The following is a 72,089-nucleotide window of genomic DNA, read 5'->3' on the forward strand; positions in this document are numbered from 1 at the left end:
AAGGAGCATTGTTTCCGGGGATTTTCACTTGACGAGCGGGGGCAATACAGTCATCTGGAGAGTTCAAAATGATACTAAACGAGGGGAAATCTACTGTATGGAGATATTTCTGCTTAGTAGACAATGCAGATTCTAATTAGGCTGTTGGATATGTCCAATGTAAGGAGTGTGAAGTTTTAATGAAATATGATTGATGCAACTGTCGTTCTCCACAACAACATGGATAAACCTGGATGGTTGGATGTAGTTTCAGAACGAACGTCAGCGTGCAAAAAGATCTTCAATGGTAAGACTTGTCTGTTGTGCCTCTGTTGGTGTCTCATAAAATGTGAGTTTTATTAAAGCATAGCGTGTGTATTGTGTAGCTATTTCATTCCGAGATGTCAGGGGAGTAAAATGCTCCGCTGCCAAAATAGATAACATGTTTTTAACTTCGGGGTTAATTCCCTTTCCTTTACGTCTGCTGCTGGTTAGTAAATACAGACAGCCGGAAAGGTTAACAAACGGAATGAAATAGCTACATATTACACACGCTATGCTTTAATAAAACCCACGTTACTCACATACTGGTTAACACTGTTACAGCGGGTGTATAAACTGTACCTGTAACTGTTTTGCTATGGGGCTAGGCTAGTTGCTTCGCATATTGTAGCAATGGTGTTCGCGAATGAGTTTTTGATCAAGCTGTCTTGTAAACTTTCACTTGCTTTTTACATTTCCATGGCTGTGTGTGTTTTGTTAACCCTGTCTCTTACTGTCTGTGGAAGAGGAGGTTGAAACTCTCAGCCCAGCGAGTCATTTATTTATTTTGATGCCACCGCCGTGTTACAGAAATATAGGGCCTGATTTACTAATATGCGAGCGCTGCTTAATCTGCGTTCGCAAATTAACGCACAGTGTTTTTGCGCATTTTCCGTGGTATTTATCAAACCACATCTGCACTGGTCACTGTGTGCTTACTCCGCCCTTTGAAGGGCCGGATTTACTAACATTGATTTGCGAACGCAGCTTAATCTGCGCCTTTGCCAGGCGCACATTAACGCACAGTGTTTTTGCGCATTTTCCGTGATATTTATCAAGCCAGATCTGCGCTGGGCAATCATTATTTAGAGCACCGTTAAAAGACGGGAGAAATTGCCTGCAAGTTACTGCCCACCATGGAGATTCGAGGAAGAAAAAACTAAGGTTCAGCGGAGAAGAGATATATTGGTTCACGTTCGCTCAATCATTGAACCTGATTCAATGGGTTACATTTTTGTTTTGTCCGCCATCACCTACAGCGAGATGTTTAAAAGAACACGATTATAAATAATATGCTATTGGTGGCATTAATGCATAAACTGTCTATTATAACAATATAGGTGTATACATGGCGAGATTAATACGTTCTGGGACATGGGTTCACTACAATATATCCCCACTGAAACAAATACATTTACCAAGTAGCCAGGCCTCTCCAAAATCACCGTTGCTCAATCATGAATAGATGGCACTATTCCGGAAGATAAAACTGTCATGGACAGACCACTACCACGTAAGTAATGGTCATGTTGGCATCACATATGACCTGGACATTCATTGAATATGTGTGCTTTCTGTTTCGGTAAACGTGTTCGTGGATTGAAGGTGTGTAGCAACCGATAACGTAATAACGGCCAATAACGTAATAACGGCCAATAACGTATTAATTTAAATGTAATAAAACCAATAACGTAATAAACTGCCAATAATGTAATAAAGTAGCTGAGCCAATAACGTAATAACTTTTGGCCAATAACGTAATAACTTATTACGTTATTGGCCGGTTATTACGTTATTGGCCTTGCATTAAAAAAAAACTTTGAAAATGTAATAACTGAGCCAATAATGTAATAACTGAGGTATCACTTAATTTTATCTTCAATATCTGGACAGAAAGTGTCCCACTTAGCCTTAATATTGCATCTTGCAACAGATGCTTAAATATCCGACCTTACAGATACCCCTCCACCCTCAACCCCCCCTCAACAGGAGGCCTTACAGGAGCAATTAAGAGTCATTTTGGATTAATATGTCACTCTTAGGGTTCTGTTATAGTACTCTGTGTATCCAACTCTGTGACCATGCAGGCGCTTTGATGGAGTCTTTCTTAGTTCTGCGTTGCAGTTTTCAGTATGGTATTGCAATTCACTGCCGGAACGCAAGGGGTTGCGGGAATTATCTGACCATCTCCATTGGTCTCAGTCGCCTCGACTGGTAACATTTTTTGGAGGCACACGTCGGGCTACCATAAGCGGAGCCTAACTTTTACTCTAGGATTCTAGAATCGGCCAAAACTGTGCTGGGGCCAGTCTGATCTACAAAGCGAAACAAATTGCTTGCAGATTCGGGTGGGTTCACCCAGGCTAGCACAAACACACACACACACACCCTGTTATTGCCCGAAGGGAAGCACACTAATAATCCTTTTGTTACCGAAACACAAATACACTGCAACCAGTGAATTAACCAAAGGTTGTGTAGGACTTTATAGGGTTATATAAAGGGGTTTATATAGGGTTTTTAATAGTACTTTCAACCATTTTTGGGTAGTGCATAACGAATCTCGTTTGAGTATCAAAAGGATAGTATTAAGTTTCATCCATTGTTGTCATACATGCTATATGTGCTCTAGGTTTGAACTACTGAATGAGACACTTCCACTTGGATGAATGAGACACTTCCACATGGATGCAATCCCTTCTACAAAAGATAGAATTGCTCCATAGTCTACAGTTGGAAAGCAACAACTGGGAGGAATATGTTACAAATGACACACTGACACAATTGAATTCATGTAATAACAGTTATATAGACATGTAATTGCTTCTCTAGAAATGTATAATACACTATTGGGAATAAAGAAATATAAACCATAAACATCAATGTCTACTGGCACAAAACATTATAAACGAGTCTTCTGATGATCTGGTGATCTCCCATCAGTCAGACTCCTATTTTCTCTCCTTTGGTTGAAGGTACTGGCATGAGGTCATGTCATTGATTAGCATTCACTCAAAAATCTCAGAAACTTGTCTCTTCTTCAGCCCCCCCCAGCCAGGGAGTGAGTCTCAGGAAGCGTGTGGTGGGCTCACTGGGTCTGTCAATGCCAGGCTCCATGCTGTAAGACTCGAGAGAGCTAAGGGACCCAGTGTCTGATCCCTGACCTTCAAAGGCATACGTCCGCAGGCAGTCAAAGGGAGGTGCATATGGGTCCTGGTCAGCCTCGTCCAGGCGGTCCATGATGAACTGCTGGAAGACGTCATCATCAGGGCCAATAAGATGGGAGTGGCGCAGAGACATACGAATGCTGGCAGCCACTTCGTCCCTGCGGAGCCGACACTCCCGACGCCTGGGATGAGGCCGCAGTGGGACCCTAGCCGGTCGGCAGTCATTCTGGTTGCTGTTTGGCTCAGAATACCGCAAGACTTTCTCAGAGTACTCCAAGGTTTCCATTTCGTCCACGGACAACTTCTCCTGTTTCCTCTTCCTGTGTCTCCTTACAGCAACGATTAGTGCAGAGAGAACTGGGGGGGAGAGGAAAGAAGCTTAAACACCACATAGAGAGTCAGATGATGGAGTTTAAACACCACATAGAGAATCAGATGATGGAGTTTAAACACCACATAGAGAGTCAGATGATGGAGTTTAAACACCACATAGAGAATCAGATGATGGAGTTTTAGGGCAAAATGAAGCAGTGCTGTGATCTGTACCTCAGCCTATCAAGCCAATTCAGTTTCTTAATGAGATGAGCCCAGTCATCAATCTCTCCCTTTTCAAAGCAATTTATTTTAACATACAAAATATGGACGTTTTACCATTTTATGATTTGAATTACTGAACTTTTTCAAAGAAAAGGCTTGGGTGTAATTTGTGGAATTTGCACCCTCCCGGCATCAATTCTGAACAATTACATGTAGGAAGAAAAAAAAAAAAAATGAACTGACTTGAACATTTTCTTCAAAGCACTCAGCAATGACAGAGATTCACTGAGGCTTTAGGTCACAAAGTCATGAACACATTCACAGTCAGCACAAGATCCCTTCTCTATGAAGCTCAAGGCACCAGTTTGAAACTAATGGGTCTTTTCATTGAACAAAGTGCATGTGTACAAGTGTTAGCTTGCAGATTATTTATATTAATATTTTATATGATTGGGACAGGGAACACACAAAGCAGCTGCGCATTATTAGACCCAGACCCATGAAAAGCACCCAAGGGGTGGCCTAATTACCCAGGACCCAAGTCCCATGACCACATCATAAAATACTGTTACTTTTAACAAAGCATTCAAAATTACTTGCACTAGAGTTAGGACTTGAATGACGGTTTATATTCATTATTATGCGTGGTTCTCTGAATGCACAGGCATGAAGCTAGCCTCAAAGACAGAAGCACAGTTACACACACACACACACGCACAATACTTGCCAGCTTACGTGATGGGGCACTGCATTATCTTTGACTAACACAAGGGCTCTGCTGAAAAAAAGGACTTGGTAACTCTTTTGGAGTGTGCGATATTAAGGACTACATTCTCAATTATCAACAGCACTCTATCTCAATTGTCCTTAATCATCCTTCTCCTTTCCTTGCAACAGATGGTGGACCTGCGAGCTGAACGGTCAACATTACTCTAAATCAAATTGGAATCATTAATGAGATGATCGCTGGCATGGCACAAGCCATGCAAAACACTCTTTTAATTGACACTAAATGAATAATACTCCTGAACCTTCCCGAATGTAGCACTTCACCATCATGATAGAACAAGATCACAATACAGAAAAGGAGAACAGAACACAAATCAATACCATATCATACTCTATTAAGACTACAATACCCACAATACCTCCTTCCCTTCTTTCTCACCTGCAAGTGTCGCCAGACAGACCAGAAGACCCATGAGACTCTGCAGGTTCAAACCCATGGAGAGGGCAAACGCCTCCACTCCACCAGACGGGCAGTGCCCACCTGGCTGGCAGGTGCACACACTGATGGTCAGGGTACTGGTGCTGGACATGGCGGGGGACCCACTGTCTGTCACCACTACTGGCAGGATATACTGGGTGTGGTCTTTCCTTGAGAAGGTGCTCCGACGAGCCAAGATTCCTGCAGTGTTGTCTGATCACACACATGGCGAGAGAGCTTACCATTGTTAGGATTAGTTATGTTCTGTCCTAAACAGCATTGAACACCATTAACAGGGATACAACACATTGTATTTCTGTTTACTTCACAAACCTTGGTTATCCCTGATTGTGAAGTTCGGGTTGGTGCTCTTTTCTGCAACCATAGAGAAGTAGAAAAGATGGCCTCCCATGGGGCTATCCAGATCAGTGGCGCTCATCATCTGAATGACCTAAGGAATATCAAAAAGAAACTCATACTACCATGAAACAAACATATCTTTACAAATGATCCATTTATAATCCATAACAACCATTTAACTCATGCATTTGAGAAAAAAAATTAGTAATAGCAACAGTTCAGACACCAGCTTGCAAATAAATCATGAATCAAAAAATCATTATTCATTGGAAGTCACTGAAAGAAGATTCAACTAAGCTTCATTTAATATACATTTTATATGTAAGACTGTTGTATTCATTGGGAAGGACAGGCTTATTGTGTGGACATTTGCATGATGTTCTGAGTGTAACTGTTCACCTCTCCTGCCTGTATTCCCTCACAGATATATGGCTGGTACTCCCTGGAGAGTTGTGGTGCATTGTCATTGATATCCAGCACTCTGATAAACACCTCCACAGATGACGATAAATAACTCTCCACTGAAATCAGAGGCAAAGCATCAGCACAATCATTAAACATAGAGTGTTTCCCTGACAGGGAATGTTCTTCCCGCTGCAGAGAAAATCACATCATCTCTGAAGATTTCTTTTTTTTGACAGGGCCCTATTTTAACGATCAGAAACGCAAGTAGGACAGCGCCAAACGCAAGTAGCTGTGTGGGCGGCTCTATGGCGCATTTCTCGCTTGTATTTTTTCAGTTACTAGCATTTGGTGCCAACATATTTGAAATAAAAGTCACAAAAACATACTTTCCGATGTTTTGGGTTCACCCTCACTGAATCACTAGGTTATGTATGCATGGTAATAATATTGCAATTTGCTCAAGCAATACTCTGGAGATGGCAATGGTTTGCTTACCTCATTATAGAGGAAGTAGCGCTTCTGTCAGGTGAGCTCTCCTCTCTCGTGCATTTGGGTTTAATGGCATCGGCACATGCAGTTCAACCTCACGTCTTCTAAAGTCCTCTAATCTATCCTCATTTATGTCATTGACACATCCATGATTCATGGCAATGTTGTGTATAACACAACATGCCACAAAGAATGCTGTGACTTTTTGAGGACTGTACTGTAAAGTACCACGTGACCCATACTTCTCCCAGAACGCCTGCTTAGCCCTCTCCTGGCTGTCGGGTGTGCGCAATGGACAAAAATTACGATTAACCGCAATTTAACTGGTACGTCAGCGAGTAAGTTTACAAGGTTACAACCGCCATTACAATTAACCTGAATCATTTGGGTCAATGTGTACGCTAGATGTATGCCTATTTTTAAAATATCTTGGATTTGAATATCACAATGATTTCTTCATGTGGTAAATACTTGATTTTCCTTGTAATTATATATGGCTTGTCAAAAAATTGGTGCAAATCTCTCGTGTAGACGAGGGGAGTAAAGTGTAGCCTATAGGTCCTACTGTACGGCCAAGCACGCACCCTTAAAATAGCGTCTGAATACGCGCCACAGACACAATGCGCCTCTGACATTAGACTAGTTTTTTTCTGGTCTACGGCGCACTGTTGTTTTGAAACTGCAAAATACCACTTGCGCCTGAGAAACGCCTTCTCTGTTCCGCCCCGCCCATTTCGGCGCAAATTCATTTCGACGCGCGCCTCTGGAGGGAAAATCCCGCTGTGCGCCGGGTGCAAAATAGGAATGATACATGCGTCGGTGACAATGTCAATTGCGCTGGGTGCAAGATAGGGCCCATAGTCTCCACCTACAAGCCGTAGAAAGAAACTTTGTATAACAAGGTGTGAAACGGGTAATACAGAGGTCTAGATAGCTTGCGCAGGTTTTTGATGTCACTGGCTTATATATGGTGCTTGTCATTCACTAGTGTCAGGGTTCAGACTGCTGTTGAGCTGAAGAAGCTTGAGAGCATGTCTTCCATAATAAGAGATTTGCCTCACTTGTCTCCTCGGCAGCTACTGTCAGATTGTGCCAGTCAGATGTCTCCCGGTCCAGAGGTTTGACCACACTTACAGTGCCATTGCTGGGGTCTATTCTGAAAACCCTCCTCACGTCACTGCTTTTGACAATGGAGTATCTGAATGAAAAAGCAACAGAGAAAGATCATATCCAGTTTATTGCAGAAAGCTATTTCTTTATGTTAGAGTGGTGCTTTTTGGACCTCAACATTAGGAGATGGCATACACTGAACATCTACAAGGAAGGAATGAAGGAATGAATACATGTAATGCAGGTCTAGAGACTGGTCTACTTAAAGGGTAGTTAAAGGTTTTATTTAAAAATGTTATCATCTTAAAGATGTTTTTGTTGAGATGTTAGTTGAAGTTTGCTCCTATTCACAGGACTAGAATTAAAGGTTTTCAAACAACCCTTTTATGAGGGACAGATGAATACTGAAACAATGATGAATACACTTCTAATCTAAAAAGGTAAACTTCTCTGAAACCTTTTTAAGTGAAACCTGGTTCTGTCAACAAAAAAAACATATGAACCACCTGTTTTTTTAAACCTCCATATCTTTGAAACACTTCAAACCCAGTTTTGAGCATCCTTCTTGTATTCTTTCTTTTATTTTCTACTGGGTTGTTACATCTATTGATGTATTCTTTATCAGATTGTAAAGAGATTTTCAACTTCTACTCGACTGCCAACCTTTCATTGTTCCTTCCCCAGTATCGCTCAGGCCTTTGCCTTTCTGACCATGAAACAGAATAGATTAGTAAAACATAAATCCTGGTTATCATTTAGCATAGAAAAAAAACATATTTTGTTTCACTCACTTGATTGGATTATTGGCTGCATCAATGTCTCTTGCATTGACTGCTCCAACTTGTGTTCCCACAACTGCATTTTCTGGAACTTTCCATTCATAGATCAAAGCACTAAATACAGGTGGCTCATCCACATCTTCTACCATTATTTTCACTGTCGTTCTGTCGCTGAACTCATAGACACTGAGGTAGCGTGTGTCTAAATGGTCATTGATAGCCTCCACACGAATAGCAAATCGCCTCTTGCTCTCATAGTCCAGTGGCTATAACAAGCAGAATAACAACAGTTTTACACTTGATTGCAGTCCTGAAAATATTCTGAAATACATTATTGGACTTCACATTTATTTAATCTACCTGATATAATTTGATTTGCATAATATGCATGTTCATCGTGATATTTCAACATGCTGTAAGTGGTGTTGGGAAGGAGTTAACTGTGAATTGATACAGTTTTTAAGGTACATCAAGGCCATTTTTCAGAAACCCTTCATTCATAGATGATGACCACACCAGCTTTTACTTGACCACGTGTGGATTTCAATAAACAACATCGTGCCTGTTAAAGACAGTTTTTCAACAATTACCATGTCCCCCAAAGGACTTGAGAAAAGTCAATCACTTCCATTCCAGAACAAGTACAATCCATCAACATTAAATTCTCTCTCGCTCATGCCTTGAGTGAACAGCATATCAGAACTTATGAAACCAATTTTGTGAAGGGCACAGTCAGTTCCTTGGGAAACTCAACAGGAGAGAAACACTCTTCAAGAATAGGCTGAGCCAATTTTGTCTGGTGCAGCTTTAAAGACAATGGAAGAATAAACATGATGGGAAGACCCAATCACAATATCACATCTACACATTTAGTATTAGAAGGTAAACCATGCTATAAAAACAATACATAAATACATACATAGTATTTATGACTAAAGTATGCTTGATCTATCTGAATTAAATGCAAAAAGGCTCAAATATCCATGTGGTCATTTCTGAATCTCACCATGGCCAGGTGAATCACCCCCTCCTGGGTGACAGGATCAGTTCGAATCTTAAAGGTGGAGCTTTCCTCCAAGTCCTCCAGGCTGTAGTTTATTCTGGCATTCACACCAACGTCTCCATCATCTGCCATGATCCTCCCCACTATTGTGCCCAGCACAGCTGACTCTGCCACCACAAATGTGTAGAGGCCTGTAAAGAGAAGGACAGACTGTGAGTGAAGAATGTTATGGCAATTTTGCTCTATTGAAAATGCACACAAGGTCTTCCCTTTATATGTGAAAAGCTTTATCAAATGAAGCTGCTAGCAGCGATGAGGGGACTTAACAGCCCAGAGTCGCCATGGAAGCTTCATGTCATTTCGTCAAGGACATGGCCGTAAGCACTCACAACAAGTTTCATGTCAATTCACCAAAGATTGGCAAGATATGAGCTCACTTCTTGTTTGGTGTTATAGCTGCAAATTTCGATTGGCTGTAACAGACCAACTGTTTCAAAAAAGTAAAGTGAGGCTTGTGAGGCTTGGTCAGGAGAATTTGTAGCTGTCAATAAAATCCAATATGGCAACTGCAACAATTAGGTCAACATGACAATTTGCCATTTCTGGGCCTTGACCTCCCATGGAATTATTTTAGGCAACTCATTTTTTTAGGGGCTGCCATAGAAACCCCAGGAGAAGATGATTCAGGTGATTCAACACAGGATACAGCCCTCAATTCCACTAAACATAACTAGTAAGTTGTCTTGTATTTTGGCCATTTATTTTGTTAGTTGTACTGTCACATTTTTGTGAATAGAGACATATTCTAGCAATGTTTAGTGCAATCTAATTTTAAGTTTAATGTGTTTCTCAATAATATCATACATTCAATAGTTAGGAGTGTTCCTGCACTTTTACCTGTGCCTCAGTTTTGTCTGATTGCGTGATTATTTCATACAATATTTACTGTTTGTATTTTTTGTGCATAACTGTGCGTTAGACCTTGGGGCTCTCAGCTGTAACGTTCTGAAAACTATGGACAAAATATCAAACACATTCTGAGAACTATGGGCCAATTTTTGAACTCATTCTGAGAACTATGGGCAAAATACCAAACAGTCATTTGTATAAGGGGAAAGTATCTCCAGCACAATACGTTCCAAAGTAGTTTTTCTAGCAGTGACTGCTATAAATATCAGGCATAAAATAAGGGATATGTCTTTGATCATTCTGTTCATAATAATACAGTTTTTTCCTATCGTTTTAGTCAATTTACCTAAACCATGTTCACTTTCCCAAAACACTTAACACATTGGGCATACCAGTAGACCATGTCAACCAAACTGTGGATACTTGCCCCTATGCTTAGACACAAATGCTGGCAATGACACCTTCTTCCAAAATTCATGGCTACCTGTCCCAGCCAATGTTCACTCCTGGCAAAACGCTGTGCAACTACAGCATATTTTACCAATGTTTAGATACTCTGTTCAAAACAGTTAACTTTCAGTTCAAAACCTTACTTATCAGTTATTACTGTAAGATCACTGTAGATGGAAAGATGCTGCATTTGGACTGACAAATTAAGTAACTGTATATGTTTGAATAAGAAAAAATATATTTTTATTTTAGCAGATAGTTTATTTATTTTATTTTAATTATTACTATGTTTGTTTTCCTGTGCACCATAGTTCTTAGTGTTCTTCCTTTTTTGAAATACAGCTAGACAGGCAAAATTTAGCAACTTTAGTGATTGTATGGGATATTCTGGCCTTTCACAACTCCCGCCAAGACACAGGGTGGTTTGCAGCGCATCCTAGGATGGTGTCCCTATTCCTGCCGCCGTACTCTCCTTTCCTCAACCCCATTGAGATTTTTTCTCCGCATGGAGATGGAAGGTCTATGACCAACGCCCAAAGGACCAGATGTCCCTTTTAGAGGCAATTGCTGCTGGGTGTATGGACATAGCCCCCGAAGACATCCAGGCCTGGATAAGGCATGCACAAAGATTTTATCCACGATGAATGGCAAAAGAAACCATATGTTACGATGTTGACGAAAATCTGTTGTGTTGGTGATTTGTTTCTTGATCAAATACAGTACATGTAATACGCAATCCCCCCCCCCCAAAAAAAATCTTATTTTAGGGTTTCTGATAAAACACTCATTTACGTACTGTATTTGCAATTACAGTAAAGTAAATTTACAACACTTGTCAATTGTGACATCTATTGTGAGAGGGAAACCGACATATGAACACTGTCAGCAGATTTTTGGCTTGGATTGACATAATTCAGCATTTTAGAATTATTTGTTTACTGTCATATTACAAACTTTATTACTGTAGTCCAAAGAAGTTTTTTTCTGTGTTTTTAATCTTTTTTCAATGCAACACTACAGTAAATCTATGCCAAACTGGAGGACACAGCAACATTTTATATACAGTCCTGCTCATCATTATTGGCACCCCTAGTAACTATGAGCAAACAGGCTATGAAAAAATATGTCTTTGATGTTTATCCTCTTGGTCTTCCACTCAAAATATTCACAAAAATCGTACCTTTTCATTGAAGTAAAATTATTGAAAAAAAAAAAACTGTTGACATTAAATAAATATTTTTTCCCAAAACATGTGGCACCCATAGAAAAATCTTATACCGTAATTGAAATCTAAGGAGGATGATTCGACTGGCAAAATAATCTCCAAGGATCACAGCTGGAGAATTGCAGACATTATTTGAGTCTTGGGGTCACAAAGTCTCCAAAACTACCATCAGATGCCACCTACATCACCACAGGTTGTTTTGGAGGGTTGCCAGAAAAAAGCCTCTGCTGTCAATCTGCTGTCAATCAAAAACAAACTACAGTGCCTACAGTTTGCCAAATGTAAGTCAGACTTTACTGTAATGGGACCGAGTTATATGGTCATATGAGACCAAAATTAAGCTTTTTGGCAACAAACATCAAAGGTGGGTTTGGCGTTGACAGAAAGATAGCCATACAGAAGAGCACCCCATACCCACTTTGAAGTATGGTGGCGGATCTCTGATGTTGTGGGGCTGTTTTTCTTCCAAAGGCCCTGGACATCTTGTTAGGATACATGGTATCATGTACTCCATCAAATACCAGCAGATATTAAATAACAGCCCCCCTCTAGGAAGCTTAAAATGGGCCGTGGTTGGACCTTCCAGCAGGACAATGATCTAAAGCATACCTCAAAATCAACACAAAAATGGTTCACCGACCGCAGAATAAAGGTTTTGCCATGGCCATCACAGTCCCCTGACCTTAACCCCATAGAAAATCTGTGGGATGAGCTGAAGCCGAGTCTACAAGCGTTGACTTCAGAATCTGAAGGATCTGGAGAGATACTGTATGCAGGAATGGTCTCAGATCCCGTGCCATGTGTTCACCAACCTCATCACGCATTAAAGGAGAAGACTTAGAGCTGTTATCTTGGCAAAGGGAGGCTGCACAAAACATTTAATCATGGGGTGCCAATACCTGTGCGCACATGTTTTGGAGAATAATATTTATTTAATGTAAAAAAAAAAAAATCTTTCAATTATTGTACCTCAATGAAAAGGTAAGATTTGTATGAATATTTTGAGTGGAAGACCAAGAGGATAAACAGCAAAGATATTTTTTCATAGTCTGTTTGCTCATATTTACTAGGGGTGCCAATAATGGTGAGCAGGACTGTATGCAATTGGCAATGCTTCAAGATGTTAGTGTTTTTTAGGTCATTGTGTTCTGAGAGGAAACATGTGTTAAGTTATGGCAGCATTGGTTGTGGTGTGGTTGTTGTAGTGCATTTTGCACCAAAGGTTAACAGATATGCAGAGGTGTGTGTCTCTAAAGCCCACTGTGTTAAGTGATAGGGAAAAGTGACCATGGTATGGGTACATGACCTAAAACGATAGGAAAAAACTGTAATCAGCACAGGCAATATTGGACTTATTTCACCTCATGAAAAACTATTACTGAGCAAATTTGAATGACATCATAGCCCACTATATTCAAATGATATAGTCTCCTATTTGTATCCAACCCTGCTGTAGTATATCCCCTATCATCTATATTCAATTCAATTCAATTCAATTCAATTCAATTCAATTGTATTTATATAGCGCTTAAAACTATTGAAATGATCTCTACGCACTTACAGTAACAAAGCCTAGAGTCTTAAACCCCTAGAGCAAGCACTAAGAGTACTTGGGCAAGGACAAACTCCCTTTTTACAGAAATAATCCTCAAACAGAACCTCTAATTAAGGGGGGCATCTGCTTGGGGCCAGCCGAACAGAGAGATAGAGATAGTTTGGGATGCAAATGCAAATGCATGGAATGACACATTTCACGGGGAAAAGCATACTCAACCATAACAGTGAAATCTTGGGAGAACTTACTGTGTTGAAAGGTGGGCCCATTGTCATTGACATCTGATAAACTGATGGTCACTGTTGTTGTGGCTGAGTGGCCACCATTTAAACCCATCATGTCTTTGACCTGAACCACTACCAGGTACCTCTCTCTGGCTTCACGGTCCATGTTTGGCCAAGATGTAACAATTACTCCTTAAAAAGACAAGACAGAGGTATAATGAAGTCAATAAAAGACAGAAGTTTTGGTTAATCACAGAGTAAAATCACCAACCTGGAAAATTCCACCAACTTTGACTGATGCACTAATGTTGCAACACCAATTCTCCTGGCCTTCAAACCGTTAGAAAACTTGCTTAACAGTGTGCGAGTAGCTGGAGGTCAAGACCAAATTCTAAGAGCACATCCCCAAAGTTGTTTTTGTAAAGCTTTTTCTCCAATTAAGGTCTTTAGAGGCAAAAGCTTAGGTATTTAGTTTGAAAAGCTTAACTTTAATACATTTTCCTTTAACCTAAGTGTGCAAATGGCCTTCCTGTCGATGAAACAAAACCTCGACTGCCATTCTTAGTGAGTTGAAGGTTAACTCACCTGTCTTTGGTTCCACTGAGAAGTATGGCTCCCCCTGCAGGATGGAGTAAATGAGTTTGGCATTGTTTCCTGCCAGCGGATCATCAGCATCCGTTGCTGTTACCCCAACTACTGTTGTACCTAACACACATGGGCAAATACAACAGTATCAATCCATTGCTTTTGAACGTGTGTGCATGGTGTGTGTGTGTGTGTGTGTGTGTGTGTGTGTGTGTGTGTGTGTGTGTGTGTGTGTGTGTGTGTGTGTGTGTGTGTGTGTGTGTGTGTGTGTGTGTGTGTGTGTGTGTGTGCGTGTGGTGAGGATGCCTTGATTATGTTAAATCTTTGTCTTTCAACCAGACTCTACTGTTAACAGTCTGTCCTTTTTCTCCAAGCATTCTGCTGTCCCACTCCTCATGTCCCCTCTTTCTCTCTCTCTCTCTCTCTCTCTCCCCCTTTCTCTGTAATTCTTTTTCTCTCTTACTTTATATCTCTCTCCCTCTCAGGTGCAGTGCAAGCACAATTTGATTTATTGCAATAAAGACATTATGCCACAGAGGCAGATTACAAATAAATTGAAATGGTAATGTGTGTGCCAATGGTAATGATAGCTATATTTAAGTAGAAATAAATCATATCCAGGCAAGCAGTGTGGTAGTATGATATCTCAAGAAAATGCATTTAACCACCAGCCTACTGAAATAAAGTGGAAACGCCAAGAACTCGGACTCCAAGGCTGGGATGACTATCAGAAATATTAAAGAGGATCTGCTTTAAAAGATATATTGCTATATTGTATTCATGTGAACCATTTCAGTTATATTCAGTCATATAAACCGCTGACTTTGTTATAAGCATCGGATTTACTATAGTTCTTTGCAATGGTTGTATGATTATTAAATAAAAAATGAAAAACACAATATCCAGACCTACCCATTTGGCACATTTCAGGAATGCTGGAAACATAAGGTTCATTCTGGAAAACCGGAGCATTGTCGTTAATGTCTTTAACTTTGATTATGAACTCAGACTCGGGCTCTACGGGCTGCTCTGTCCTCCTGTCGATGGCCTGGGCCTGGAGGATGTAGAAGGCCTTCTCCTCCCGGTCCACGACCTTCAGTGAGCTGATTTCACCTGTGTACTCATCGATTTGAAAGATCTCCCCAGCCCCCTCTCCAGACAGAACATATTCGATTCCAAAGTCCCCCGTATCAGAATCAGATTTGAGCTGTTGACAGGGAGACAAACAGAGTAATATTAGTAATATCCATCTCATTAGTAATACCCACGCCATATGCATTCGGTTCAGGCTTGACAATGAAGGAATGGGATTGAAGGTGAGTACAGCACCTTGCCAATGACTCGTAGAATAGGGTCTTCTTCCTCCACAAACAGCTCATTCCAGACCCAGCCCCGTTTGAGACGTGGGTGAGGGGCTAGATGACTCGTGGTCGACTGTAAGATGTAAACACTGTTTGGAGCTCCTTCATCAGCCAGCACAAAGCTGCGCAGCAGGGAGGCGATGACCACCATAAGAAGGACAGCGCAGTCCATGGTTTCTTCTTTTGACTGATCCTACTCTTGGTCTTGACACTGGATAGTTTATAAAGTGTCCTTTAATTCCAGTGTTTAATTATTATGTTTTTGTGGATCCTCATGATAATTTTCGAGTGTGAAGTTGAGGCATATGTTCCTCTGTGTTGCCGCACTTCTGGTCTGCTTCTGTGGCTTCTCATTCTATATTCACAACACAGGAAAACAACATACAGCCAACCCATTAATTATTAGGCTGAACATCCGTGTGGTGAACACCCTATTTAGTTTAGTGTATTGAGCCAGTTTACATACTCATAGTCTCTCTCCTTGCAAATGCTGAGTAGTTGCATCATGTTGAAATCTAACCTATGAAGGTTTCTTGACCTTCTTTGAGAACAGAACTATGCTTTGTGTTGCAGAGGAAGAGGGTTTTCTGAAAGCATTCCTGCAGTATGACGCAGAGTTTTCTAGCTGAGAAATGCAAACTTGAATCATTTAAATTAAAATGTGTGTGTGTTTGTGTTCATATAGCCTTGCGAATGTGTGTGTGTGTGTGTTCATATACCATTGTGAATGTGTGTGTGTGTGTGTGTTCTTGAACATTGCGTATGCAAATGTATAACAGCCCAGGGCTCTTAGATTTCGCCCTCAACGAAGAGTTCCTCAGTTGTAGAAGAAGAGAAGAGTTCCTCCGTTGTGATTTGCTTTGGATAAAAGTCCCTGCCAAGGGTTAATCTCAGTATTTGCTGGTATATACTGTATATATATATATATAAATCAACACTATCATTTCAAATTGTCTAAAAATACTAAACATGTACAGTCCTGTGACACATTCCACTTTTTGTTACGCAACAAGAGAATTAGGTTTTGAGAGGAAAAATTAAACAAATTGAATTAATATAAATACTAGTCTGAGTGAAATCTTTAAATTTAATTAATAGTAATACTAGTCTGAGTGAAATCTTCAAATTGAATTAATAGTAATACTAGTCTGAGTGAAATCTTTAAATTGAATTAATAGTAATACTAGTCTGAGTGAAATCTTAAAATTGAATTAATAGTAATAATATTCTGAGTGAAATCTTAAAGATGAATTAATAGTAATAATAATCTGAGTGAAATATTAAAGATGAATTAAAAGTAATAATAGAGTGAAATCTTAAAAATGAAAATGTACTATCGGGTGCCACTCTAATATTTAGTCAGAAATGTCAACTTTAAATTCTGAACATAGATTACATAAATTCTTATTATATTAAAAGCCATTGCTGTTTAAAATTAATATTAAAATGGGCTTCTCTCTTATTACCAACTGATTGTACTTGTTTAATCTCATGACACAGATTGCCTTCTAGCCCTATTGTATTGTGTCACGATGGCAAAAAAACAATTACTGATGGCCAATTTCCTTTTGAAATTCAATTTAGTTACAGAATGTGAGGCTGTGTACGTGTTTATGTGTGTGAGTTTGCCTTAACATATTTATATCTTCACAGCTTAGGGAGTGACATTCCAATTAGTGACCACTGAATCGTGAGCTAATGATGAGCTTTCATAGGCTTGCCAAGCACACATCATGAGACCAAAATTTAGAACTTACTGGCGTATTGGGGGGAAAACTCAGCTGTCAACCGCAAGCACATCAGAAAAGACGAGGCACCATCTGGAGAAGAATGTTTCAGGGATTCAGCTGAGCCTTTACAAAGCACTGATTAGAGAGAATTGCATCTTACAATCTATTTTTAATACATTTCACTTTTAAGATCTTTCAGAAAGCATTATATTACATGTTTACATTCAGCAGACTGTATTTTATACCTGAATCCCTTTCCTTCCCTTACATTTTGTATCCTCCTTTTTTGCTTTTTTTATGTAGTTTGTATAGAAGTTGGGTGGCATGAAATATTAAATAATCCTTAGTGGCAAATATCATTATTTGTCTGGGATTTGTGTGGGACCTTACTGGATTCTCAAGACTGTACCATGGATAAATATCATTGTAATGAAAAGGTCTCAGCTTGTTTATTCATCAAGTGTTGAACAAGGGAGACATATACGACATCATACAAATGAGCAGTTTGTAATTGGTCATTTGGGGGCTTTATGTTTGGGTACAATCTTGTTATGCTTGAAAAGATAATGACAACAACTTCTATTTAAGTGGAACCACGTATGTCCCCCGCAACACAATCATACGTCCCATGGTAAAAAGAATAAACAAACAAACAACCTTCTTCCCAGAAAAGGAGGATGTCTGCTTTTACCTATAAGTATTTACCCTCTGTTTGGCTTGACAATCTATAGAATTCTGTTGAGTGGACATATGCCTTTTTTTCAATATCTTTGACTAATTTGAGTGATATTGACATTTAGTAAATTATGGTAACTATGTAAATTAAAATAAATTGAACAGAGTGAAAAAAGAAAACATCTCTATTGTGAAGTTAAGTTAAAAGATGTGGACCACATGAACTAGCTGTGGAACCTCATCACTGAATTACAAGATCAAACAAAAACACATACCTTTCTGATGAATTCCAACTCTTTTGGAGACATTTTCATGTATTATCACAATCACACATCATCATCCGTCTCTTATATTTCCAGAAGATGAGGGATATAGGCTAAGTTTAAGTGAAGAGGGATAATGTTGACTAGTATCCCTATCCCAACCAACTAATGACCTCTCCTTTCCTCTCTCTTCGGCTGCTATTTTCCCCCTTCTCTACAACTTCTCGGGAAGAACAAACACTGGTGCTATTGTCTTGACTCCTATCTCCACCACACTGCAAACACTAAAGGCCTTCATTCTGATGCGAATGACCCAGGCCTGAGATACAAATGGATTTCTATGTTTTCTCTTGTCCCCGGAAGACAATAGAGCTCTTATGAGAGTGCTGCTGGTAAGGCAGGATGGCAATCCATGGAAGGCAAGCATTTCTATGAATGATAATGGGCTACAGTCTGTTCCTGACATTTAGTCCAGAGAGGAACTCTCTGCATAACTTTTGGCTTGGTTTGATACTGAAATAAAAATAGAGGGGCTCTACCATCTACATTCCTTTAAGATGTCTGGAGGAAAGGAGTGTCCGAGCAAGTGATGAGTAAGTGACGAAACCTGTGGTGTAAAGGGAAACGCTTGTTATAAGGTACTCTGTTGGCCATTTACTTGTTATAAGGTCATTCTGTTGAAAGCAGTGCATATCAACTGCACTCTGTTGAACAGAACAGAGCAAATGAGGTGAACAAGCTGATATAGCAGAAGAATTCAAATGGTCTCTGTGGAAATGTACATGAAAGAACATCAGCAGAGGCCACTGTAGCAACAAGCTACTGACAATTAACCATGATAGGAGTCCGCTGAGCATGGGAAGCTTAACAATGTTGTGTTAGTGTCTAGACATACAGTGTCTGCGATGAAAGACCATGATATGAATTGCATTACATCTTGTGCTTCATTAAATCAAAAGCATTAGCATAAATTAGCCATTTTTAATCCCTTGCAAATACAACTCTTTGGGTAACACCTACATTACAACCATCCTAAAATCCACTTGATTTTGAGGTTCTTTCTAATAATGAGCCCATCATACTCATCTAACGCACACTCATACTCATCTAACGCACACTCAAGCCAATCATACTCATCTAACGCACACTCAAACCAATCATACTCATCTAACGCATACTCAAGCCAATCATACTCATCTACCGCACACTGAAGCCAATCATACTCATCTAACGCATACTCAAGCCAATCATACTCATCCAACGCATACTCAAGCCATACTCATCAGGCCAACAAATGGCAAATTATCAATGCCAGAAACATGGATGGCCTCTTAAGGTATACATAGGAAGGGTCCTCTTTAGGTATAAACAAAAAGGGTTCTCTTAAGGATACATAGAAAGGGTCCTATTAAGGTATAATTAAAAAGGGTCCTCTTAAGGATACATAGGAAGGGTCCTCCAATAGGAACTCCATATGTTTGGTTTAACATACTCTGATGGGTTGATTTGGAAGGCAGGATGCACATATGAGAGACTCCAGCTATATGTCTTCTTTTTGTGTGTTTAACCCAGTCGTAGCATACTGTACTGTTGTGTGTACCACTTAAGACTATGAGATGTCAATATTTCCTTAAAGGTACAGTCCTTGATCCTTTTGATGGGAGTCAGCAGAGCATCTAAAAACTGTTTACTCTTGTTTAACCTCATTCATGTGCTGGTCTAGTAAGTGTGTGAGAAGAAGAAACTTCCGCTGTATTGTGCTCAGTCTTAAGCTTGAAGAAAGAAGGATTTGTCATTTCTAACTGCTGATTAGTTCTTGGTGTGAACTCCATGGCTCCTATTTTGATACCATATCAAACAGAGAAATGTCAGGACCTGTGCTGTGACATTTAGAGCCTCCATTGTAGACTGTGTCTAATTGAGCTTCCCTCATTATAATGATGGAGAATACGCCTGCAGCCATGAAAAGAACATCACAGTATTATACAGGCAGGAGATTTCCATTACACTTCTTGCCCTTCATATGATAAGAAAACAGCAATCCATTCATCTATCTCTCTGTCGACCCATCCGTCTACTGTGTGCCTTTCTGATTCAGAAGATAAAAAAGGAATTACTTCAGTAAGATATGAAACAATGTTTTTGTTTGGATGAACAGTATAGAAGGGTTGTAAGGCATTTCAGAGTAGCAACATTCTCCCAGGACCCAAAACTGTGGGCTGTTTGCTGAGCTGGCTTCTTATAAGGCCTCCTCTGCTGCTGGAATCTGAAGACAGAGGGGGCTGAATGGAGGTAAGTGTGCAGTGGTGGGGGTCTGCATCACCCTGGTGAGTGATGAGGGATGTTCAGGAAGGCTTTAGGCTTGTAAGACAGAATCATGAGACAAAGTGCACAGCTGTGGAGCTCCAGGGTGTCAACAGCTTTGGGCTTTAATGATAAACGCCCTCAATAACAGGCGCAAACAGAACAGATCCTCAGTGTGGCTCCCTGCCCACACCTCCACATCATGTGTCAATTGAAGACATTTATATTGTATGCTCAGCCACATGCAGAAACTCTTTGCTTTGCAACCAAACCCAGCCAGAAGAGGCCCACGTCAGACTCGCTGTGTGGAAATGGGGCCTGTTGCAATATCATTGGAATTTCAATCATGCCGCAGCTTTAAATGCAGGGTGAATTTCCCATTCAAAATGCATGTTTCCTCATATCCTCTTTGGCCTTTGTCTCTTCCACCACTGGTAGCTTGTGAGCTGAATGCCAAGGGCTAATTTTAAAATTGCTTTCTTTTGCTCAATGTTAAGCATTCAGTGATAATTAAAAAAAAAATATGTAGAATAGAATGAAATGACACGATAACACTATAAATAAAATCATATCTTGGAGAGGCAAGAACAGGGGTAACACACAGTATTTCTAGAATTGGTTTAAATTGTCAACAACCATCAACCTGGAAAATCTCAGGTTGGCATAGCATGGCCTGGGATATCTTTACTCTATTGGAATTCTGCTTTTAGAATAACCCTTTCAGTCAACGCAAAATATGTTCTGTTTTATCTTTTTCAATAAAATACATGTGTATGTCATCTCCATATGGACTTAAGACACATTATATATCTAAAGATGTCTGTTGTTATTCCTCTGCTTACAGTGAAAAAATAATAGACTAAAAGGTGAGTAAAGTAAAATGTAGCTAGTAAATGTAACTAATGCGTCACCAATTTTACAAAGTGAGCAGAAGTTAACTATAGATACAGTACATTGCCATCAAAATGCATTACCCATGTATTGGACTGGAAAGAGTCAGGCAGAGCTGCTGTTACATCACTGTTCATTTTTATGGATCCCTTTAAGTCTTTTGGTTGAGCTGAAGGCTTTATTGCCTGGCCAGTAGTCACTAGTGGACCAGGAGCCAAAAACATTTCCACTGCTATGTACTAAAATCACGCAAACACTCTTAAAGTAATCATATCATAGACTTCAGTATTTTACACAGCACATTTATTCCCCTTAGACCGAGAGAGACTTGTTTTGCAGCTGTATCTTTTAAATATTAGATATGCAGCAGCCTCAGAACTCTGATTGGCAAATTGCTTGCACTGTATTTAGGTAATGCCGTAAAGCTTTCAGTAAATAGACAGGTATTTTTCCTTGAATCACTTAATCACTTAACCAGTGTTTATTGAAAACGTTTTAAAAAGACATTTATTTCACATGAAACACATAATGTAAACATGAAATTAGATTACCAGATATGGAATTGAAAAAACCTGTGTATTAGCTAGCAAGCAAGTCAATCTACCTAGCTAGCTTCTATTTGGGTATAGAGGTTGGTGAGTCTAAATATTGTCCATATGCGTAGATATGGAGTGGTGGGGGTGAGGAGCAATATTTCCACTTCCATCAGCAATTGGAACATGCTATAAGGGAGATAGAACATTTTTGTGAGTAGACATCAATTTCAGAAACAGATAGGGAGATACCTTTGGGTAGTAGATTTAACAGTAGGCAAATATGGCTATTTTATCAGTGTTATTATAGGCATTAGCAATATGATATGAAAGGAGAGAGAGAGAGAGGAAGAAGATATGTTAAGTTATGCTGGCATTTAGCATTTTGTTCGGTTTGGTACATATGGAGATTTTAGTCGTAAGCTTTGTTAGGGTTGCAGGGTACACAGCAGTGCCCAATTGGCTGGTGACAGTCGCAACACGCGTCAGTTGTAGTTCCACGTTGGTGGAATGACCTGCCTAGCACTACCAGAGCAGGAGCGTCCCTCCCTACCTTTAAGAAGCTCTTGAAGACCCAACTCTTCAAAGAGCACCTCTCTTCCTAAACTGGCACCTTGGCTCAACCTGCACTTAAGCAGCAACAGGCCCGCACTTTTTTTTAAAATTCTTTCTATGTCGTTTTATAAGCAGTATTTATTGTTACACCAGGTTTTTAATGCTCTTAGCTTGATTGTTCTCTCCCTTGTACGTCGCTTTGGACAAAAGCGTCTGCTAAATGACTAAATGTAAATGTAAATGTAAATGTAAATGTAAATGTAAAAATATGCTGTACCCGGGATCCGTAAAGGCCCTCCTTCACGTTACAACATACGCTGTTTGTAGCCCAGTTTTGGTGATTAAGGGGGTATTGCATGTGTTTAGATATGTTTAGTTATGCTGGCATTTAGCATTTTGTTTGGTTTGGTACATTATGGAGATTTTAGTCGTAAGCTTTGTTTGTTGCACGGTACACAGCCCTGCCCAATTGGCTGGTGACAGTCGCAACACGCACCGTATGCTGTACCCTGGATCCATAAAGGATAGCATCAAATGATGTACATCAGTAGAAAGTTTTTCCAAAGACAAATATACGATTCGTCAATCAAGAAGGGGTGAATTGCAGCAAAATTGCGCACAGAATTGTTATTTGTGGATTGACCATCACTTTAAAGTGGATAGATTGGTTAAGAGAGACTGCAATGCAAGAATCATACAAAGGTATCTGTCCATTCAAACATACAGGTTTTCCATCCAAGACTGAAGACTGCATGCCATCCATCAAAAGGGTTGTATGGGCACAAATATGCCACTTAAATTTGGTTTGTTGTGGGAGAGTGGAGGAAACTATCCCAGCCAAGGGCCAGGGGACCTGTAGAATATTACATTCATTCATTGATCATCTTTCTTCTTCTGAGTGTGCTTCAAATCACATTAGTGTTGCTTAAGTGTAAAGTTATTGGATTGCACATTTGTAGGTTTATGTAATATTTGTTTATATATATATAAATATATATATATATATATATATATATATATATATATATATATATATATTATGGCATGCCGTTCAGGAAATTAACATTTGAATATATATATACAAAAGTCTGAATATATATACAAAACTCTGAATATATATACAAAAGTCTGAATATATATACAAAACTCTGAATATATATACAAAAGTCTGAATATATATACAAAACTCTGAATATATATACAAAAGACTGGATATATATATATACAAAAGTCTGAATATATATACAAAAGTCTGAATATATATACAAAACTCTGAATATATATACAAAACTCTGAATATATATATACAAAAGTCTGAATATATATACAAAACTCTGAATATATATACAAAACTCTGAATATATATACAAAAGTCTGAATATATATACAAAACGAAGTCTGAATATATATACAAAACGAAGTCTGAATATATATACAAAACGAAGTCTGAATATATATACAAAACTCTGAACTCTGAAGCGCTCAATCGGTCTTTGTCCGCCATATTGGATTGAGCGTTTCCTATTAAATCAATGGTACCAAAATGTTTATAATTACGTATTTTCTGCTTCATGAAATACTGTATTTCTGTTATATTGTTCAATTTTGACATTGATTTCTCACTAGAAATGCAATAATAACACGTTTATTTTACACCGTTTGACTTCACCGAGGATATTTTTTTCAGGAGGCAATTTCTCCATTCACTTGACTGGGGTCTTGTCAAAACCTTCGTTCTTCCTTGTTTTCTGCTTCATGAAATACTGTTTTTCTGTTATATGGCTAAAATTGATTAAACATTGATTTCTCGCTAAAAATGCAATAATAATAACACGTTCATTTTGCATCGTTTGACTTAACGAAGGACATTTTTACGTTTAAATGGGATAGCCTACAGCGTATCCTCTCGTCACATGATCAAATAGGGACTTGACATTGGACAAAAAATGATTACCCAGAAATCCTCATTGCATATACCAATGAAAATAAGACATTATTCATTGAATTGAATAGGTTTTTTTTTAATAGTTTCCATAGTTTATGTAGTATAAGCATATAATTGTGTTATAGATTGCTACTGACCATTTCCCTTCTACAAAATAATACTCACCATGACCTAGATAGGTTGGCCATTCTAAGGGTATAAATAACATAAGGTACTTAAATATAATATAACGTGATACAACTAACCATTGGTCGCGGGTGTCTTTTCAAATGTCTTCTCTTACATACTCGCAGACATGACATTTTGTGAAGCACCCGACGAGGCAAAACCCCGGACGATTTGGGAATCCCTGCCGGACGCATTTTTTAGGTCTCAAAAAGAGGGCATGCCCGAAAAAGAGCACGTCTGGTCACCCTACCATATGAACAGAAAAACAGTATTTCATGAAGCAGAAAACAAGGAATTACGAAGGTTTTGACAAGACCCCAGTCAAATCAATGGGGAACCTGCCTCTAAAAATATTCTTCGTGAAGTCAAACGGTGTAAAATAAACGTGTTATTATTGCATTTCTAGTGAGAAATCAATGTCAAAATTGAACAAAATAACAGAAAAACAGAGTTTCGTGAAGCAGAAAATACGTAATCACAAACATTTTGGTACCATTGATTTAATAGGAAGCGCTCAATCCAATATGGCGGACAAAGACGGATTGAGCGCTTCAGAGTTCAGAGTTTTGTATATATATTCAGACTTCGTTTTGTATATATATTCAGACTTTGTTTTGTATATATATATTCAGACTTCGTTTTGTATATATATTCAGACTTTTGTATATATATTCAGAGTTTTGTATATATATTCAGAGTTTTGTATATATATTCAGACTTTTGTATATATATATTCAGAGTTTTGTATATATATTCAGACTTTTGTATATATATTCAGACTTCTGTATATATATTCAGAGTTTTGTATATATATTCAGACTTTTGTATATATATATCCAGACTTTTGTATATATATTCAGACTTTTGTATATATATTCAGACTTTTGTATATATATTCAGACTTTTGTATATATATATTCAAATGTTAATTTCCTGAACGGCATGCCATAATATATATATATATATATATATATATATATATATATATATATGTGGTGCTTTCCACCTAGGCATATGTATGTACACTGGTGTTAGACAGTTTGGAAGGAGGTGAAAAAGTTCATGTTGGATAATTTGGTAATACATGAGGAAATATATAATAAATACATACGTTTCTCGTGAATAAATATTCTGCCAGCTCCTCTTAATTTTGTTTTAAATTTTATTTATATCTTGTTCAAAGACAAGTGATGTATGAACATCACAGCCCTCAACAGCCCTGCCAATCTCATACACTAGACACCGTCAGTTGTGGGACTACCAACCACCCCCAAAAACACATATAAAACACGTATCTCTATCCTTGATCAGTGGTCTATACCTATAGTAGTCTTACATCTGTGACTACACCTGCTGAAAGCCTAATCAGATGTACAAAAAAACGAGAAACTCTTCCCAGCTCTGCCTACCCAACAGTGCTCCCTAAGGAAATAGACGGGAGACGGTTAACATGTGTATAGCATCGTTTATATTGATGAAACACGTTAATTAATCCTTGGAATAGTTCATGGGCCATGCATGGCCACTTCTAGGTGAAACCTTCCATCTGATGGCCAGACTGCTGCCCATTTGTATGTACTGCGACTGTGCCTTCTCAACAATGCCAACAATGATTAATGGACAAGGTTACAAAGTATTTACACAAATAAGTTGAAAATTATTGATCGGCCGAACACACTGTCATCCCCTTAAGGGACATTGTCCCCCTGAAAGAATGCACAATACCTGTGGCCAGGGCTAAATTGAGACGCAGATTGTGTCTGACTGATCAATGTGGAGCTGTGCTGAGGCATCAATCTAAGCATCCAGAAACAGGGGCAGCTGCATTAACATGTATAAGCCAGCCTCTCCCAACAGTGTCCTCTACCTAGAACCTGCAGAGGAAGCAGTCAGCCATTAGAGAGCGTGGATCAAAAGCCCCCCTCTCCCCCTCCACTCCTCTCTATCTATTTATTTAGCTGAAATGTTTTCATGACAAACTTGAACATCTGCATTCAGAGGGCATGGAGTAGCCTGTGTGACAATAATACAAAAATCATTGAACAAAGTGGATCAAAGATCACGTCCTGCTCAAACACAGACTGTACATCTGGTGTTCGATGGTATTGAGTGTGTGCACTGGAGCTCTTGGATGTAGTATGTACTTTTTCATCTCCCACAAAAACAAAAAGGCCCAAACTTCAAGCACTGGAAAGGTTTTAGGAACTTTTCAAATATTTGTTTGGCTTACAGTGTTCCCGCAACTCAGCTGCTAGAGCAAGGTGCTAACATAATCAAATTCCATTAATTCAGTATCTAGGGATAACACATATTGATGGAAAAAATGTATATCTATACTATGCTCTAAGGTGCTTTGGATACAATTGCCTGCTTAATATATAAATGGCTTTTTTTAATGGTCCAAGTTGCATCAAGACAGTGGTCTTTGCACTCACACCCTTAGACGTCGTCAGGGTTACTGACAATGACTACCATGTTTTTGATTGGGGGATGTCAAACACTGTGGAGAATACAGGGATATGAATATCATCACAGTTGGGTAAGGTAATTTATCCTTAGCACACGTTACCACGGAGTCCCATCAATTCACCAATCCCGTTGAAAGTTATTGAGTGCCTTGCTCTCCTCTGGCTTTGATCGATGTGTTAAATCTCAGTTGCTATCGAGTTCTCTGATAAAAGAGGTCATAGACCAAGAATATCTTGTTTTTATACACCATGCATTTATGCATTAATGACTTGTTGAAGCATTTAAAAACAAATTCAGTATGTTTTAGGTTTTAGAGTACTTTGCAAGGTAGTCTAGATCAGTGTTTCTCAAAGTGGGGGCGCGCCCAGTGGCGGACCTACCATTAAGGCGAACTAGGCAACTGCCTTAGGCCCCCACCCAGCAGAAAGCCCACGACGAGTTGCCCACCCAGGCACCGATGGGCCGATGGGATGGCCTAAGTCTATAACCAACCGGCGCTCCCGCAGATGTTATCGGTCGCGATAGTTTTCCTTGCTTCACAGAATACATTATATACCTCTAATGGTAACCAACAACAATCACTGTCTGCTATTTATACTACTCCTAGTGACCTGTATTCACACTCATGGTTACTATTTTCTTAACTAATCTAATCTCCTCCGTCAGTCTTACTATGTTTATTTGTTGTTAAATGTCAATCACTCTAGCCTAATACTTGCGTGTCTCGCTCGTAGACACCTTTAACAACCCTACACACACACACATAATCACACACCCAGCATGCAACACTACCATTACCACTGATGTTTACACCCCATCGTATGTTCTGTTCTGTTCATTTCTACAATAAAGTTCAAACCAGTGGCGGCGGACCTTAAGGGCGATTGTGGCGACGAACTGCCTTCAGGAAAAGGAGATTTTTTTTCTCTGTCGGAAATTACCAAATGTCGAATCAGGCAACAGTCACGCAACAGTTGTGCTTCAGAAGACGGCGTCCCTATTTGGGGCTAAATGGAAATCGCCCCAGATCTCTCTCACTCTAATGTTAAATCCATTCTCTTTCATAAAAGAGGGCTCTCAATGCATTTTCCATGGCTTCCGGGAGGGCTCGCCATGCTCCATTCTTTCGTCATAAGTATAAGGACGTATGTGTTTAAAAAAAACGGTCAAGGCATATTCTGTCAAGATGTCTAACATTCAGTGCAACAACTGGAGTCACTCCTTGAAAGAAACTAATTTTTAGTCGGCGTACTAATTAAGTTAGGACTTCCTACACCAAATGTATCGATTCAACAGGTTTCTACAAAGGGTGGAATCCTACATCCAAACGAAAGAAAATCATGGCTAGCACGCTGTGAAGTGGCTAACGCGGTCTGTATTCCTTTATTTGTAGGCTTCCACTGGCACTTTTCATAGGTTGTACAGTGTGAATGTTCGCTTTTTGCCTTAACACTGAGTTATTTTCTTTGTGAAGACTTATTTAGCTTTTGTTAGCCAATACTTTCGAGATCAGTCAATAAATATAGTTGGTTTTGACTTATATGTTGCCCCCTTCTTTACGTTGTTACTGGACATATTTTATGTGTCCTGTAAAGCTATGTTGCATCATACAACATTTGAGACATGTGGATAATGAAAAAGTGGGATAATTTAATGTGGAGCCAAATCATGTTTGCTTATGAAGGCTCCTGAATGCAACTTTCTTCCATATAACTAGCTACTGTAGCTATGTAGGTAGAGGGGAAATATTTTGATTGTGTGCTGCCATCTACTATACAAAAAGGTATTGCTGTATGAGTTAATCAGCCTACAAAAAAATTGATATTGCTTAATGTAGGATACTAGCCCAGAGTTAAGCATATTCATCTAGCAAACTATACCTATCTTGGAGTGTTACAATAGCCAGTATCATTTTATTCCATGTGTCCATCCAGGCAAATTTGTGGATACAAATGTTATTAAAAAACATATATAATGTTATTTCTTTGTAATCATCCAAAATTATGTTAAGTGTATGGGTATTTTGCATACATTGAGTGGGCAACGCGCCGTATATTAAGTGGGCTGCTCTGACAGACAACTCCAGGGCCACTTTTTTCCCCCAGTTGGCCCCTGCTTTGAGGTGGCCCTTTTTTTTTTGCATTAAAAGGACGGATGAAGAGGGCCCCTGGCTATGTTCGCCTTAGGCCCCCAAATGACTAGGTCCGCCACTGGGCGCGCCTGGACACATCTAAATTCTGCAACAGTACCTCCACCTCTGCACTGGTGAAGTTAGGTCCGTGTTTAATCAAGTGGTGCTCGCTTTCCGCTTTGACTTGATTTTGATCAGTCTGAAGTTGATTTTGCATTGCTGTGGAGTCTGTGGATAGTGCACACGTCTCTTCAGTTGTACTAGGCCCTTATAAGGAGCTGGCGGGAGTTTTTGTATGAAAATTCAGGAACACGAGAACGCACGTTTACTTAAGGAATCAGTGCACAGCTACGGACAGGCGGTTTAACAACACTTTTCCAGGCATTCATGAATCCGACGGAGAGCTTTTCTAAAGTTGGACTTTCGAAGTCCGTAAGAAGATATTTAAGAAAAAAAATTGAGAATGAGGCCCAGTCTTTTTAAAGACTCATTCCTTCCTTACTTATAGATTACCTTCCTGCACTTGCAGTACTTTGCTTAATATCGCAACCGTGCACACAGGGGCGGCCTTTCCTACAGGCGGTATAGGCGGTTGCCTAGGGGGCCACTCAGAGGGGTGGCGCCAAAAACTGCGCCCAGCAAAAAAAACAAGCAAGAATCGTTTATTTTGTTTTGCTTGGCAAAGGTTTTTTTGCGACCCTTTCTATATCCCCAACCAATATTTTTACATAAAAAAAATAAAACTAACATTAGGGTAAAATGAGCCAAAAATCAAAAACGGAATGGGAATGTTCTTCCTTGGTGTTGTCAGAACATGCTAGCACAGTGAGGCGTTTGGTTGTCACGTCAGAGCCCGGACCTGTACCAGCCACGCCCACCTCAGCGCTCTCTCGCTCACACTCACCGGTGTATTGATTACTTGCACCTGCACTCTCACTCACCTGCATCACATTAAGTGTTCACGAGGACTAATCACATACGTACACCTGTCACAGTCCCTTCTTATACCCCACTCACAATACACTCGGTGTCTGGTATCGCTCTTCAAAGGTTATCACACGTTTCAGCTTGTCTTGCATTCCCGTAATAATCTCTGTCTTTGCTTGCTCTTGAGAGAGCTTGGCTCTTTGTTTTGATTTCGCGTTCCTGTGAACCCGTTCCTTATTTCTCGCAGTGCTGCGAGCCTGCACCCCTCCGGGGCTGGACTATTATCGAGGAGCGAACGCGCCTTGTTACGGCGTTCGGTATCCCTGTTTATCTGTGCTGCATATCCATTCGCAAAATAAACAGTCATTCACGTAAACCTTCAGTGGTCCCGTCAGTTCCGTGACATTGGTTAGAGTGTGTATGTGTGTGTTCAAGAAACTATGAAGAGCGTGAATTGCCCCGGGTACTTTAGTGGAGTTAAGAAGAAAAGATGTACCTTATCATTGAAAGTTTTCCTACTCACTGTCATATACAGTAGTTCTTCGAGCATTCGGCAGAGGCGGGGAGGCTATATCAAAAATGATATGTCCTTTTATTCTACATTATACAAAAAAAAATAGGGGCGCGCATATAAAGCCAATAGCCAGTGCAACAACACTACAAATATAGTACGAGCGAGCAAGCCGGTTTAATTAGACATGATTTAACTAATCAAGAGCTATGCGTCTTGGAATGAAAAAAGTATGTCAGGCTGTTCAATACACCAAAATACTTGATAACTACATCTAGCTACATTTTACAAATAATGATTATAGCCTACATACTGTAACGTGCCGGCATAGTCGCCCCATAATGGCGTGCGGCGGGTGCATACTTTTCTTTGTGTGATGCACTAGGGCTCAACGATGTTCCCTAACAGTCTGTTCAAGATAACCTGTAGCAGGGCATAAAGCCTGTGCCATTTTGACATTGTGTTGTGTTTAGTATTTAGTAATAAAAAGCCCTAACAAATATTTCGCACTTCCGTGATTTGTTGCAACACTGTTATATCATTTTAGATTCACTTTTAGAAGACTAAGAAAACATTATTTGCAAGCGATTGGGAAGATGACGTGAAGATGTGTGTGTGTGTCCATAAACAATTGAACAGGGGGGCGTGGCCGGAGCGTAGCTCAGCACAGGCCTGTATTTTCTCAGTGATTTTGTTTTTCAATTAATGTTTGTTCATCGTTGCGATCGTTGTTGTGTTTAGGTGAAAGAAATGCAGTGCAAAATAGCGCCAGGAGTGAAGCTCGCCTAGAGCGCCAAATGTGCTAGGGCCGCCCCTGCGTGCACAGCTCGAGGATGACCTGAGGCTATGTTTATCAATCATTGCACCAAGAATTGAGGACCTTTGCAAGACAAAGCAGGCTCATGTCTCACATTGACAGACCTTCAACATTTTTGAAAAAGATCGCCTATAATATATATATAACTACATCTACATCTTGGACATGATTTGGAAAGGCACACACCAATCTATGTTAGATCTCACAGCTGACAATGCTTATCAGAGCAAAAACCAAGCCATGAGGTCGAATGAACTGCCTGCAGAGCTCAGAGACAGGATTGTGCACAGGCAACAAAACATTTTGCTGCATTGAAGGCTCTCAGGAGCACAGTGGCCTCCGTAATTCTTAAATGGAGGAAGTTTGGAACAACCAGGACTCTTCCTAGAGCCCGCCAACTGGCCAAACTGAGTAGTTGGAGGAAAAGGACCTTGGAAAGAGAGGTGACCAAAAACCCAATGGTCATTCTGGCTGAGCTCCTGAGTTTGTGAAGATGAAAGAAACTTCCAGAAGGACAATCACCACTGCAACTCTCTTTATCTTTATGGCAGAGTGGCCAGACAGAAGCCTCCACAGTGATAGACGCAGAAAAGCCTGCTTGCACACTTAAGCACTCTCAGACTGTGAGAAACAAGAATTTCTGGCACTGCTCATCACCTGCCCAATACAATCCCAACGGTGTAGCATGGTGTCTGCAGCATCATACTGGGGGAGTTTAATCCTCAGATCCATTTGTGCAAAGCTTGTCGCCTCATATGTCAATGTGATATTTCAGTTTTTCCTTTTAAATACATTTGCAAATTGAGATTGATGATTGATGATGATTGAAAAATTACTTAAACATAACGACAGATGAAAAAGAAGTAAGGCGTTTGAATACTTTCTGAATGAACTGTATTTAAATATGAATATTCATTTCAGTTAACAAGAGATTTAGGCTATTACTTACTTATCCTCTCCATTTCTATTAGTCGGAGCTTTACTGGAAGGTGAAATGTGCTGTGCTTGAAATCAATAGCTGATGTTTTTTTTGTTTTTTTGAGAAGAGCAACACACACACACACACACACACACACACACACACACACACACACACACACACACACACACACACACACACACACACACACACACACACACACACACACACACACACACACACACACACACAGACACACACACACACCATCGTCAGCTGCATCATGGACGACAACAAGGTGGAGTACAGAGCTCTGGTAGAGAGTTTTGTAGGGTGGTGTGACACCCATCACCTCCAGCTCAACATCAGGAAGACCAAAGAGCTGGTGGTAGACTAGAAGAGAGCCCCGACCCCTATCACCATCCGAGGGGAGGACGTGGAGGCGGTGGACAACTACACGTTCCTGGGTGTACATATTAACAACAAACTGGACTGGACTGACAACACTGAGGCCCTTTACAGGAAGGGGCAGAGCAACTTATTCTTCCTGAGGCAGCTATCCTTAGGAACCCTTGCCATCCCCTCTATGACGAGCTACAGCAGATGGGGAGCACTTTCAGCCACAGCATGATCCCTCCTCGGCACACCATAAAAAAGCGCCTTGGCCAGTCCTTTGTGCCAATAGCCATCAGACTCCACAACCAACACACGCAAACAAAAGTTTTATGTTATGTACGCCAGCGGAGTTGTGCTATGTTAGCTATTTATTTAACCCTCTATACCCCAATAGAATTCTAGAATACTGCAGCAAAATCCCACGAAAAACAGAGAATTCCTTCATTTTTTGTTATTCTGTAAACAAACAGTTACAGTTAGAAAACAAAAGAAAAATTACAATTACAAGTTTTTTTGTTTGAAAGGGCATACATTATTTGTTAATATGATATCAAATATGTATTAGTGACTTCTACAAATATTAAAATACAAATCATTACATACACCCTAAAGTTCAAATTCATAAGTTTTGAACCGTACAGCAGATGTAGTTATTATATTTAGTATATTCTTAATGTATTTAATTAGTATTTGTTATATATTGTGTAAATAAATGAATAAATATTCAAACAAATATTAACACTACTTAACCATACAGATTACCAACATTTTTGCTAATTTGGTGGAAAACACCTAACTCTATGCCTCTTCAAAAGCATCCTGGTGCAATACATTTGTGGAGGAGGTGAAGGTGTTTGTGAGGATAAACATCCTCATGGGTATCCATCGTATACCCTCTTTTCTTGACTACTGTTCATCTGATCCAGCCTTACAAGTGTCCTATGTGGCAGACACCAATGCCATGAAATAAGTATGAGGAGTTATGCAGATACCTACCCTGTTCAAACCCAGGGATATCAGACTCTGGTGACAAGCTTCAGAAAGTGAGACCATTACAGTTTTTTCCAATCATTTTCACACTTGGTTCAATACCATGTACTCTTTCTCAAAAAACTTAACACATCCAGCAGTAGACTAACTAAATGGGATACTTTTCCATTTCTTAGATACAAAATGCAGTCAATGACCACTTCCAAAATTCATGGATACCTGTCTCAGTCAATGTTCACCACCAGCAAAATGCTGTGCAACTACGTCCTTAAACTTCTTTGACCATGTAAAAATCTTTCAGTGGGTGAGGCCATGATTAAATTTGACGGCATGTTACTTTGGAAACAGTATATGCCTAAGAAACCTGTCAGATGGGGTATTAAGATTTGGTGTCTCTGTGACTTCCTGAAAGGATACTGTTTAGCATTCAATGTATAAACAGGCATAGAGGGGTGTGTGGCAGTTGATCTTGGTTCGGGATAGAGGGTAAAATAATCATCGCAATAAAACACTCAATAAGTTACTGTACCAGTGGCTTCTTTTGTTCTTTCTTTGGTTTGCTTCTTTCTTCTTTCTTCTTTTTCTTTTACCACGAGTAGATCCTTGTTTCTCTCTTTCTCTCTGTCGAAAATGCTCCATCATCAACAATCAACTACCAACAGCGAATAATCATCGCAATGAAACACTCAACAAGTTACTGTACCAGTGGCTTCTTTTGTTCTTTCTTTGGTTTGCTTCTTTCTTCTTTCTTCTTCTTTTTCTTTCACTACCTTGTTTCTCTCTCTCTTTCTCTCTGTCGAAATGTTTGCTGAGACTTCTCCTTCACCGGTGCTCCAACTTCATATAATCAGTTGTAAAATGGCCTCTTTTCGTTCCTGTTAGACCATTTACTTGGAACAACACCCAGGTTGCTACCAGGCGATTTCTTGGCACAGTTATTCAGCATTCTTTGGTCACTGGTTGGCCTACTGGTTAGGGTTTCAGGCTGGAAACCGGAAGGTAGCCGGTTAAATCCCCGACCAGTAGGAAAAATATGGGAAGTGGTAGAGCCCTGCTTTCCACTGGGTGCTGTGTGTGTGTGTCTACACCACCTCTGCCATAAAAGTGACTTTCACTGACATTTTTGATTAACTTGATTTTAAGCCATCAGTGCTTGGTATACTGTATTCCGTCTCCCTCCATTTGCTGTACATGTATGTTAGTTTATTTCAAATAAACTTCTCTTTTGCTGTGCTACAACCTTGCACCACATTTCCATTTGTCTTAATGAAGTTGGTCTATTCTCGGATTAATAAAGTATCTATCTATCTATTCATTAACAACAAAGTTGTTTTCAGAAATGCATTTTAATGGGTTTTAAAACCATGCGTCTTTTAGTATTCAGAAAAGCGCTATAAAAAAAATTATTATTGTTATTATTGAGCTTTGTCAAACCAAGCTCCGAGGTCGAAAAGTTACACTGGGCCTGAATGTGGCAGCCTGCACAGGCCCAACATGGGTTTTCTGGGCAGCTTAGTGAGGGCTCCTGTGGGCTATGTTATGCAGGGCCAGCACTGTGGGGCCAGCATTTTGCCAATGAGCAAAGGCTCAGGGGCCTGCGTGGGCAGCCCTCAAAGGGCCCTTGCGCCACTCTAAGGGGGGCCCGTACAGGGTCTGTGGAGGCTTTCTTGCTGTGGGCCATGTTAGGACTGCCCTCAAAGGCCATGTTAGGGCTGCCCTCAAAGGCCCTGTGTAGGCAGCCCTCAAAGGCCCTGTGTAGGCAGCCCTCAAAGGGCCCTGTGTGGGCAGCCCTCAAAGGGCCCTGTGTGGGCAGCCCTCAAAGGGCCCTGTGTGGGCAGCCCTCAAAGGGCCCTTGTGCCAGCCCTAAGGGGGGCCATAGGTGGCAGCCCGCACAGGCCCAGCATGGGTTTTCTGGGCAGCTTAGACTTTAGAATCTTTTGTTGGGCTATCCGGTGACAGCCCGCAGTGAACCCAAAGCTGCGGGCCCCGCTTGGGCAAGCCCACAACGGGCCTGTGTAGGACTGTGGCCCCTAAAAGCATAATATCATTCTATAGGCTATAGTCCTATGCAATTCTTTGTTAATTATGTTTAAATATGTAGATTACTTTTACTATTTATTATATGCTGCTAATACTTTCCTATTTATGTAAACTGCTTTATTTGTATTCCATTGCAACTTTAAACAAGTCTAAGGAGCTTGTTGTTTTCATGTAGCCCTGGCCACTAGCTGGCATGAATAATATGCACATGAAATGAAACTTCAACATGTCTATTACAGTAATTTAACGAGTGGTGGCTCCTGAAAAAATTCTCAGGGGGGGCAATTTTTTTGATAATGATTAAGGCGACCTATTCAGTAGGCACATTAAGTTATCCGATTTACTCATACAGCAAAACCTTTTTGTCCACTATTGGCAGCAACCAACAGAAATATCTCCCCTCTTTCTACATAGCTAGAGTAGCAAGATACAAGTGGAACGCTATGGAAGAAAGTTACATTCAGGAGCCTTCATAAGCAAACATGATGTGGCTCCACATTAAATGAAAAACTATTATTTAACCCACCATGGGCAATGCTGAAATCACAGATAGTTCAGCGTGCAAGACGGTCATTGTGATTTACTTTTATAAGACAGGGGTACACCTTTGTATAGTCTGTTGTAAATTGTCTTATATTTTCTTTTTAGGGGGCACTCTCCCTGTGCCATGGTGCCCCTGTTCCTAGATACACTGAACTGATTAATTCGGTTCGGGAGAGGAGATAAAAGCCCGCCATCACTGAAAACTGATTGGTTGACTTACCGAAACAGGCCAATCAGGATGCTCTTGAGGCCCACACGCACACTGCCTCGTCACACACACACGCACAGTCTCTTAGGTCCCTCTCCCTCTCTGTCGTGCGCGCGCTACACAGATGATAATGCGGTTTGGAGCACGTCTGTCTCGTGTGCGCCGTCTTGCTAGCTTGCTCTTGATTCCGAGAGATTTTAAGTAATTTGCGGGCATCAGGGAGTCGTTATCAATATGTGGGAGACTCCCGGAACTTCCGGGATACTTGGGATGTCTGCACTGCCATTTGCACTGTTCATACAGTGCTTATATTAAATGTTAGGACATCATGATGGCTCGGTCTTATTTAAATCCGAGGATGTCTGTAGAAACACACAATCAACAACGATGTACCTTCCTTGGCTGAAGTAGCTAGCATAGCATCGGCCATTGAAAATTAATAGTGTAGCTAGCATAGCATTGTTGAGAGTTGTAATCTGTCATTCTCTCCAGGTTCTCTCAGGCGTTAATAGTGAGAATACAGCCTGATTGGTTTATGCTATGCGGGCTTTGGCCAATGACAAGCTGACATTGTTCTGACTGAGATAAAAATGCAACAGGCTAGCGAGTGTTTTGTGTTTAAAAAAAAAACGGAGGGACAAACGTTTGTGAACCGATTCATAACTTTTAAATCGGGCAAAGACCGGTTGATGACATTTTAAAACCGATACTGGACTTCACACATCGATGTAGACGTATCTTAGACGCTAAAAACGAATATCGATACGTATCGGTTATTTTTTACACCCCTAATTGCCACGGATGCAGGCGAAGGAGACGCTTGCTACTTTACCAGGCTCAGTGGCCTGTGACAAGGGAGTGACACCTGCCACCGAGCAGCCACTTCCCCTGAGGTGTCTGGGCGCAGGTACCCTCTGAGAGAGAGGGCGCCTCCTAAACGACTGACCTTGTGATCAGTCAGTTCCTGAGAAACATTGTTTCTGAAAACAAAAGAGTTCCTGTTCATGAAGAAAATGTGAAAACAAAAGAGTTCCTGTTTATAAAAAAAGAAATGTGAAAAAGAGTTCCTGAGACTAAAATGTAGATGGGTTTAATGGATTGTGTTGGCAGTAATGATTTAGTTGAAATTTCTGAAAAGTAGTTTGCCAGAGCAAATGTTTTGTTTAAAATTAAATAAATAAGGGAGTTATTATTAATGGGAACTTCATAGTTTAAGGGGGAGGAGTGTAGTATATTGATACTATAACTGTGTGGCTAGACCCTGCTATCTTATTGGTAATTTAACAGTGCCATCTAGTGGTGATCTAGTTATGTGGTAATCCCCGTATGTTGCCTGTGTGTGTTAGTCTGAGAGTGGCAATAAAGAGAAGCAGACGTGTGTAAATTGGTCTCCGTCATATTAAGCTGTTAGGGATATATTAACAGTGTAAGAGCAGTCAGAATATATTACAAACGGGTTTTGTGCTTCTAATTCACATCTTTCATATCATTCCGCAAGAAGTCCGGTCATTTTAACGTAACAGACTCATGGTAATTTGAAGTCAGCAAGTAATGGGTTGCTATGCAACACCTGAAACTTCAAAGTTCTATTTGCTTGAAGAACTATTTATTTCTAAACGGGACTCATGAAACGGCAGCTAAATCATTAAAAAGAGATATGTTGGAGGGGTGTGCGCGTCGGGGGGTTGTTCACCCCGTCTGGATTTACTTTTGGATAATGACCTCCGGACAAAACATTATCCCTTACATATAATACAGCAGTTTATGATAACATATAATACAGCAGTTTATGATAACATATAATGCAGCAGGCTATGATAACATATAATACAGCAGGCTATGATAACATATAATACAGCAGGCTATGATAACCAAATCTCATTCCTGGAGGCCTTTTATTATGACATACTGACTCAATTTGAACCATTCATTTTTGTTGAAGTGTTGATTTGTATCTGGCAACACAAATGACTAGGAGGGTTAGAGACTGGAGTAAAATCACCAAATGACTAGGAGGTTCAGGGACTGAAGTAAAACCACCAAAACTGGAGTATATCCACCAATTGACTAGGAGGTTCATGGACTGGCGTATATCCACCAATTGACTAGGAGGTTCATGGACTGGCGTATATCCACCAATTTACTAGGAGGTTCAGGGACTGGAGTAAAACCACCTAAACTGGAGTATACCCACCAATTGACTAGGAGGTTAATGGACTGACGTATATCCACCAATTAAATAGGAGGTTCAGGGACTGGGGTAAAATCACCAAATGATTTTGATCTGCCAGAGCATGAGTGCAAGCAACCATAAACTTTCCCTGCTCAGCATGGAGAATATTTGCCAAATATAGGCTTGAGTCCAGGGTGATATTTTAGCTACTTGATTCTTCCAAAGTATGGCTGTAACAAATAAAGTACCAGGACAAAAACGAATTGATTAATGCATTTACAAATAATTAATTTATTCCATTATATATTTTTTGTGAATAAGGTGTCATACAATCCTTCTGTAGCTACCCTCAGTGCCGCTGCTAGCTATTTTGGGGCCCTAAGCATAACTCCTTTATTGGCCCCCAATTATTTGCCAGTTTAAAAGTTAAATTTGTAATTTGCTACTTTGTAAACACAGTACACAGAACAGCCAAAACATACATACTGATGGGATTTTAAATGGACCTCTTCGTACCATTTCAACGCGATGCGCATCTAAAACATGTGGCGGCCAAAGAGCAGGATCAGTTGGAGGGGGCACACAGGTCTCTACATTGTCACCTACTGATGGACTCTCAATGACACTTGTGCTTTCAGAGGTGGTGGTTCTCTGCGGATCTGTTCTTAAACTGCTGGTTGAGGGTTGTTCATCATCTTGGCTTGGTGTGGTGGTGTCTACAGACCTGCAAGACGATTGCTCCTCCTCTGCATCTTCTTGGTCACGTGCTCCCACTTGCACATATTTCAGCATAGACCCTGCAATAATTTAGAAATACAACGAAAAAGGATCAGTATAGAAAGAGACAAAAATATTCAAACAAAGAATCTTAAGAATTAAGAATTATAAACATTTAAAACTAAGGTGCTCTCCCTCTTTATTGATCAACTATTTGATAAATGTAATCTAATATAATAGCATAATAGAATGTAAAGTAAAGTAACATTTAGCTGGCGTCAGTTTAAGTCAATTCAAGTCTTTTATTGTCAGATGCACAGAACAACAGAGTCAGACTGGGCACTGAAATTCTTAGGACAGGACACCGTACCACACTACCATAACATTACAAGGCATAACATATAAGTACTCCACGTGATATAACATAACATAACTTAACAATAAGAACTTAACAAACGATATACCTATGAAAGACAAATAATAGTAGACCTACTAGATAAACATATTGCACAATTTGCAATATAGATCCTAAACATAAATACACGCACTAAACAGATACACATATGTACCTACATGTCTTTCACTATCTGCTAGAGCTATACTGAACATAGGCTAGTTAGGCCTACTGGTAAAATGCATAATGTTTAACAGTAAAATCTCAATTTAGCTTGCACCTAGGGTTGCCAACTTCCTAAACCCCAAATGAGGGACACTTTCTTCCAGGTGCGCACACGCGCCAACAGCTGACCAACAATAATGGAAATTGCAAGGTTTCATAAGCCATACCATAAACCTATTAAATTCAGTGTTATTTTGGCAAAACAACTACTGTACTTGCTTGGATGTATTGTTCATAATAATAGTCAAGACAATCGTTACAAGTTTCTCTCAAATTTCATGTTGTTTTCGTTGAAATAGCATTAGACCTGTTTAGCCTTTAGACTCCTGGTTGCAATGGTTATCTAGGTGCTATGCTAGCTAGCTAGCTAGCTAAGGGAACTTTTAATACCCTTAACGATCTAAATGTAAGATTTCCGTTTGCATGAAATTAAAGATAGTTATCTAGCTAATGTTATAGTCTCTCCTCGATTTAATTTCTACAATTATAATGGTTGCTTGAGAAAACTTCGTATGAACGAGATCATGTTCATGAGTTCATATTCACATATATTAACACCAGTTCATCATGTGTAAAGAATTCTGATACGAAATATGAAAACAACAATGTGCAAGCTTCCGATTTAATCGTGATTTAAGATACTTAGATCGCTAAAAGTTTCACCTTTTCGTGTTGGCGTTGCAAATGCTTGTTGTGGAGAGGAGTGCAGTCGAGAGCCGCTTGTCTCCAGTGCACAGACACTAAACTGTCATATTTTTCTCTTTTCACGGATACAAATAAAAAAGGCTGTGATTGGAATACGGGACTGCAGCTGTCCCTGACGCTGACGGGACAAATCAAAATCATAATTCGGGATGTCCCGGACAATTCGGGACAGTTGGCAACCCTTCTTGCACCTAAGTTATAACATATTTGAGTGTGCTAACATTAGCAATAACGTCAGCTAGTTCGAGGTGTGGATAGGCTAACCATTCAATTAGCAGCACATTTCCTGTATTTTACAATGATTAAACATGGACTTACCTGATTGTGATGCCAAGGATTCATCTCGCTGTTTCTTCTTCTTCCTTTTTTCTGCCCCTGACTCATGCTGTCTTTTCGAGGCCATTCCGAAAAGTTATTTAGAGTCCTGTCAAGTTCGCTGTCAGGTTCGCCTGGCCACTTTAGACAGGGCAACCACCGCGAGCTTGGGATGTTGCATGTGTATTTGTTGGGGGGGGGGGGGGCATCGTAACTTTTTTTTTAGCAATTAAATATATCTCTTGTTCTGCCTGTTTTGTGATATGCATGGCTAAAAGGTGCCTTATATTACTATACTGAAATAATATCGGCATTATTATTATTATTATAACTATGATGATTATTTTTTTTTTTTAAAGTTGCCTATTTTGGTGGCCCCCCTTAGGACTTGGGCCCTACGCGCAGCGCGTAGTGCGCGTTATGGGAGCGGCGGCACTGGCTACCCTTCAACTCAATTTAAGAAAAACAACCTTGTTTGGCCATTCATGTAGCATAGCTAGGAATTTACGGTATTATTATAAATGTATTGTTAGTTAAAAGTCAAACCCACAGCATAACCTAACCCTGACTGACTTAAAACTACCCTTGTGTCATGTGAGAGCAGTTCTCTTTCCCCCCTCCCACTCTTACATGGCCCTTAAGATGTTTCAATGCACCCAGTAAGTTCTAATTTCAAAACAGTTTCCTGAGACGAAAGAGCAGCTCTTTAGCGTTATTCAGCTGCTCTTTTAACATACTGTGTTAAATTGAACTGAATTGAACAAGCACCCACTTTTAATTCAAACACTGGAGCAGGAGAATAAATCAGCACTGATTTTGATATTCCATTTTTCCTGTGTAGACTCAAATAAAGAGCCAACATTATGACTGTATGGCTCATCCGTATCTACTTTGCTTTCCACGACATCAAAATATTTGGCTCATCTTGCTATATATTATGCATAAAAGCCTTGTGTTACCATTGCATCATCAGTCATTTAAAAATATGATACAGTAGGAGTAATTACAACCACTATTACAACAAATCCTGTTAAAAGATATAATAGCCATGATTGCGTAAATAACCACTCAAAGACACCTTGTGAGAGTTATGCAAAACCAGCCTAATTATGACAAAGGCTTGATAACTAAGTCAGTGAGCTGCTGTCGGTGTAGAGTCTCACAGATGGTTGTTCAGGAACAGAGTGACTCTCTGAATGGGATTTATTAAAAAAAAGCAAGAGAGAAAGAGACCACCCTCAAACCCTCCCAGTCTCACGAGAGACCAGCCAAGTGCACCAATCAGAGTTAATCAGGCTGAAAGGTGTCAGGGCAGACCATTCAAACTCTGGCAGACATGTGCATCTGTTTATGCACGTCAGAGTACATTAGAGTGACTGTGATGGTGGGCTGAGATGTCAACAGGTCTGACTGACAGTGAGTGTGTTAACGCACCAAGAAAGATATGGGTGTGCTTAAGGACCTGATCTACTTCTCAAGTGCTCCTGTAACACAGTATGGATTGGATTGATCCTAGCTCCAGTTTGCAGTATACACCCTTAAGTTTGTTAATGACAGCCTATTTAAAACTGTTGAGGAGTGGCTTCAAAAAGCCAAAGCATGTACATGTGTTTGAAAAGTGAAAGGGTTAACACAACAGATGTTGACAGTTGACACAATAATGTGACACACTTTGAGGCCTAAAGGTACATTTGAGATGAGGTGATTAATAGCATCTAAATAAAACTCCTTCCGATTAAAGTTGGAACTTAATTTGTGCTTAATTTGGCTTTATTTGTAGTATATTTTAATACAATGAGCTAATATTTGAAGATTGCATATTTTGTGCGATAATACTGACTCATTTTCAGCCTCTAGTTATTCGTGCTATGGTTGAGGATTTTTTGGCCCTATGCACTTGACAGTTCAAGCTATCAAAAGGTCAAGGGTGGCATTTCTCATGCTTTCCCTCTTTATTCTGGAGATTCGTAGTTGACTTTAATTACACACTTTTCTGAACATGTCATGTCAGGAGCTACATTGCCCTTTCAAAGCAACGGCGGCCTCAGAAGACCCATTTCTTTAGACTGAATGGACATGGAGTGCACACTCTTGTCACTTTCACACTTTGTTGATAATTTTGTCCTGTCATATCAGAACATCTCGAACTACAGGTGAACATTGACCTCTCACACTTATGGAGAAGTGCACCTTTACTTTCACAATTTTCAATTGACCGCAAATTCTTTACTATTCTACTTTATAACTAGACGTAACGCAAAGCCTTACAAAATATGACCGCCGAACTGTTCAGTAGGTTTTGGCACAGAATGAGTCATTGTTGTCAGTGTGTTTGTGTGTTTTTATGTGTTTTGTGTGTGTATGACTTGTTTATTTCACGATATGAGAAGGCATAATAATCCAGCACATTCTTTCAGCAGAAATAAATCACATTTTGTTATATGTAAATGAATATGTGCAGAGTGTTGTTTCTGTGTGTGCCTGTATGTGTTTGTTATGTGTGTGCAGGGTACATATAGTGCACCCATTTCACTCGCATAAGCTAGTAAATATTTCGGCACGAGAACGAAGAAAACAATGTAAACGCACATGTGCGAATTACTTCTCAGCCCACACATGAGGAGAATACCAGCGGACTTACGCTTATATTCCACACAATAAAAACAACTTAACAAAGTTCTACAATGTATCAATCAGTGCGGACACATTTGTCCAGTTTCCGAGTGTAGTCCGATTTCAATCGAAGATCCAATTCATGTGACTCCCCAAATCTAGATTTCCTGTGTCCGACTGAAATCCGATGTACACCCCCAGATAAGTGATCGGATTACGCTGGAAATCGGACAACGCGCGCATGTGACTCTCGAATCTAGATTTAAACTGGACAACAACAACTTTTGCACGCGCTTGAGATCCTGCCCATAGACAGAAAACATGCTTCATATATGTCTATGATATGATATTCGCTGCTAGACCCTCACTGTTCTTGTGCTCCCTCTCATTCACGTTGAAATACTGAAACGAAACTGAAACTGTTTTGGACAGAATGCGCTAATTCACTGAACAAATATTTTAATATTACTTTTCCACCACTTGTTAGTCATGTAATCCATTCATATCGATGTGAATCAATCAATACCAATACAACTTTAACTGTGATGTGTTTTTGTTTCATTTCACAACTTATTTACTGTATAATCAACGGTAGCAGATGCCAGTTTGTAAACATTCCACATTTGATTTGAACTGACGCGGCCAAGATCTGGATTTTTTCACTGCCATGTGCCGTGAGATGACGCAGTTAACCCCCCATGGAGAGAGAAGTCGGGGTTTGGCCGAAATCGGAGAACTGCCATCATGTGAACGCACTTAGGGCCTGATTTACTAATATGCGAGCGCTGCTTAATCTGCGTTCGCAAATTAACGCACGTAGTTTTTGCGCATTTCTGTGGTATTTATCAAGCCAGATCTGCGCTGGGCAAACTGTGCTTACTCCACCCTTTAAAGACCCTGATTTACTAACATTGATTTGCGAACGCATCTTAATCTGCGCCTTTGCCAGGGGCACATTAACGCACGGTGTTTCCCCTCATTTTCCGTGATATTTATCAAGCCAGATACGTGCTGGGCAGTCATTATTTAGCGCACCGTTAAAAGACTTGAGAACTTGCCAGCAAGTTACTGCCACCATGGAGATTCGAGGAAGAAAAAACTAAGGTTCAGCGAATAGATAACGAGATAGATATATTAGTTCACGTTCGCTCAATCACTGAACCTGATTCAATGGGTTATATTGTTGTTTTGCCCACCATCACCTACAGCGAGATGTTTAAAAGAACACGATTATAAATAATATGCTATTGGTGGCATTAATGCATAAACTGTCTATTATAACAATATAGATGTGTACATGGCGAGATTAATACGTTCTACAAGGGACATGGGTTCACTACAAAATATCCCCACTGAAACAAATACATTTACCAAGTAGCCAAAATCACCGTTGCTCAATCATGGATAGATGGCACTATTCCGGAAGATAAAACTGTCATGGACAGACCACTACCACGTAAGTAATGGTCATGTTGGCATCACATATGACCTGGACATTCATTGAATATGTGTGCTTTCTGTTTTGGTAATCGTGTTCGTGGATTGAAGGTGGGACTGTTTGCATGTGGGTGCGATCAATTTCTCCAATTACGTTCGGAAGTTTAATTTCATATATATGAATATGAATTATACGAGTTGAAAAAAATATTTCTATTCGCTGTCTCTGTCTCTGTCGTCGCCTTGCTGCTGCCATATCAACGTTTTCAGACTCAGTGTAAATGCGCTTCCTGGTTAAGACGTGCTTTTATGAGGCGGAGAATTAGCCTGCAAATCAGAGATGTGCGCTCACCAGGCAGTTTAGTAAATACGACGCAATACATCATTAGGCGCACTCCTCCCATTAAATAGCGCGTTACCACCCACGTTTCGGAACCATCCCACCTGTTTGCAGGTACACACCCTCAAAGCGTTAATATGCGACTCTACTCAAATGCGCCCCCTTAGTAAATACAGTTTTATGTTTACGACCGCTATTTTACGCCAGAAATGGGCGCAATCCTGTTAGTAAATCAGGCCCTTAATGTGGCCGATAAAGCATTAAATTTCAGTCAGATTTAAATCGCCATTCAATTGGCAGCTTGCGCATTAACTTATGTTTGTATTTCATATCAGCATTATTAACACACACAACAGGTTAGATACAATTTGCAGCTGATGGCTTGTGATAAATGCGTGTTATGTGAAAATGCACTCTTGAATATTAATTCTTTCATACGATGTTGCATATAGTCACCCTGAGGATTCCTAACTTTTCCAATTATAATAACATAGGCTAGATAACTAGCTATCATTTCACGCTAATTACGCTATATCAATTAAAGGTGCATTAAGGATTAATAGCTATTCGCTAAAGGTATGCTAGCAGCTAAAACTAACGAAATCTCTTGAAATGTGCTGACTTTGACATTATGACAAAATAATTACTCAACGACTGTCCTTACACAGTCAAACATCAATCATGTGCAACACAAGACTAAGCAAGATGGCAAATAAGCTACTTACTAGATCGGCAGAAGGTAATCAAAGTCAGGTCGGCGGGCATCGGCAGGCAAAACTACAGAATGCAGTTATATGCCTATCGACCCTGCTATGCCATTGGCACGGACGCAATTCTCCATATTAAAAGTCATTGTAGCGCCCCAATTTTTTTTAAGCTGTTATTTTAAGGTTAAACTGCTTATCCTAACCCTAATCCTGAAGCATAATTGTTGCATATTGTGCCTTTAAGGTTAAGGTTATTAGCTAGCATAGCAACAAGATAACCAAATACACCAGGAGACAAGACGTTACCTGCAATTTAAGTTTAATTTCTCAAAATCAGCCTTGTTCGCTTGGAATGCGAGTAGTTCATCGAGTAATCATATGCCCCTTTGTTTGAAGCATACCTTTTAGCTCCGGCATTGACCTCCCTTTATTGATCACCCTAAGTTTTGAGAAATGTTTCCATTTTCGAGATCAAGATAAGTAACAAGTGTAGAAGAAAAGTGGCGTTAGAACAAGCACATACCCGACCGGTGGGAGATACAAGTGTAGAAGAAGAGTGGCGTTAGAACAAGCACATACCCGACCGGTGGGCTCTCGCACGCTTCCGTCAGTGAGGGAGAGGTACTGCTTGCCTAACAATTGTTTCTTTCAATGTGGTTTTAGACATAGACCGAAATATGTCAATGGTTTTAGACATATACAGCCGCGGAAAAAATTAAGAGACCACTTCAAAATGATCAGTTTCTCTGGTTTTACTATTTATTGGTATGTGTTAAAGTAAAATGTACATTTTTGTTTTATTCTATAACCTACTGGCAACATTCCTACCAAATTTCAAATAAAAATATTGTCATTTAGATCATTTATTTGCAGAAAAATGACAATTGGTCAAAATAGCAAAAAAGATGCAGTGTCTTCAGATCTCGAATAATGCAAAGAAAACAAGCTCATATTCATTTTTAAACTACACAATACTAATGCTTTAACTTAGGAAGAGTTCAGAAATCAATATTTGGTGGAATAACCTTGATTTAAAATCACAACTTTCATGTGTCTTGGCATGCTCACCACCAGTCTTTCACATTGCCGTTGGGTGACTTTATGCTACTCCTGGCGCAAGAATTCAAGCAGCTCGGCTTCTTTTCATGGCTTGTGACCATCCATCTTCCTCTTGATCACATTTCAGAGTTTTTTTTTATGGGATTCAGGTCTCGAAATTGGGCTGGCCATGACAGGGTCCTGATCTGGTGATACTCCATCCACACCTTTACTGGCCTGGCTGTGTGGCATGGAGCATTGCCCTGCTGGAAAAAACACTTCTCAGAGTTGGGGAACATTGTCAGAGCAAAAGGAAGCAAGTTTTTCTCCCGGGACAACGTTGTACTTTGCCTGGCTGAGGTTTGTAAAAGACCATAAGGATTGAACCAAAGCGGACTGGAGGGTCGTCTTGTTCGTCTTCTCTGATGAGTCCAATTTCACAGTAGGTGCAAGACTCTGTGGCTTGTAGGCTTCTCCAGGTCTCCGTCTAACCATCAGACGACCATGTGTTGGGCAAAGCTGAAAATTGGACTCATCAGAGAAGACGAACTTAGAAGAACCTCCAGTCCGCTTTGGTTCAATCCTTATGGTCTTTTACAAACCTCAGCCAGGCAAAGTACAACGTTGTCCCGGAAGAAAAACTCATGAGCTCCCATAACGCGCACTACGCGCTGTGCGTAGGGCACCAAGTCCTGAGGGGGCACCAGAAATAGGCAAATGAAAAATCGTCATAGTTAAAATAATTATAATGCCGATATTATTTCAGTATAGAAAATATTAGGCACCTTTTAGGCATGTATATCACAAAACAGGCAGAACAAGAGATATATATAACTGCCATTATCCATTCTTCCATGACCTCTGGTTCAGTCCCATCCTCTCTTAAATCTGCTGCAGTGACACCCACGCTAAAAAAACCTGTTTTAGACCCCAACAACTTCAATAACCTTCGTCCCATCTCCAAACTGCCATTTCTCTCAAAAATCCTGGAAAAGGTAGTGGCATCACAGGTCCATGCCCATCTCTCCAACAATAACCTCTATGAACAATTCCAATCCGGTTTTCGCCCCCGCCACAGTACAGAAACGGCCCTCATCAAAATTACTGATGACCTCCTGATGGCAGCTGACTCTGGACTATTATCCATCCTCATCCTCCTCGACCTGAGCGCAGCTTTTGACACCATATCCCACTCCACCCTCCTTGACAGACTAGCCTCCATTGGCATAACTCACACACCCCTGGACTGGTTCCGCTCATATCTCTCTGGACGTACTCAATTCATCCAGTTAAAATCCTTCTCATCCCACCCATCCCCCCTCTCCACTGGTGTTCCCCAGGGCTCTGTCCTTGGCCCTATCCTATTCATCATATACCTCCTCCCACTTGGACTGATTTTCCGTAAATACAATATTCATTTCCACTGTTATGCGGATGACACCCAGCTCTACGTTTCCACCAAACCCACATCCACCTTCCCACCCTCCTCCCTCTGTGCCTGTTTACAGGAAATCAAATCCTGGTTTTCTTCAAATTTCCTGAAGCTTAACAGTGAAAAAACTGAGGCAGTCCTCATTGGCTCCAAACACACCCTCACCAAACACCCCAGTTTCACCCTCACCATAGATAACTCCTTGGTTACCCCCTCTCCTCAGGTTAAAAGCCTGGGTGTTGTCCTCGACAGCACCCTATCATTCCATACCCACATCAACAACACCATTCGATCTGCCTACTTTCACATCCGCAATATCAACCGCCTCCGCCCCTCACTCACTCCCAACACCGCCGCAATCCTGGTTCACTCCCTTGTCACTTCCCGCCTGGACTACTGCAATTCCCTTCTCTTTGGTCTCCCACACAAACTTCTCCATAAACTCCAACTGGTACAAAATGCTGCTGCCCGTATCGTCACTAGGACGCCATCCATCAATCACATCACCCCCGTTCTGCATCAACTCCACTGGCTTCCCATTGAACACCGCATAAATTTCAAAATCCTCCTCCACACATTTAAGGCAATCCATATCCTCGCCCCTCCATACCTCTCTGACCTCCTCCACATCAATGTCCCTACCCGGTCTCTCAGGTCTGCTTCCTCCATCACCCTGACCTTCCCCCAAGCCCATCTGTCCACCATGGGATCCAGAGCCTTCAGCCGCTCTGCCCCTCACCTCTGGAACTCCCTTCCCCCTGACATCAGGAACATTGACCCTTACTCAATCGCTCTTTTTTAAAAACTAATCAAAACGCACCTGTTTAAGCAGGCCTATAACCTGTAAAGTTGTTGCCGTATAATGTATAATTCAATGTATTTTTTTCAATGTATTTTTATAATTCAATGTATTTTTAATTTTTTCAATGTTGTAAGGCGACCTTGGGTCTCTTGAAAGGCGCCATATAAATAAAATGTATTATTATTATTATTATTATATATGGGCCATTCTACCGAATTGATGCAAAGTCATGTCGGATATATTTTGAATTTTTATATGGTTTATTCCCAAAACTTTGTCCGTATGTATATTGTACCATATCTAAAGAACACATATCTAGTAAAAGAACAGTCAAGTTTTATATTGTATTTTCAGAATGTGTTGGAATGTTTTTCCTCTTCCAAAAATTGTCACTACCGAAACATCACATTTACTATAGTAAAAAAGTATTATTATTGACCTGTTCAGATTGTGTTTCCTTCCCTTCTCTGAAGAGTATTTTTACAAATATTTCTTGAAGGTTTTCACAATGAAATCCATAGAAATGAAATTTTTACCAAATTTTCAAGTTCAATTTATCTGTTTCGGTAGTGACTGCACTGTTGGATGGATGTTCATTTCTCTCTCTACCATTTCATTTTGTCACTACCAAAATCATCTGTTGACTACCATATGTTTCGGTAGTGACAATTCTAGCTAACTTTAAGCATAAATAAATAATTCTAGCAAGCACACGGCTTGCAAACACATCTTTGAAGAGGTGAACACACATACAAACATAAGATTTTCCATGAAACCCCAAAAGGTTTACTTAATTGAAGAAAACATGCGTTTCGGTAGTGACAATTCTTAAGGTTACACGTCAATTTTCAGACTTTGGAACACATTTATATAAAAACTATGGGATTTAGCTACTTACCATTCAACCATTAGGGACAGAGATGCAGTGTCACTATATGGTCAAAAATGCAGAGTCGTGGCTAAAACACAGGCTCAGCCAATGGACTAAAACTCTTGTGTTTCGGTAGTGACATGAAAACTAGGGACATGATTTTTTGAGTATAGTAAATTGATTTAAAAATTAAACCCACAATAAATCTTAAAATTCCAAGTTCTGTTTCAACCTTATCATAAAGATCTTTGAAACTAAATCATTGAAAAAAAAAAATTGAAAAGTGTTATTTAAAGGCATTGAAATTTAGATGTCAGGGTTGGGGACAGCTACTTCCCAATAGAAAGTACCCTATAAATGATGATTTTGTATATATTTAGCTTATCACTATCTCATGTAATGCATTGGGTTTATATAGACCATAACATTTTCTAATTAAATATCTATGCCTAAATACCTAATTGTTTTGTAAATAGTTTTTATTGTTGAGGGACTGCATATTACACGAATTCGGTAGAAGGGCCCATATATAATTGCTCAAAAAACGATACGATGGTGCCCCCCCCCCCCCCCCCCCCCAAATCAATTCCCGAGCTCGCAGTGGGTGCACTTTCCTATCTCAGTGGCCTGACTTTGACAGGAGGCTAGGTCAACTTTTCGCAAATGGCATCAAAATGACAACAGGAGTCAGGGGCAGAAAAAAGAGAGTGAAAGAAACTGCGAGATGATGCCTGTTCATCACTTTCAGATAAGTCCATATGTTTTAATGGTTTGCCTATGCATACACCTCGAACTAGCTGACGTTGCTAATGTTAGTACAGTCAAATATGTTATAACTTAGGTGCAAGAAGGGTTGGGTATTTCATATTAGCAGTGGCGGTTCTAGGATTTTTCTGAAGCAGGGGCCACAATGGGGCCAAATGTAACCTTCAGGGGCCAACAGTGTCATCACCATCTGATATCCAGTGATGACGCTGCTTAAATAAACATCAATTTGCGACAAGGCAATACACACATACTGACAGTAAAGAACATCTACTTCTAGTCAACTATCCAAAAGCAACAATGAATAACTCAGTATCCCTTTTGAAACTGAAATAAAAAATCATGAATCAGTAATTGTAATATATACAGTATATATATGTTTTAATTCAGTGTGCATAAAGGGCACATAAAACACACAAAACATAAAAGATAGCAACAGCTTTTAACTGTAGGCCTATATACAACAACATATTCTCTCTCTCTCTCTCTCTCACTCACACACACACACACACACAACAGCTTCTCCTTCTAAGCTTTGTTTATAGTCGCTAGTCCTAACAAGGTGGCAAAAAGCATGTATACACCTCTCTCTCTCTCTTCAGAAAAGAAGAATTCTCAGATTGCCATGCTTTGCGCTAAAACGCCTGACAAATTAATTCAAGTCCAATGACTTGGCCCGTCGAGACTCAACGCTTAGCACACCCAAGTGACTCAGACTCAGAGCATTGTACACAAATAAATAGCCTAGGCAATGCACTGCAATTCATAGATACACATAAGTTTGAAACTCATCCAGCTAGGAATGAGAAATGTGATTCGGAGATCGCATAGACTACTTGCTAAATCATTTAGAATTAGCAGCATTGTTCTTTTTAACTTGCGCTTGCTAGTTGACACAACAGTAGCAGGCTATCCCTGCATGTCGAAGGTTAATTTTTGCTGCTTAATGAAAATGCAAGCCCATATCTAATGATATTAGCCTATTGGTGATGATCGACCTCTTTCAAAATACCATGCACCTTCATTTTGTTTCTCTTACCTCGCCATTCATCTGTCTACTACGATATGTCTGATGAAGTGCACCATTTGAGATTCACTGAAAACAAACACAGAATATCGCGTGGCTATCTGATTGATTGACGTGATTTTCAGCCAACCAAAGTTCGTTTTGGTGGTCACCAAAGCCTTAAGACCCACCCCATGGGTATTTTTAACCAACCAGAGTGAGTTATATGCTGCATTCGTCATGAAAACAGCACGTGTACAAAATGCTGCGCTACGCAGCAACCGGCAGGAACAGAACGCTTCTTCTTCTATTCACTTGAATTGACGCAACCGGCGCACTGCCACCAACAGTTTAGAGGTGGAACTGCAGCAGTGATCATTTAATTCTCCGCTTGGTTTTCCGCTTGGTTTTCTCACCAGGTGATTGGCAGAACAGGGGCCAATCAGGGGCCAATCAAATTAGAGGAGGGGCCTCGGCCCCCCTGGCCCCGCCTGTAAATCCGCCCCTGCATAGTAGCATTCTTTACCCATGAAGAACTGGTGTTAATATGTGTGAATATGAACTCATGAACATGAACTCGTTCATACGAAGTTTCACAGGCACCCATTATAAAGTTAAATCGAGGAGACTATAACTAGCTATCATTTCATTTCCTTAGGTAAAGCTGAGGTAAATAGCGCCCCCCCCCCTGCACCAATCTAAAACAATGTTAAAACTGTGGCCAGGCAGTGAACTGCAACCAGTCAGTGGTCCGCTAGCCCCATTGGTCTAATGCTTTTTCAAGAAAACAACATGAAATTTGAGAGGAAATTGTAATAATTGTCTTGATTATTACTATGAACAATACATCCAAGCAAGTACAGTAGTGGTTTGCCAAAATTACACTGAAATTAAAAGGTTTATGGTATGGCTAATAAAACCTTGATTTCCATTATTGTTGGTCAGCTGTTGGCTTGGCACGCAGGCGCACCTGGAAGAAAGTGTCACTCAATGGGGGTTGAGGAAGTTGGCAAATTGAGATTTTACTGTTAAACATTATGCATTTTAGCATTTTAGCATTATGCAAGTAGGCCTAACTGACACCAGCTAGATGTTACTTTACTTTACATTATGTATTATTTTATATTATAACACGGGTAGATGTTAATCATCCGCTGCGCGTCGGGCCTAACAACACCCTCGAACAAGTACATTATTGACGATACAGTACTGCCTCCCGAACCTTATTGCTTAATTAGATTAGATGTATCAAATAGTTGATAAATAAAGGGGGAGAGCACCTTGGCTGCATGCTTTCAGTTTTAAAATGTTTATAATTTTTTCGGTATAAGATTTCGGGGATGGGGGGGTGGCATCATGAATGTGTTTTGCTTAGGGCACCAAAATGCCTAGCAGCAGCACTGCGTACATATGTCTACTGTGTCTACTGCATTTCATTTGCTCAGTTAGTCTGGCAAACTACTCATCAGCGATCCACTTCACTCACGTAATTGGACACGCCTTTAACCAATCAGACCAACGATACTATACAACGATAGGTAATAAATAAAAAATAGATATCCGAGAAACATCAGGAAGAAGGTACTGACAGCCCATCAGTCTTGGGAAAGCTATAAGACCATCTCCAAAAGATTCCAGCTCCATCCATCCATCCAAGACAAATAATTTAGAAATGGAGGGCATTCAAAATGACCGTATCTCTGTCTTGAGGTGGACGCCGATCAAGACCATCACCAAGAAGCACCAGAAGAAGAATAAATCAGGTAAAAGTCAACCCACACATCACCTCTAAAGAGTTTCGGACCTCTCTGGCAGCATCTGGGGTAAATTTATATGGGTCTACAATCAGACGGAAATTGAATAGACATGACATTCATGATCGGGTTGCTAGAAGGAAGCCTCTGCTCTCAAGGAAGAACAAAACTGCCTGTTTCAACTTTGCCAGAGAGCACTTGTATAAACCAAAGGCCTTCTGGAAGTCCCTTCTTTGGACAGATGAGTCCGAGATAGAATTATTTGGTCACGTTCAAACTCAACAATTTTCATCTGATTGTAGACCCATGTACATTTACCCCAGATGCTGCCAGAGAGGTCCGAAACTCTTTAGAGGTGATGTGTGGGTTGACTTTTACCTGATTTATTATTCTTCTGGTGCTTCTTGGTGATGGTCTTGATCGGCGTCCACCTCAAGGCAGAGATGCGGTAATTTTGAATGCCCTCCATTTCTAAATTATTTGTCTTGGATGGATGGATGGAGCTTGAATCTTTTGGAGATGGTCTTAAAGCTTTCCCAAGACTGATGGGCTGTCAGTACCTTCTTCCTGATGTTCTCGGATATCTCGTTTCCTCTCGGCATTGCTGCTCTGTGTGGGTACACCTTGGCACTACAGTAGTTTGGTTGGTTTCCTCTCTCTTTTAATCTGTGTTGCCCAAACCTTTTCCTGAGGATGTCTCAGTTGATCGGTTTGCTTAATTGACTAATTAAGCACCCAAATAAGTTTCACCGAATCTATTACCTGCTTGACTTTACCAATTCAGCTGGGGGTTCACTTACTTTTGAAATGGACTAATTCCATGTTTCATGTAGTTTTTTTGGCTACTCAAAAAATTTCCTCCAAACAAGTACATGCAAATGATAAACATAAACCTGACATTTCATCTATGGAAAATTGGTGATGAAAAAAATGAAAAATCATGGTAAAACAACAGAAAACTCTTAGTGCTCAAGGTGTTCACATACTTTCAAGTGGCACTGTATGTACGCGTTCGGGCCAGATCCAGCGTCCACCCTAAGACATTTTCTCTGGATCAAACAATGCACGCAAGAGTTATAAGAGACTTTGTGTTTTGTGGCAAGCACTGGCAAGTTGGCAAAGTTTGAGGGCCTGCCACGCCCACACCTTCCGACTAATGAGAAAATCTTCTATAACTTTTAGTCGCCCATGGCTGAAGAGTAACCTGACCACATTTCAAGGCGTTACCATTAAATCTGTCGGAGGAGTTCGATCAGATGCGAGGTGTGCAAACGCCGTAAAAACGCATCTTCCACTCAAAATGGCCGACTTCCTGTGGACCTGCCACCGTGGTGTCAAGAGACTTTTTGATGCGTCCAAGCATGATGAAGACGTGTATCGAATTCCGTCAAGCTACGCCAAAATAACCCCAATGCGCAGGGTTTTTTGCAATGTTCTAGGGGGCGCTACAGAGCCATTTAGCTCCATCCATGGACAAAAACTCTACCAAAGATGGACGGTTACAGGCTTGATGTCCCTGGCAAATCTGGTAATTTTTTGAGCACTTTGACATATATGCGATTAAAACACCTCATTTTTGCTTTTTCATTTTTAACTAGGTGGTGTAATGTCTGGTTATGGTATGGGTTGTGGCCCCTTAACACAAACATTCAAGAACAATTTGGCCCTCCTAGGCCCTACGGTTCTCGAGATATTCGAAGAAAACTGTGTCGCGCCACCTACAGGCCAGTTGGTGTATAACCATATAAATCAATGTATTGCATGCCCCCCCGTGAACGGAATTCCACAAAACTTAACGTGCTGTCAGAAGGTGTCATAATGATCCCACACCTCCGATTTTGTGCAGTTCTGACCTTGTCAACTTACACTTACATTTTTTTACAACACTCCATTTTTGCTTTTTCATTTGTAACTAGGTGGCGCAATACATGAAATAAGTGGTAGTGGAATGGTTCAAGTGGCCTCTTAAGACCAACATACAAAAAAAATGTGGTCCTCCTAGGCCCTACGGTTTTCGAGTTATTCACAGAAAACTAAATCGCCCCACCCTCTTTAAAAGGGGTCCAGTCCGACAGGGGTAAAACGGATCAAAACGAAAATCAATGGTTCCACGCTAGTCTAGTGGGGCTACATGCCCACCAAATTCTGTGCACACCGGTGTTTCAGTGTCCCGGGAATCGTTGACAGAAAATCGGCAAACAGAAAAAAAAAAAAAACTCCGACTTAACCTACAGACGTGGACAAAATTGTTGGTACCCTTCCGTTAAAGAAAGAAAAACCCACAATGGTCACTGAAATAACTTGAAACTGTCAGAAGAAGTAATAAATAAAAATGTACTGAAAATTAAAATTTTAATTAAAATTAAAATCAGACATTGTTTTAGAATTGTTGTTCAACAGAATAATAATTTTTAAAAAACCTAATGAAACCATGCTGAACATGGACCACAGAAAGCTAAGGAGAGAGTTGTCTCAGGAGATTAGAAAGAAAATCATAGACAAGCATGTTAAAGGTAAAGGCTATTAGACCATCTCCAAGCAGCTTGATATTCATGTGACTACAGTAGAACGTATTATTCAGAAGTTTAAGGTCCAGGGGACTGTAGCCAACCTCCCTGGACGTGGCTGCAAGAGAAAAATTGATGACAAATTGAAAAGACTGATAATACGAATTGAAACCAAAGAGCCCAGAACTACTTTCTAAAGAGATAAGAGGTGAACTCCAAGGTCAAGGTACATCAGTGTCAGATCGCACCATCCCTCGCTGTTTGAGCCAAAGTTGAACGAGGAGGACTTCACTGTCGAAAGCAAATTATAAAAAACTGGACTGGATTTGCCAAAATGCATAATGACAAGCTACAGGGCCTCTGGGAGAATGTCCTTTGGACAGATGAGACAAATCTGGAGTTTTTTGGCAAGTCACATCAGCACTATGTTTAGAGACGCAAAAATTAAGCAAACAAAGAAAAGAACACTGTACCTACTGCGAAACATGGAAGAGGCTCGGTTTTGTTCTGAGTCTGCTTTGCTGCATCTGGCACAGGGTGTTTTGAATCTGTGCAGGGTCTAATAAAATCTCACGACTATCAAGGCATTTTGGTGCGGAATGTGCTGCCCAGTGTCAGAAAGCTTGGTCTCAGTCGCAGGTCATGGGTCTTCCAACAGGATAATGACCCAAAACACACAGCTAAAACACACAAAAATGTCTAAGAGCAAACCATTGGACTATTCTGAAGTGGCTTCTATGAGCTCTGATCAAAATCATATTGAACATCTGCGGATGGAGCTGAAACATGCAGTCTGGAGATGGCACCCTTCAAACCTGAGACAGCTGAAGCAGTTTGCTCACAAGGAGTGGGCCAAAATAACTGTTGACAGGTGCAGAAGTCTCATTGAGAGTTACAGAAATCGATTGATTGCAGTGATTGCCTTGAAAGGTTGTGCAACAAAATATTAAGTTAAGGGTACCATCATTTTTGTCCAGGCCAGTTTCATTAGTTTTATTTTTTTAATTATTCTGTTGAACAACAATTCAAAAGCAATGTCTGATTTTGATATGTTAATTTTCAGTTCATTTTTATTTATTATTACCTTCAGTTTCAAGTTATTTCAGTGACCTTTGTGGGTTTTTCTTTCTTTAACGGAAGGGTACCAACAATTTAAGATAGATAGATAAATGGATACTTTATTAATCCCGAGGGAAATTCATGGTTCGGGGGGAAAAATTATAGCATAAAATTGGGGAGGGGAGGAGAGGAAAAAAGACAATACCCAGACTATGCTCCTAGAGGAGTACAGTGTGGAGACAGTAAAAAACACACCTCAGCACATAAGCACAAACAACTCAAACAATAAATACATGAATACAAAACACCAGAGCTACATGAGTAAGCTGCCACTTACGTTGGCGCTGAGGATAGCTAGGAGTCTTGTGACATGTACCAGGACATGACAAACAGAAGCAGTCGAAGGCGTGGGATGGGGGGTCAGGAGGGTGAAATGCATGTTGGAGAGTGGTATATATGTGTGTGTCTTCCGCAAAATAGTTGTTGCCATAGTGTTAGGTTAGCGGGATCGGGATGCGAACCCAGGTCGCTGGCGTGGTAACCAGTGACTAACCCAGTAGGCTAGTGAGGACCCAGACGCAGAGATAAACTCAAAACTTTGGTTTATTAGTTTTTCGTCAAACAGTCAATAATAAGAAGGGAAGACGTCGACAGCAAAAAATGAGAAGTGGAATACAAAGCACAGAAGATCTCCAACAGGGAATAATCCAAACGCAAAAAAGTAGTTTCCAAAAGGTAATAATCCAATGCACAAAGAACAGTCAGAATGGCAAAAAGGCCTAACAAAGGAAGCTAACGAAAATGTAGCTCTAGCTCACCCACGGGAGAAAAAGAATAAAGAGTTCCAGAGACCGCTGTTAGAGGAACAGCGAAACGTGGCGAGAACCACGCAAAACCCAGCACAGGAGAATTCTCACTTGGGAGTAGTGTTCACACGGGACAGGAGTGTCTGAGCAAACGTCGCGATGACATGACAAGCTAGTACAGGGTTTTTATACTCTAGCTACAAGGGTAATTGATTGAAAACAATAATATAAATCAGGTGTGGCACAGGAGGACAAAGGAAAATAATAAAACAAGTCTTTAGGCCACTAGATGTCGCCAATGACAAAAGTCGTGACGACAGAAGTTCAAAGTCATGACAGTACCCCCCCCTTTAGGGGCGTCTCCCGACGACCCCTGGGCGATCAGGGTGCTCATGGTGAAAGTCTTTGATTAGTGAGTCATCAAAAATGTTCCGGGCCGGAACCCAAGAGCGCTCCTCTGCGTTATAACCCTCCCAGTCCACCAGGTACTGTAACCCGCGCCCAACCCGACGGGAGTCCAGCAACCGGCGAACTGTGAAGGCGGGCTGTCCACCCACGATGCGGGGGGTGGGAGGGGGCCTGGCAGCCGGAGCCAGAGGAGAGGTGAGAAGGGGTCGCAGCAGGGACACATGGAATGAGGGGTTGATCCTCAGGGTGCGAGGAAGCTGGAGCTTGTAGGTCACCGGGTTGATCCTCCGGACGATCTTGAATGGACCGATAAACCTGGGAGCCAGCTTGCGAGACTCCACTCACAAGGGGATGTCCCGTGCAGATAACCACACCCTCTGCCCTGGACGGAAGGATGGAGCAGGTCTCCGGCGCCGGTTGGCCTGGGACTGTGTGGTCCTCGCGGTGCGGACCAGGTTCTGCCGGGCCTTCCTCCAGGTCCGTCTACACCTTCTCATGAAGTGCTGGACAGAGGGCACCCCAACGTCCTCCTCCTGCTCTGCAAACAAGGGAGGCTGGAACCCGAACTGGCACTGAAAAGGAGACATGTTAGTGGCAGAAGACTGGAGGGTGTTGAAAAGAGCTCCAGGAGGACGCGTTGTCTGCCACCAGTGCCCTCAGGGTGGTCTCGAGCTCCTGGTTCATCAGGGTGTTCTTCAGGGTGTGCTGTGAGGCGCGAAGCATGGCCCCACTGGAGTACCTGAGACCGTACGCCTCGCGGAACAAAGAGGAGGCCAGGCCTCTCTGGACCCGGGTTGGGTTCGTCCTGTTGTGCCCGTCGGACCTTGTCCTCAATTCCCCAGCGGATAGATGCCACGATCCGGGAGGAAGGAATGACGCACCTCTCCTCTTCGTCCTGGCTAGCGGAAGGGAACTGCCGGGACAAGGCGTCAGGTTTGGCGTTCTTCGAGCCTGGACGGTAGGAGATGGTGAAGTCGAACCGCCCAAAGAACAGGGACCATCGAGACTGTCGGGGGTTGAGGTGCTTGGCGACCTGGAGGTACTCGAGATTCCTGTGATCCGTCCACACCAGGAACGGATGTTGAGCACCCTCCAGCCAGTGCCTCCACTCCTCGAGCGCCAGCTTGACGGCCAGCAACTCCCGGTCCCCCACGTCGTACCGGGATTCCGCAGGACTCAGCCGGTGGGAGAAGAAGGCGCAGGGGTGGATCTTGCCATCCTGAGCCCTCTGGGAGAGTATTGCCCCAACCCCTACCTCAGAGGCATCCACCTCCACAATGAACGGCAGGGACGGATCCGGAAGAACGAGAATGGGGGCCGAAGAGAACCTTGTCTTCAGTTCGCAAAACGCCTTCTCTGCCTTAGGGGACCAGACAAAAGGACCCCGACCCTTCTTGGTAAGGGCGGAGATGGGTTCTGCAATAGAGCTGAAACCTCGGATGAACCTCCTATAAAAATTTGCGAACCCCAGAAACTGCTGCACACCCTTAACGGACTTAGGGGCCTCCCAGTCCCTTACTGCCTTGGTCTTCTTTTGGTCCATCTCAATCTGGCCCTCTCTGAGGATGTATCCCAGGAAGGTGACCTCAGGCCGGTGGAACTCGCACTTCTGGGGTTTAACGAATAAGTGGTTCTGAAGGAGTCTCTGGAGAACTCGTCGGACGTGTAGGCGATGATCCTGCAGAGACTTGGAAAAAATCAAGATATCGTCCAGGTACACAAAAACAAAGTGGTTAATCATGTCCCGGAGACAGTCATTGATTAGAGCCTGGAAGACGGCTGGGGCATTAGTAAGACCAAAGGGCATCACCTGGTATTCGTAGTGCCCCGTCGGGGTGTTGAATGCCGTCTTCCACTCGTCCCCCTTCCGGATGCGGATCAGGTGGTAGGCGCTTCGCAGGTCCAGTTTAGTAAAAATCCTAGCACCCTGAAGGAGGTCAAACGCTGTGGACATCAGTGGCAGGGGGTAACGGTTACGGATGGTTATCTTGTTTAGGCTCCGGTAATCGATACAGGGCCTCAGAGATCCATCCTTCTTGCCCACGAAGAAAAACCCCGCTCCAGCAGGGGAAGTGGACGGACGGATGAAGCCCGATGCTAGGGCATCCCTGATGTACTCGTCCATGGCCTTCCTTTCTGGACGGGAAAGGGAGAAAATCCGCCCCCTGGTAGGACTGGTGTCGGGTTGCAGCTCGATAGAGCAGTCGTATGGCCGGTGAGGGGGAAGTGACGAGGCCCGACTCTTGCTGAAGACCTCTTGCAGATCCAGGTACTCCGCCGGCACCAGAGAGAGTTCAGCAGGATCAGGAGGCTCGGGAAGGCAGTGAGGAGAATCGCTGAAGAGGCAGGTGGCGTGGCAGGTAGGACCCCACTCGAGGATGCGGCCTGTCACCCAGTCAAGGTGGGGGTTGTGGCAGTTGAGCCACGGGAACCCCAAGACCACTGGAAAATCCGGGGAACGAATCAGGTTCAAGGAGATCTCCTCACGATGGTCTCCCAATTGTAGCCTCACCTTTGATGTGACCCGAGTCACATTTCCATCCCCCAGAGCTCGCCCATCCAGGGCAGTGACGGCAAGCGGCGTTTCAAGGGGAACCAGAGGGATCTTGAGCCTCTGTGCGAGACCCCGGTCAATGAAGTTCCCTGCCGCCCCGGAGTCTATCAGAGCCCTGCATGAATGTTCATTCTCCCCCCAGGAGATGGAGATGGGGAGATACACTGCTTGGTCAGGAGACTGGGAGGAAAGGGTTGCGCCCGTCACAACCCTCCCCTGGTTGGACGGACGACCCCTTTTCCCGAGAGCTCGGGACATGAGGATCGGAGATGACCTGTTTCGCCACAGTACAGGCAGAGACCCTCACGCATCCGCCGTTCCTTCTCTCGGGCTGACAGTCTGGTCCCTCCCAACTGCATAGGCTCAGGATCCTCACTTGACTTGGACCTCCAAGAGCCTGCCGGTAGAACCCAAGAGACCCCCTGGTCCCCACGGCGCTCGCTCATACGGTTGTCCAAACGCACGGCGTGGGAAATCAGAGGCTCTAGCTCAGTGGGGCACCCGATTGAGGCCAAGCCAACCTTCAGGGCGTCCGACAACCCGTGGTGAAAGGCTGTTGCCAAAGACTTCTCGTTCCATCCACTCTCCTCTGCAAGAGTGCGGAACTCTATGGCGTAGTCCGACACCGAACGCCTCCCCTGCCGAATGGTCATCAGCTGCTTGGCAGTGTCTGGCCCAGTCGTTGACTGGTCAAAGACCATTAACATCTCCTGCTGGAAACCCCCAAAGGACGAGCAGACTGAGCCCTGCTTTGCCCAGACTGCAGTAGCCCATTTCAGGGCCTTGCCTGTTAGGAGAGTGATAATGTAAGCCACGCGGAGGCGGTCAGAGGAAAAAGCCCGGGGCTGGAGCTCGAAGATCAGGTCGCATTGGGTTAGGAAGCCTCGACAACCCCCCTTTTCGCCGTCATAGCGTGGTGGCTGGGAAACCCGGGGTTCTGCAGAGGAATGTGGGACAGGAGCATCAGGTAGATGCTGTGCAGCGCCTCTCTGGTCCAGTTGTTGCAGGTGCTGGTTGTGGCGTAGTAAACCCTCCTGCTGGCATGCAATATCTGCCCTCTGGCGGCCAAGGTCCTCCTGCTGGCGAGTCATGCTGTCCTGCTGGGACGTAAGCAGTGCCTGCTGGTGGGCCATATTCTCACGCTGAGACGCCAGCTCTGCCTGCTGACGATTGACCACCTCCTGCTGGCGAGCCGCTGCTTCCTTGTGCTGCACTAATGCTTGCTCGTGCTGGTCCAGACGGGTGTGGCTTGACTGTAGGTCTAAAGTTAAGGCCTGGAACATCTGCTCGATTCTGGACATTTGCTCTGCTAGGTCCATAATGATCGCGACGTTCTGTTAGGTTAGCGGGATCGGGATGCGAACCCAGGTCGCTGGCGTGGTAACCAGTGACTAACCCAGTAGGCTAGTGAGGACCCAGACGCAGAGATAAACTCAAAACTTTGGTTTATTAGTTTTTCGTCAAACAGTCAATAATAAGAAGGGAAGACGTCGACAGCAAAAAATGAGAAGTGGAATACAAAGCACAGAAGATCTCCAACAGGGAATAATCCAAACGCAAAAAAGTAGTTTCCAAAAGGTAATAATCCAATGCACAAAGAACAGTCAGAATGGCAAAAAGGCCTAACAAAGGAAGCTAACGAAAATGTAGCTCTAGCTCACCCACGGGAGAAAAAGAATAAAGAGTTCCAGAGACCGCTGTTAGAGGAACAGCGAAACGTGGCGAGAACCACGCAAAACCCAGCACAGGAGAATTCTCACTTGGGAGTAGTGTTCACACGGGACAGGAGTGTCTGAGCAAACGTCGCGATGACATGACAAGCTAGTACAGGGTTTTTATACTCTAGCTACAAGGGTAATTGATTGAAAACAATAATATAAATCAGGTGTGGCACAGGAGGACAAAGGAAAATAATAAAACAAGTCTTTAGGCCACTAGATGTCGCCAATGACAAAAGTCGTGACGACAGAAGTTCAAAGTCATGACACATAGAGACATCCTTGATCCAGTTCCTGGCAGAGACAACAGTCCAGGTGTCTGTGGGATGGGGGAATTGTCCACGTCTGTATATGACCGCCGCAGCGCTGTTGAGCTGTCATAATAACTCTATCTTGTATCATCTTTGTAATTATTGTATTTATTTACTATTGTTACTTAAGGATAACTTAAACAAAATGGCACCAATAAAATCATTGTAGGTAATATGTGAGGTTTAATCTGCCCTGACTGCTGATGTCTGTCACTTCCTTTTGCTCCTTCCGTATGCTGCAGGGAATGACCTCATGTGACCTTTCAGCTGTACAAGCAGCACGACCTCTGTACTAGTCTGTGCGTTTTTGGCTAGCCCTACTGTACAAAATCTCTGATTCGTCAGGTGAATTTGCCTGAACTCTGTCTGTGTGTGTGTGTGTGTTCAGGGGCGCTGACTGGCGGGGAAAGGTGGTACTGATTCTAACGGCCCAGCCCAACGCAGCACGGCCCACGGCCCGCGGATGGCAATTAATAATATAATATTAATATTCTTGCCTTTTTTTTTTTTTTTTAAATGTCTCATTACAAAGAAATGGTAATTGGAAATAAATGTATTAAACTCACAACTGTCGATTTCCATAACGTTTTCGTTAGTTATTTAACATATTGTCATTTGCCTTTCCCCCTGAGCTCTTGCGAAATGGTTCGGCCACAACGCGCGATGCGTTGAATCGAACAGCATCCGAAATGCGAGATGCTGGCATTGGCAGGCAGCAGGTGTACAGAGCGGCTGGGCTGGCTGAGGTCAGGTCTTAACCTAGGTTTTACCGGGACCCTCCCTATTTTGAGTTGCGTGTCCCGCGTCCCGACAAAAACCTGTCGGGACGTGGTTTACACCAACCACAATGAAATCGTCCCGGTTGTCCGCGATTACATAGCCAATGTGGTCTTATTATAGCCTGATCATTATCTAAACCTATGTAGAAATACTAATAAAGTGTCCAGCCAGCGTATGATTTGAACAATGTGTGCGTGTGTCAGTCAATCAAAGTGGTCTGCGTCTGCATAACCTGTGCAACCAGCGTTACAATGTATTTGTTTCTGCCTAACGTCTCTTCAAGACAGCCAGGATTATAGCCATGGAGCTAGCTCAAAGTAAACGGTGCAAGGAGTGAAATTGTAAGTACAGGTAGTTACAGAATGTGGCTGTATCTGTTATCTGTAGTTGTTAACGATTGTTACCTGCTCAAATGTAGGTTTACTTGAGGTTAATGAAAGGGAATGTTGTAATGTAGTGGGCTATGTTAACACTAAGCTAGCAAGCTAGCTAGCTATTTTGTTAGTGTGAACGAGCAAATTCGAAATACAAGAAATAACTACCGACATCTCTCTATTCTTTGCATTAATATATCTCTAGTATTTCGAAACAATAATATCAGTCCCTACCTATAGAATGTTGGTTTTTATAATCAGTTATTAATGCTAGTGAATCTTAATTTGACATAATTAAAGTGAATGCATTGGGCGCCTTCCATTTCAGCCCATTATACAATATATTTATCATTGATAATGAAGATTTATTTCAAATGGGCACCCCAAAAAATTGCCACGCGCTGTGCGCGCAAACATGCCTCTCCCCTAGGATCTTTCATAGGGCCCAAAATTCCTGGCAGCGCCCCTGTGTGTGTTTGTGTGTGTTTGTGTGTGTGTGTGTGTGTGTTTGTGTGTGTGTGTGTGTGTGTGTGTGTGTGTGTGTGTGTGTGTGCGTGTTTGTGAGTGTGAGTTTCATATGTGTTGGTCCAGCTGGAACAGTTAGTGCTGCAGTTCCACTACACTGGTTTGTCGTGGCTCTATTGCAGGCTGACGGAGGATATCCTAGTGGATCAATTCCGCCCCTGCCTCAGAGGAACCCCTGTGTGAACTTGCTCTCTTGATGAATAAGATCATGGTCAGAAAGGGACACGCTATGGAAGACAACCTCCTCTCCCACTGCCACTGCAACCACCCCTGTCTGTGTTACTTAATATCCAATTTCTCTCTAGGAATTCCTGCTGGAGTGTAACCTTATGGTCTGTCATCCTGAGTCATCTTCTGAGAAATGGAAGTGAGACCACACTTGAATTTGTGAATGCTTTGAAATATTGATAGTCAACTTAAACAAGTCTCAGTTGTAATGCTTATGTTATACGACAGTTCTTATGCTAAGATGAGAATAAACTAATGCTAGCACTTTCCCATTGACAGTTGTGTGGTGTTTATGTATATATAAATAACATTAAAATAACTGTGGAAAAAGAAAGTAACAAAGAAATTCCCCCCAACAAATTGATCAGATGGTGATTACAGAAAAGGACATTGGCCCTCATTCTCGATCTTTTTCTGTAATTCTTCAGAAATGTTTCTTACACGACTTTGCAAAAACAACGTAAGAGAAACGGTTCCGCTGCATTCCCGCACGCTTGAAAATGTTTTCAGAAGCAGCCAAAGTCTTCCCAGCTGTGTTCCTTCCGATTAGTTTCTTAGATTGATGCACGTTCTCGTGAAAGTGGATTTGCATACATACACGCCCTGCCAGCTCCTTATTAGGAGACGCAATTTTAGAAACGTGTGCTGTCGCAATCTCCCGAATCCACACAAAAGCAACTCGTAACAGGTGTTCATTAATGAGGTGGAGATATTGTATTACGTTGAACGTCCGAAGTCCGTAAAACACATTTAAGTAGTCACTTTTTTTTTTTTTTAAATCGAAAAATAGTCACCATAGGTGTTAAGACTAGCCTGGATACCAGCCTGAACTCCGCCCACAACATTTTGGTCTGGGAGATTCAGTCTGGACTTGAGCTAGTTGGGAGAGATTAAACGTTTCAGAAAAGTTGAAAAAGCAATCTAAACCAATCAAATTGTTAGGGCGGGACGTATACGTTGATGGACAGATGACCTGATGATAGATAGAATATACATCGAACAAAGATGGCGCCATATCGGGAGCTTAGTGGGACATATTTTATATGATTTAAGCTATCTACATGACTTTTTTTATGTCTACATTGACTCGGTTAGTTGTGTATGTGCAACACGAATGTTGCTGAGGAAAGTAGCTCTTAACTGAAGCACTCTAGACCATTATTGATAGGTTATGCTAACGCGTAGACAAAAAAAACATTGAAACAAATGGTAGCTTCTAGCCTTGAGTGCTAATTAAGTAACGTGAGCAGGCATATCTCAACAGATATTGACAGCGCATTCATTTTGAAAGAGGAACAGAGAAACGCGATCAAGGCATTTGTCGATTGAAAAGATGTTTTTGCCGTTCTGTCTTCGGGATCAGGTAAAAGTTTAATCTATCAGATGGTAATACTACTTTGCTCTGATTGGTTCTAGGTATCCAATTCAGCGAAGAGGCATTTTCTTTCCTGGTTCGTTGAAACACGCCCCATAATCACAGCCCAATGGTTCAGTATCAGACTCATATTCTGACTAGAATTATGAGTATGACATCGTCAGGCTATGTTAAGACAGGTCCCGAGTAAGAGTATAAATTGCAGTCAGTCCTGTCGTTCTAAATGGCCACCATAAGGGTGGAGACTGGCCACGAGTAGTAGTATAAAATGCAATAAATTCATGCCTTAGGTCTTAGAGATTGGGTTTAGTGTTTATTTATTTATTCACTTACATTTGCAGTGTTCATGTCATTCACATTCAGTCACTTAGCAGACGTGGCCTTTGTCCAAAGTGACGTACAAGGGAGAGAACAGTCAAGCTACGAGCCATATAGACCTAACAATAAATACTACCTCGTAGAATTATGACTATAAATGTGAAACGTAATTGTTAATGATACAAATATTCTCGTATTTATTATTATCATAATTATTTTAATACGAGGATGTCTGTAGAGCTGACGTGAACGCAATCACCAACGGGTTCTCACAAATTCAACCGTTAACGCTTTTACTGTAATACAGAGTTTTTTCAAATGTCATTCCTCAACGCGATTCCTCAAATAACCACAAGATGGCCCGTGGAATCGCATTTGAGAAGATTCCGGCAGAGGTACGACTGCTATTTTGCGTTCTGAAAGTCGTCTGAAGTTCAGAAGAAAGCACAGAAGAAATAACTATGGAGAATGGCAAATGTTTTCCTAAATCCACCGAAGTGGAGTTCCATTCTGAAATCCTTCTGAAAGTCTTCCCAACTGCATGAGGGCCATTGTGATTTTCATAGAAAACACATTACTATAAATAAGCTTTTAACAGGGATTTTCAGAGCTATTTCCTCTCTCTCTCTCTGACCCTGTATACTCTGTGTCCATGGGAAGGAAACAGATCCTTGGAAAGAGGACAACCTTGATCTTTAAACTGACCTTTCAGCTGGATTAAAGTCCACAGGAGTCTAGCCATGGTCATTAGGGTCTGGCTGTCTTAACTTCATGTGTTTCGGAAACCATTAAGGCAGTCATTGAAGAATTAACTTGGAGCGGTGGACAGTGTTTGGTCTGGTGTCAAATAAGTGGTAGAGAAGAGATCCACAATTAATGCCTCAGAAAAAAGATCCATTGCAATTAGGTGTGTGTAACACACTCTTACCTAGATAAGCGTCAATGCTATTGATCATGGGTGTGGAAGGGCGTCCTGACTGGATAAAGTGGGATCTCCAGTCTCCAAAGCAGTTGACCCTGTTTGGTCAATGAACCAACATGCCATTGTTTTGGATATTGGTGTGAGCCAATAAAGGTTGAGGAGACAAATATGAGGATTTTCATATAGAAATAATAAAAAAGAGATGAAACAGATGGGGTTAGGGAGAGAAGAACAGAAAGACGGAGCAAAAAAAAACAAAAAAAACGGGGAAAAGGACAATGCAAGAGAAGAAAACAAATATCACAAAAAGTGTGGTTTTAGACCTTAAGACTCAAATCCATGCATCTGCCACAAACCAGTCCCATGAAGCAACATCATCTGCCCCAGTTCCCAAAGACATCATCCCCCCCCCTTAGATCTGAAGGTACAGAGAAAGAAATACCCTAGTATTTACATTCCTATACATACATCTAGGCTCTCTAGCTTTACCTAGTATTTGCATTCATGTACCTCTAGCTCTACCCTAGTATTTTCATTCATATATATACCTCTAGGCTCTCTGGCTCGTCCCTAGTATTTACATTCATATACATATCTCTAGGCTCTCTACGCTACGTTAGTATAATACATTCATATACATACAGTACCTCTAGGCTCTCTAGCCCTACCCTAGTATTTACATTCATTAACATACCTCTAGGCTCTCTAGCTCTACCCTAGTATTTACATTCATATACATACCTCTAGGCTCTCCAGCTCTACCCTAGTATTTACATTCATATATACGTCTAGGCTCTCTAGCCCTACCCTAGTATTTACATTCATATACATACCTCTAGGCTCTCTAGCCCTACCCTAGTATTTACATTCATATACATACCTCTAGGCTCTCTGGCTTTTCCCACTCACAGCTGCTGATGTGACCAATGGGATCAAATGTGAGGACTGCTGTTGATGAAATCAGTTCAGGTTGAGTGTCCCTGTGTGTTAGACTCATACATGGTGTCTCATTGAACAGTCAAGTACACTTAGTTGTTTTTGAATATATCTTTATTAGAACTAATGACATATCATTAGTATAGTGTAACAGACGGTGTAGTGGCAGACAGCAGAACTCAATCTCACGACTCAGACACAGGTTAAGAGTAAGCAGTAACTTTTCCAAACAGAGTTCGGTACACGGATAAACAGTCCAAAAGGCAGGCAAACAAATCCAACAAGTAGAAGACAGCGACGGGGTTCCGTTCACATGCTGGCAGTTTGAAGATCATGCGGATAAATCCAGTAGGGTGAAGGCAAAAGCAGGGTTCGTTAAACAGGCAGAGGTCAGCAACACTAGAAAATCAATACACAAAGGGAAATCGCTGGGACGCTATCACACTTCTGGCAAATTACCCAAGTAAAACATTAAATTAATAAATATTAACAAATATATTCTACTTAACATTTGCATGAGCTTATGGACATAAAGTCAATTTCCTTTCTGAAAAAGAGACATTTATCCAAACTGACACCACATTGCCAGCTGAGTCAATGCTCCTGGTGTTAATGTTTTTTGAGATGGAGAGCTTTCCAGGCAAACTGTTAATGTCCTTGTTGAAGCTCTAAAAGGGGAACCATGAACAACTGTCCTTGGAGTTGTCCATCAAATAACTGAGGTAATTCTCAGCATTCAGAAACAGGCAGTGCACTACAACTACAGACCATCTATGACCAGACCATATTTACTCTTCTGCCTGGCTCTGTCCATGATGTCCAGGTCGACAGGTTGAGTTCTTCTTGCCATACTTCACCCTTCTGTTTAATGTTCCCCCAACAAACACATTATAATCTAAATATATTGAACAGATAAGGTTTCCATCAGAACAATTTCAAGGATTTTTTTATGGCTTCAGTTCAGTACTTCATATCACATATCAAAGACTAGGAACACTTCTCCTACAATAATTCTCTTTAGCTCTGCACTTTGTAAGAGTTGTCAAAATAGCCTAACAATGTAGCTAGCTAGGGTCACCTCTTTGAAAGACCAGATGGCAACAACTACCGTAAAACACGTCTATTGCTTGGCATGATGGCTCAAAACTAGAAAAAGTGAATGCTTTCTAACTAGCTTGCTAACGTTATCCCTGAATGGCTGAACTTAGCTTGTTTGCTTGATAGCTACCAATAAGGCAATTTGTTCTGTTGCAAACAAACAACACACAATAACAAACATGTATCAAAGATATCTCGACAAAATTTCAGGGGAAAAATATAACATGACAATTAAGCTAAAGATACTTACATTTGTATTTATTCACTGCTGTATCTGTAGTCACCAGAAACCATTGATATTGCTATGCTACTGGCTCATGGGATGCAATAGGGGTGTTTTGAAAATCCACTTAAATTGAATTAGGCTATATTCAAAGCACACCATTAAGTGACTTATAAAACACTTCTGTATATGTCTGGGGTAGTATATTTAAGTAATACATAAGCTCCATAAGTAGCTAGCTAGGTTGGCTACATAGTTCAGGAAAATAACAAATTCCTCCAAAACAAAACATAATTACGTGTCCAACAGAAATACAGCAACCATGATGTCACTTATCAGGCCCTTCAGCTCTCTCAGTTGTTGCCCCCCTGGCCCCTCACCTACTGGGGATGCATTGGGTTGAAGAGCTAGGTTGAAGCTTGTTATGCTAACTGCCATACTACCAACTACAAACCATCAAGAGCCTGGATTCCTGGCCCTGTGGTGGGTGCTTTTACTGAACTTTCAAGCTTGGTCTCTGAACCCTTTTGTCCTTATCTTCTTTGCTGCCCACATATTTCTGTGGTTTACCCTGTTTTTTGCCTTTATTTCTTTTAAGTTTTCTTAATAGTGTGCTTGCCCGAAGGGAAGCACAGTATTGTTGTTGTCAAGTTTTCTTTATTTATTCTCCCCGTTTTTCTTGCAGCTAACTACTCCTCGCCCGATTGAGATAGAGACGCCATTCAAACACCGAAACGTCCGGCCCGATCCGGTGCAACCTGCTATGACTTTTCGTGGCGGTACTCCTTGCCACTCCTTTTTTATTCCTCTTTTTCATCACCTTTTTCTCTCATTGACTAACATGGTGGAAGGTTGAGCCATTGTGACGTCACCCACTCTAGCCAACTGAAATTAGATCAGTTGAGATAGGAGAAGGCGAAGCTCTCTTAAATGCCATAAAAATCATGCTAATCGAAAACCACCATCAAGCTTTATATCTCTTAAATGCCATAAAAATCATGTAAATCGAAAACCACCATTAAGCTTTATATCATGATACAGTAGTAGTAATAGCTAGCGAGTTGTTTACGTTCACAACCCACAGACAGTTCAAAAGGCCCTACAACAGTCACCAAAGAAAACCTAGATATACTATTGATACAATCGTGAATAGAGTGATGATAGCTATTTAGCCTTCACCCAGGCTCAGGTTTATTTTGCTAGGTATCTCCGATATCGACGCAGAGACACAGTGTGAAAAAGGATGGAAAACTTAACGAGGAAAAGTGGTTCGGGAACTACGTGTGCAGTAGTTGGCTGTACCAACTCAAGAAAACACCTGAACGAGTGGTTAGATAGAGAGTGCAAAATATTAAAACGAATGTAGTGGCAATTACAGGTGTAGCTATTTAATTCCGTTTGTTAACCTTTCCGGCTGTCTGTATTTTCTAACCAGCAGCAGACGTAAAGGAAAGGGAATTAACGGTTATTAACCCAGAAGTTAAAAACATGTTATCTATTTTGCCAGCGAAGCATTTTACTCCCCTGCCATCTCGGAATGAAATAGCTATACAATACACACGCTATGCTTTAATAAAACTCACGTTTTATGAGACACCAACAGAGGCACAACAGAAGTCTTACCATTGAAGATCTTTTTGCACGCCGGTTTATCCATATTGTTGTGGAGAACGAGAGTTGAATCAATCATATTTCAATAAAACTTCACACTCCTTACATTGGACATATCCAACAGCCTAATTAAAATCTGCATTGTCTACTAAGCAGGAATATTCTGTAAAGAATGCTCCGAGTCAACAGATGATGTTCCAAACTCTTTACTGCTTATGGTGTCCACCACGGAGGGAGCGAGTTCGCCTGAAGTCACTGGCTATCTTATATCTACCTACCCAATAAAAGTAATTTGTTCCAGCTAATTCTTTGAAACACAAGCTATATTATTTGTTACATATGACTCACTTTCCCGCTGCAAAGAATGTAACTTTGTAGCCTCTGATATCATTACCTCAGCTCAAGACTTCATCACATAATAAGTAATTTCGTCAATATGTCAGCACCAAAAAGATCGCCAATTTTCAGCCTTGAAGAAACTATAATGATGTGTACCAACGATAACTCACATGAGTTAGGACATGGATTTTCCATGTTGGATGACATAGATGTAAGTGCCTGGTAAACTAATAATTTTCAATTAATACACACTGAACAAATACATCGCTGTTCTCATCAGTGGCTGTCAACGAAAGTTGAT

General features: G+C 41.3%; 1 protein-coding gene across 2 annotated transcripts; it reads right to left on the reverse strand.

Annotated features, from left to right (window-relative positions):
- Window positions 1-2,899: 2,899 nt before the first annotated feature.
- On the reverse strand, window positions 2,900-18,223 carry cdh19 (cadherin 19, type 2). Of its 2 annotated transcripts, XM_080855326.1 has the most exons (13): window positions 18,068-18,223; window positions 17,145-17,207; window positions 15,356-15,742; window positions 14,939-15,233; window positions 14,027-14,146; window positions 13,466-13,633; window positions 9,082-9,269; window positions 8,088-8,341; window positions 7,248-7,384; window positions 5,692-5,813; window positions 5,266-5,383; window positions 4,894-5,145; window positions 2,900-3,545 (listed from the first exon to the last, which is right to left on the reverse strand). In XM_080855326.1, exons 3-13 carry the CDS (start codon window positions 15,557-15,559, stop codon window positions 3,043-3,045), a joined length of 2,361 nt encoding a protein of 786 aa, XP_080711452.1. In that variant the 5' UTR covers window positions 15,560-15,742; window positions 17,145-17,207; window positions 18,068-18,223; the 3' UTR covers window positions 2,900-3,042. The 2 variants fall into 2 exon arrangements, with proteins under 2 accessions (XP_080711452.1, XP_080711453.1); XM_080855327.1 differs by lacking the exon at window positions 17,145-17,207.
- Between the last annotated feature and the right edge of the window lie 53,866 nt (window positions 18,224-72,089).

This window comes from Sprattus sprattus (genome assembly GCF_963457725.1).
Source record: "Sprattus sprattus genome assembly, chromosome: 17".
Classification (NCBI taxonomy): domain Eukaryota; kingdom Metazoa; phylum Chordata; class Actinopteri; order Clupeiformes; family Clupeidae; genus Sprattus; species Sprattus sprattus.

Bases quoted from the DNA above. Each gene is read 5' to 3' on its own strand.
- cdh19 (XM_080855327.1), bottom strand. From the start codon at position 15,559: ATGGACTGCGCTGTCCTTCTTATGGTGGTCATCGCCTCCCTGCTGCGC. The intron at 13,634-14,026 runs GTGAGTTAACCT...TGTCTTTTTAAG, and splicing joins CTCAGTGGAACCAAAGACAG to GAGTAATTGTTACATCTTGG. The intron at 5,814-7,247 runs GTGAGGCAAATC...CTCTGATTTCAG, and splicing joins AGTAGCTGCCGAGGAGACAA to TGGAGAGTTATTTATCGTCA.